The 54,298-nt window shown below is 33.9% G+C and overlaps 4 protein-coding genes across 4 annotated transcripts; 1 reads left to right on the top strand and 3 right to left on the bottom strand.

Moving 5' to 3' along the window:
• Positions 1–1,571: 1,571 nt before the first annotated feature.
• On the top strand, positions 1,572–1,856 carry LOC137405209 (octapeptide-repeat protein T2-like). Its single transcript, XM_068091436.1, has one exon. It carries the CDS (start codon positions 1,572–1,574, stop codon positions 1,854–1,856), a length of 285 nt encoding a protein of 94 aa, XP_067947537.1.
• Positions 1,857–3,377: 1,521 nt separating this feature from the next.
• Positions 3,378–14,294, bottom strand: LOC137405208 (piRNA biogenesis protein EXD1-like). The gene is made up of 6 exons (XM_068091435.1): positions 14,093–14,294; positions 9,401–9,502; positions 5,908–6,012; positions 4,980–5,093; positions 4,397–4,522; positions 3,378–3,784 (listed from the first exon to the last, which is right to left on the bottom strand). Exons 1-6 carry the CDS (start codon positions 14,292–14,294, stop codon positions 3,567–3,569), a joined length of 867 nt encoding a protein of 288 aa, XP_067947536.1. The 3' UTR covers positions 3,378–3,566.
• A 1,293-nt stretch (positions 14,295–15,587) lies between these two features.
• LOC137405206 (uncharacterized) lies at positions 15,588–30,807 on the bottom strand. The gene is made up of 4 exons (XM_068091434.1): positions 30,594–30,807; positions 30,085–30,186; positions 21,193–21,306; positions 15,588–15,820 (listed from the first exon to the last, which is right to left on the bottom strand). Exons 1-4 carry the CDS (start codon positions 30,805–30,807, stop codon positions 15,588–15,590), a joined length of 663 nt encoding a protein of 220 aa, XP_067947535.1.
• Positions 30,808–34,420: 3,613 nt separating this feature from the next.
• LOC137405205 (piRNA biogenesis protein EXD1-like) lies at positions 34,421–40,928 on the bottom strand. Its single transcript, XM_068091433.1, has 4 exons — positions 40,715–40,928; positions 40,191–40,292; positions 36,214–36,327; positions 34,421–34,659 (listed from the first exon to the last, which is right to left on the bottom strand). Exons 1-4 carry the CDS (start codon positions 40,926–40,928, stop codon positions 34,421–34,423), a joined length of 669 nt encoding a protein of 222 aa, XP_067947534.1.
• Positions 40,929–54,298: the final 13,370 nt, after the last annotated feature.

The raw sequence follows: 54,298 nt of genomic DNA, 5'->3' as shown, positions 1-54,298 counted from the left end.
TAAACGCAATAGAAATGTTGAACAGCCTTCATTAAGTTCTGTTGAACCCTTCGAGGCTAAACTTGAAGTTAATGTAAAACTCGCCAGTTGAGCTTTTTGACCTTTGGAAAGGAAGATGTTGATTCCAGTCAAAGATCTTGTAAAGCTGGCATCCAAAGCGATGAAAAGGGCAGAGCAAATATGGTCTTCGCAAACACATTAGGAGTAAACAATGATTCTGCTCAACGCTCTTAGCTACTGCTCCATCCTGTCCATAACAACGGCGGACACATTTTACCTATAACTTCTCTGATAACCTCAGGTCATCTTCTCGTTGATTTCTTGTCATCATACCTTTCAGTCTCACCACTAACCTTGCGGCATAAAAATGCATGTACATGTATCCTACTTATTTACTAGCCTTTTTCTTTGCCCGCAGCTGTATGTATTATTGAATGCCTAGACAGGGTCAATATTAAGGCCAATAACTACAGCTTTAGTGCCTGAGCAGTAATAAAGTCCAAAGTAACAAAAATAATTATTTGTGAATAGTGTTTGTTCACCTGAAATGGGTGGTGGGAAGCAAGCTTTTCTTTACAACATATTTGTTTCTGTGAATTTGTCTTTGCATGCCGAACATACATGTGTCTGTGTGACTTTCGTTTGATGGTTTTAGTCGCTATTTTTTACGTAATAATCTTTTTTCCATTGCCGCCAGTTCACTAGAACTTATTAGTAATAAGATAGCTGCGCGAACATAAAGCTTTATCGGCAGGCAGTCACAATATCAAAAGCTTTTTGCACCTTTTTCTCCTGCGACTCTTATTTTTAAAGCATATTTCATCTTATAGTTCCAAAAAGTGTTTTTTTCATATATGTATTATGTAATTAAGTGTTGCGGAAATTGAAACTTTCTAAATTTGTGAATCTGTAATATTTGGCACTACTTGTTCTTAGCCTTAGAATTAAAAGCCAACATATTTTAAAAGCCTTAGAGCCAACAAATTTGATTATTTATACAACAAAACCTGTTCACTGCTATTTCCAAGTATTAACACGTCACAATTATAGGGTGCTGCTAATTGCAGGTGTATGCAGTACTATATTACACAACTAGTTTGGGTACATCATAATCGCCCACAGTATGAAATTCCTGCAAGACATCGATTTTTGACAGCCCACATTCTGAGTTGTATATATTTCCCTCTTTGCTTTAACATATGAACACACTAGTAAGTTGTGGAGCATTTATTAAGGTGGTATCATCTAGGTAAGTCTGAGTAGCTCTCGTGCACACAAACCTGCTCTACGTAAAATAATTGAGTATAGGCATAGAACTCTCCAATCATTTAGCTCGCTGATTGGTTAACTGACTACCAAACAATTTAGGTTGAAAGGTTTATGGAAGAGTGAGAGATAAGGAAACAGAGGGGAGAAAGAGAGAAATTGAGGGTGGACAGAGAGAGTGAGAAAGAGAGGAGGAGGAGGGAGAGAGACGGAGAGCGAGAGAGAAGAGCGCGAGACGGAGAGCGCGAAAAAGGGCAAGAAAGAAAGAGAGCTGGAGAGTGAGAAAGAAAGAGACAGAGAGAGAGATGGAGAGCGAGAAAGAGACGGAAAGAGGGAGAGAGACGGAGAGAAAGAGAGACGGAGAGAAAAAGAGAAATGGAGAGATAGAGAAGAGAGAGAGAGAGACGGAGAGCGAGAGACGGAGAGCGCGAAAGAGACGGAAAGAGGGAGAGAGACGGAGAGAGAGAGACGGAGAGAAAAAGAGAAATGGAGAGATAGAGAAGAGAGAGAGAGAGAGAGACGGAGAGCGAGAGACGGAGAGTGCAAAAGAGAGAGACGAAAAGAGAGAGAGACGGAGAGAGAAAGAGTGAGGGAAAGAGTGAGGGGGAAGATTTCTTAGAGACATTCTAATTATATACTGGTGAGTCGTCATGTTTTGCTTTGGTCTGTTTATACTGTTGATAAAAACGTACATGAACTTCTTGAATCTGCTGATTCTTATGAGAGAGCTGCTAAAGGTTAAAAGGTCATTATTGTGATAACCAGTGTTATTTTGAAAGTTTTTTAAATACTTATAATTAGAGCTGCACAACGATGGCGTTAATTAAACGATTAACGAGACCAATACAAATAAACGATTAACTGAGCTGGGCCAATTAATCTTCAATTAAAATGCAGCCGAGGTGATGATCTTGATGTGGTTCCTTTCCTTTGTACTGTTTAGTACCAGCAGTTGTAGCAGGTTACTACCATTTAATTTGCTAACAAATAAATATTATGACAAGCAACACTTTCTTACCAATAAATTACAACCACAATTATTTTGCACTCAACTATGAAAACACAGTGAGTCGCTAACATTAAATTTGTTTATACAATACAATGCACAAGCGCCGTGGCGATCTAGCTGTAAGCAGTGATGTTGTTAGCTGTTTGAACATGTTTCTAGGTAGGCTAATAGTAACAAAAGTGATTTCAGTATTATTTACTACGTATCTTACAGGTTATTTTTGTTTATTTTTATAAACTTTCTCAAGTAACTTATACATGTATTTTCATTTTTCAAAAAAATCATAATCATATTTCAGCTTCAGAATATTAGTAATATAAGATTGACACTTTATTGGAACATGAAAGCAGAAATATGTTTTCCACCCTAGGTAGCGCATTTCTGTAAGTTGTTGGAAGCGAAAACAAGAAAGCGAAGTGCAGTATATGCCAGAAAGAATTTGCTTACCACCACAGCACATCATCATTAAGATATATTTTAACTAATTCTCATCCTACCGGCAGAAATCATCACCAGCTGTCGCAGACAATAACTAATACTTCTGACTACTGGCACTCCTGTCCCCTGTGAGCGGCTACTCTCTAAAGCTGGCAATATTGTATGTAGGAAGAGGGCATCTCTTTATTCAGATAATGTGAATAAACTGTGCTGCCTCAACTCTTGGCTGACTTAATTATAGACTTTCATAGACAGTTTTCATACTCATAATAATTATTACATTGTAACTTATGTACATTGTACATAACATGTACTACTACTAACAATTGTCTAAAATATAATTAATCTATATGTAGCTGTATTGTTTGTTTTTGAATATGCAGGTTTTTGCTAGATTAATTCTAAGATTAATCGAAGATTAACTGGTTCAGACCAGTTATTAATCGCGATCAATTTTTATAATCGTTGTGCAGCTCTACTTATAATAATACAAGTTTTTTTGCATTTCAACTTGTCAGCTTCATTTAACCTGATTTGAATTACCTAAATATTTGATTTGTACACAACTTCTAAACAACTTCTAGTGCTTGCAGGACAAGGTTAGAAATATTTTCATATATTCCAAGTCATTGTTCCGGCTTTAGTGCAACTATATTGATACTTTAATTTGATAGAAATAAAAAAATTGACAAGCAAAAATATTCAAAAAATATATGCTAAAAGCTGTAATGAGCGTGCCTCTTGTTAACAATAATCTGCTTGTTGCTAGGGTTTGTTACAGGCTGTCGCTGAACGCTGACATTGTGAGACGAGCTAGCAATGAACAGTCATAATCGCATCAGTGATCCTTTTATCATCTAGCGGCCCGAAGCTTTTCTACGTAGAGGTCATAGCAACGGTTGCACTGCCCATCAGACCTTGTCGTTCCTGTGTACCAGAAACAACTTCGGCATTTCACACTGGTGTCTTCAAAGGGCGTGTAAGAGATTACGCCTCCTCGTCTCACCATGTTAGGTATAATCCTTTCTGGTAGCCGTGCTGTTCCTATGTATGGGCTGTCTTCTGGTCCTTCTGCATCATGAAAAAATCATTAAGATCTAGAGGTTTTAAGCTTGCAATATATTCCTCTGGAATCTCAGGCTAAAAGTAAAATATTTTCAACTGGCCAAATGTAAAACTGTGTGATCCCATACTTGAGCTTTAACTGCTCTCACAGTCAATGAAAAGATATTGTTTGTATAGATGGATACAATGGCGCAAAACTGCAGTTATTGAACATCACCTTCCTTAAAATTGACAAACAAATCAATAGTAGAATTTGTCTTCAAGGCAACTATTATCATTTGGTGAATAATGATTTAGTAATGTTTCCATTGTTACCAAAGAAAAAGCTCGGCCAAATAGTATTGGTCAACTTTTTTTAGGTATTGAATGTTTCGATTTTTGCCAAATGGAAAAGTTTAAATAGGTAGAACTAGTTAAGAGATTTGATAATTGGTACATTGTGGGTCACGGTATTTTTATGGCACTCATGAGCACTCATCTATCGACGATTAGATAAAAACCAAATCAATTTGTAAAGTCCAAAGAGTATATACAAGTAGCCTACCGACTATTACATGACATTTTGTGCGATGAAATGGCACAAAAACTTGTTTGAATGGATAATGACTGATAACAAACCGTTGTTTATCATAAAGTCTGCATAGCGTTTGGAAGCATATCGAATGGTATCGAGCACGCTAGACCGAGGTGCAACACTGATCCTGGACAATATCTTGTCTTTCAGGTTTGGCAAATACATCACATCTACAATTGACAGCCAAATAAGTTCTCAAGATAAGTTTTGCCATAGCTGTTACGAGTATATAACTGTTACAAGTAGATATCTGTTACTAGTAGATATCTGTTACTCGTTGATATCTGTTACTAGCATATATCTGTTACTAGTAGATACCTGTTACTAGCATGTATCTGTTACTAGTAGACACCTGTTACTATCATATATTTGTTACTAGCATATATCTGTTACTAGTAGATAACTGTTACTAGTAGATATCTGTTACTAATAGATATCTGTTACTAGTAGATATCTGTTACTAGTATATCTGTTACTAGCAGATAACTGTTACTAGTAGATATCGGTTACTAGCATTTATCTGTTATTAGTAAATAGCTGTTATTAGTATGTGTCTACTACTAGTAGATATCTGTTACAAGTAGTTATCTGTTGCTAATATTCAGACTTGATACATCGTCGAGATACCTTTGGCAGCGTAGCGCAAAAGATCTTGGCTTATTGGTCTCTGCCTCCAAAGACCTTTATCATTGTCCAATGCTGTGTGAACTCTCGCTTTCTCAGCACCAGAGAAACCACAATCTAAAAATTGTGAAAACATGTTAATTCAAATATGAATCAACTATTTACTAGTTAGCAAACCTTTATAATTGTAACAAAAAATATTGTTCTTGATTAAATTAATAATCTTTTAAACTGAGGCAATATCGATAAAACTAAAAACAAGTAGTAGAATGAAAATTGTAAGGAACCATTTTTGACGTGAATTTTGCCGTAATACTCGCAGCTGTTAGTGGTTGCACAGCAACTAAAGGTATTATAAGCTCCTATTGGTAGAAGCAGTCAAAGTAATTAAAGCATGAAAGTTTGCATTCGAAATATTTCAGCCACACTCAATTTAGTTCAGCGAACCTCAATCGAAGCTCACTGTTGATTAAGCAATTTATTATTCATGAATGAATTATTGACTTTATTTTTTTCACATATGATCAATTCAACCATGATATTCGAAATGTACCAAATGCAATTGTTTGCAACCATAAGACATTAATGGCCTTAAAACTTGGAATTTCTTCATACACCACCGCGTCAGTTAAAGTATGTACACTTTGGAAGCTCAGAAAGCAGTGTGGCTAACCGTTAAAAATACTCGGATACGTTTACTGAGGACGTTTCATTTGATGTCTGTCACAGGTTACACTTGACAGACAGTTATTAGAATACGCCATCTGGACTCACCTACTGTCACATCAGTACATGTCTGCAGCTCATTTGAGAGCAGGTATGCGAATCATCACTCTTACACAAATGTATCATCCTCCTAAGTAGTTACTCGTGTCTATTTACAAACTACTGTCAATGTTTATCAGATGTCATGGGCAACTGACTTTCTTACCTCCAAGATGGTATGACATGCATTTCTGCAGTCCACTCACAAACTGCCATCTCTTTCCACTCAACTTCATGTTCAAGAGAGCGAGAAGTTGGATGTCTTCTATTCCTGTATGTAAAACAGCAAATAGCGAACTGGTTAATCTCATTATATTCGAGTAAGCATAATCTCTTAAGTTCTTCTTCAACATCGACAGGATTATGCTGTTAAAGATACATACAGAATATTATTTTAATCAAATTCTCTCAAGATATGGGAGAGTAAGTGGGTTGTGAGCATAATAAACTGAACAAGTCTGGCCTGGGCTTTATGCCAAGCAATCCTTGAATGTTTATGTTTGGATGTTCTCCAGTGCAGCCCCTTGATTATTCAGGGATTAGTCGGTAAAAAACCAAGGCTAATAGGAATGTGCTCTCCTGTTCCTCGCAACTACTGCAGCTAAAAACAAAAGTTTAGTCGCCTATAAAAAGGCAACTATAAACCATAAATATGGAGTCTTTAAAAATGAACTTACACAAGATTTCAGTAGATTTTATCAGAAAGTGTCATATTTTTTTATCATTTGCGATTGATTTTGATGTTTGAGGTGATCCGACTGCCAGAATGTTTCAAGATTAAAATTAACAAAACTTGATTGCAGTTAAAATGCTCAAAAGAAAAATAAGTGCAGAAATGAAATAGTAGTGTGGCTGCCTTCTCTCTCGTTATTAATATTGGCTGTAGTATTAAAGTTGCAGCGTTACGCATCTCCATTCTGTTGGTCTCTTTGCTGAAGTGCAACTATAAACGTTTTAATTGCATTTTTGCAAGAACCTGAACGCTTTAACTGCAACCAAGTTTTGTCGATTTCAATCTTGAAACATGCAGGCAGTCAGATCACCTCAAATATCACAAACAATTGCAAATGGTAAAAAAATACCGATACTTTTTATAAAATTTACTAAAATCTCGTGTAAATTCATCTATAACGTAGTTAGTGTCTGCAATACACATCCAAGGCTACCTGTCGCTCTAGCAGACGTAATGATGCAGACAAGAACTAGTTGATGCTATACATAGACTGAGTTTATTAGTAGCTGGCCTGAGAATCTTCAAGGGTGAAACATCCCATCCTCATTCCGTTTTATTAACTAACAAGGATTTTTATAGGTTTTCAACTAGCTCCACTGACTGCGCTGTCAAACAAAAGGAGTTGATGAACTGGTTAAGTATTATTTACTAGTACATCTTGTTCAGCCAAGTGAAAACCTTCTCTTCTAACAACTCGTCTCAAACAATTAGCTCTTGACTAGCTTAGCTGGCAAGTTTAGACAAGTAGACAGGTTTTTGTTGTAAATAATCATTCTAGAGAATATTTTCTAGGACGATTGCTTGTCACATGTTATACCAGTTGATAAATATTTGTACTAACCGGTGGTTTATAACAGGTTATGTCAAAAAGCTGTTTGTCTCTCATAATTACTACATCGATGTAGACCTGTTATACTTCTCATGTTTTAAACAAGATAACCAAGTCAAACTTTCATTTAGATGTGTTCTGAACTGTTTGAGTTTATTCATAAATTAATTTGTTCTGTATATGCATACAACCACACAACTCAATTGTTGACCTGGTTAGCTAAGTGTCACCTCGTAGCAGATACCATTTTCAGTGATGTTTATACCTTAATTCTAAACTCCGGTGTTGTTTAAAGCATCTTTTTACCAAACAACGAGTTGCTCATTTAAGTCTATTTGTTATGTAGTCATACTTGGACATACGAGTGCCTCAGAAAATGAGAAAATCAAGGTAGGAGCAAAAATTCGAGCAAGTTTCTGCCTTGAGATACTAGAAAACTTTGAGATGCAGTACTAAAAAACTTTGAGACACGAGTCAGTTCTCAATGGCAACTAAGCAGCTAAGTATGCTTTAGGTCGTGTTTGAGAATGGCACTACTTGGTCTTTCTGGTCAAATCTGTTAAAAAAATTATAAAAAGGCTGGCTAAAAATTATAGCCAAAGCGAGGCACAAAGCGGCAAGCCAGAAAAGAGGATGAAAAAACTAAAACAAAGACACAATTAAAGTTTAGAAAAATATTAAAACTTAGCTTGAAGTTTGTGGCTAGTAAACTAAATTCATTGAAGCTAAATTCCAAATTTATGTTATCTTAGGTAGCATCTCAAGTCTAGTGTACGGAATGCGTTGCTGTCAAGTCTCTCTGGCACCGCCGTAAGCCATTACGTCTGTCTCAAAAATAAAAATTCCATGCAGTACTGTACATAGTATTGTTACATTTTATTGCAGAGAATAACCACTGAAAATATATTTGTTACTTTATAAGCGTAGGTAGTGAATTACATAAATTAAAAACATGTTTTTTCGTCGTAAAATTCTGTTTTAGGTGGTTTTTTCATCGTATGGGAACCGATTGTTTTGTATTTAGCTATTTCATATAGGGAATACTGTAGACGCTTCTATAACAAATACCTCTTATACCGGAAGTTCTAGATAGCATAAATAATTTTTGTAAAGTTTGTGCTTCACACTTCGTAAAAATTCCATATACCGTAAAGTGTCAGGTCGGACGAGTTATTAAATTCGATTTAAATAGTAACTTAACTCGCTGCACTTGCAAATGAAAAAGCGACGTGTGTATTGCGTTATATCTATTGTATATACAACATCCGTGAAATTCTAGTTTGTTGTGATAGATCGTCAGATGTGTCGACAAAACAGAGAATATGTAGCTGTGAAATTGTTCATGAATACTTAAATGTGATCAATTGGTGCAGATATTACAGTGTCAGACTACCAATCTAAATGTCACGAGTTAGAGTATCATCGAAATTTACCTTTTATCCTAACCTTGACCCCTGAATACAGATAGACGACGAACAGGTAGTACTGATCTTTTTATAGTAAAAATGCTTTTTGTTCTGCTTTGTTGTATAAGAATAAAATATTTGTTATTACCTTTACTTTGCAGAATAGACTTTGCTGTTTAGAAAAATGAAAAATCGTGTTAAATAGACGTGGAAAATGCGCGCTCTCCATCAACTTATTGTAAAATTGGTCTATAAAACCAGTGCAGTTGATCTAAAAAGGTAGGAAAGTTGTCGATGCTAACCAGTAATACTTCAGCTGTAGTATAGCCCACAAATTAGAAAGTTAAGTTTAGTTTTTCTTTTTTGCATGGCCAGAAGGATTAGTTTGAAAAGATCTTGGAATGGATTAGGTAATTTGCATGTATTTTACAGTTTGTATAAAGTAATTTCCCTATAATGTAATTGTTCCTGGAATGGATTATTTATGTTGTAGCAGCGCCTACTGTAGTACTTTGAGATGGGAGAAAATTGACATACGAGCTCAGTCCTAGAACGCATTAAGTTCATAGGTCGAGGTATCCTCTAATTAATGATACAGATACGAATAACTTATCAAAACTAACAATGCTTTTGAACATTCAAAAGAGTCTTTTTAAATAAAACTGCCTTTTAAATAAACCGCCATTCTTACCTTTGACCTCTACATTGTATTGATGCTTGAGGGCACTGCAGTCTTCTCTGCAGTCATAAAATAGTTTTACACAGCTCTCTCTTTCCAATATTTCTCTGAGACCTGCAGTGATTGTCAGAGGTTACTTCATGAGAGTGAAATACGTTAATGGAATGTACTTCTATGATAAATGACACCAAATATTGTTAATAAGTGCAATCAACTAGAATTTAAAGCTGATAGTTTGTTTGTTATACCACAGTCACACTGGTTGTACGTGGAGAGGTAATACTACACATTGGTTGTATGTGGAGAGGTAATACTACACATTGGTTGTATGTGGAGAGGTAATACTACACAGTGGTTGTACGTGGAGAGGTAATACTACACATTGGTTGTATGTGGAGAGGTAATACTACACATTGGTTGTATGTGGAGAGGTAATACTACACATTGGTTGTATGTGGAGAGGTAATACTACACATTGGTTGTATGTGGAGAGGTAATACTACACATTGGTTGTATGTGGAGAGGTAATACTACATATTGGTTGTATGTAGAGAGGTAATACAACACATTGGTTGTATGTGAAGAGTTAATACTACACATCGGTTGTATGTGAAGAGGTAATACTACACATTGGTTGTATGTGGAGAGGTAATACTACATATTGGTTGTATGTAGAGAGGTAATACAACACATTGGTTGTATGTGAAGAGTTAATACTACACATCGGTTGTATGTGGAGAGGTAATACTACACATTGGTTGTATGTGGAGAGGTAATACTACATATTGGTTGTATGTGGAGAGGTAATACTACACATTGGTTGTATGTGGAGAGGTAATACTACACATTGGTTGTATGTGGAGAGGTAATACTACATATTGGTTGTATGTAGAGAGGTAATACAACACATTGGTTGTATGTGAAGAGTTAATACTACACATCGGTTGTATGTGAAGAGGTAATACTACACATTGGTTGTATGTGGAGAGGTAATACTACATATTGGTTGTATGTAGAGAGGTAATACAACACATTGGTTGTATGTGAAGAGTTAATACTACACATCGGTTGTATGTGAAGAGGTAATACTACACATTGGTTGTATGTGGAGAGGTAATACACTAATACTACACATTGGTTGTGTGTGGAGAGGTAATACTACACATTGGTTGTATGTGGATAGGTAATACTACACATTGGTTGTATGTGGAGAGGTAATACTACATATTGGTTGTATGTGGAGAGGTAATACTACACATTGGTTGTGTGTGGAGAGGTAATACTACACATTGGTTGTATGTGGAGAGGTAATACTACACATTGGTTGTATGTGGAGAGGTAATACTACATATTGGTTGTATGTAGAGAGGTATTACTACACATTGGTCGTGTGTGGAGAGGTGATACTAAACACTGTTTGAATATGGAGAGGTAATACTACACATCGGTTGTGTGTGAAGAGGTGATACTAAACACTGGTTGAATATGGAGAGGTAATACTACACATTGGTTGTATGTGGAGAGGTAATACACTAATACTACACATTGGTTGTGCGTGGAGAGGTAATACTACACATTGGTTGTGTGTGGACAGGTATTAGATTTTTATAATATACTGGCGGTAAGTTCGCCATCGCCTGTGGTTTCCTTTTACTTTCAATCATACAGGTCACAAAACGCGTGCAAATTTACAATACCAATTGCTACGCTTCTTTCATGACAGCAAGCCACGAATGCATCTCATGAGGGCGACTGTCCTTAATGTATGCACGAGCACATTCCAAAGATTCCAATCAGGTGCATTGTGACATGACGCATTTCATATGGAGAATGAACGTTTTAGGATTGCCAACGGAGCTAGGAGTTACTTGAAGTGGGCAGCTCTTTGACATTAAATAAGCCGTAGGTAACTCATGAATCTCAGGCAGTCTGCTCTTATAACACTTCCTTCACATGAGACTTTTTCAACATCACAAAATACGCCTATTATTATTCTGCAATACTAGAATATAGCAGATTAGCGCCGATAATAGAGCATCTGTATATGAAGGTCAATGTTGTGAGTTCGAGTCCTGTAGTAAGCAATCTTTTAGGAAGCCTTTCAATTACTGCCTATGTTGTCTTTTCAGTGTGACGGTTTCAACCAAGATTACGAGACAATCAGAGTTTTATAAGCATTATGATAGATAAAGAAAAAGCAAACACTCGCTCCTTAAAAACCAACTACTGCCTAAAGGAACAAAATTAAAAACTAAACTCGACAGGTAAAGCGTATAAGCGCATAGTAAACTGAAATATATAACATTAGAGAAAATTATGTGGTTTCTTATCCTCAACGGCATTGGTCAATATCGAAGCTCAAATTTGGCCGATGTTTGACAAAACAGCATAATATGTATTGTTTGCTTTGCTTGCCTCGTGTCAATTTGTTTGACAAATTATCTATAGACCAAAATACGGCGTCAGAAATGGCTGGCACCTGTCTAGAAACACCAATATTTTCACTTCCCTAGTTGCGCCACAACTAAGTAGAGCCTAGGGTTGAGTCCTAAACTGTGAGTGTAATAAAGAGGAAGTTGATAGCATATGCTATGCACTGTTGTATATTTTATGGCTCATTCAAATAAGTGTTTCTTTACCCTTTACTCCATCTAGCTACCTCTCTACTACCCTCTACGCCTTAGTTTTTCAATTGTGTACATACTTGTATAGCTAAATTAAAAGTACCTTGACATAAATATACAGTAGTGCTACAGAAGTGCTACAGAAGTGACACAAATATAGTTGCTGCCAGACTAGAACTTGACTAGAACTGCAGTCAACAGTCCACACTAGAACTCAAATGCTCTCATATCCTCTCACAAGCTCTCGCACTCCTCTCCCTCACACGCTGTCACATCCACTCTCAAACTCTCTCCTACCAAAACCTGAAGAAATGAGGCTGAGATACGAGTTAATACAGAAACACAATTTCCAGGTTAGCCTTCTTTATTAATGAAGTATTCGAGAGTAACTAACTGTACTATAAATGTTAACTTCTCTCTCACTACTATACAGCTTGTGTATGACAGACAAGGACTTTCTGGTGCAGGTCCTTTTGTGTCAGATTTTTTGACACCAGACTTTTTGGGGTCAAACTTGTGGCACTGCTATTTTTATAACAAAGAAACTATTTAGGCTTATATACAATAAAAAAACATAAATAATCATTATTTTATTCGTTAAACCTGTCTATACCTAATCTATATTATACCTTTCACTTTGAAATACATAAAAAATAGATTTTACGTTCACACCGCTAAAAGTTGATTAAAAGATCTCATGACCTACATCTGTCTAATACATAAATATAGTTGTTATGTACAGATTTTCTCTTCTACTTTACTTATAATTTGTTGAGCCATAAGTCACTACGAAAAATAGATAAATTCCGTACTTGTAACTTGTACTAAAAGGTCCTGCACCAAAAATTATCGCGCCAAAAATGTCCTATGCTAGTACAGCTGTACCAAAAATTGCCATTACGTGCATACGATAATGTAAGAATGCTTAAAAGCATTATTTTTGAGTCAAGAAATGGAAGAAAATAGTCTACCATCTTGGTAATTGAAAAAATCAATTCCGAGTTTGAGCAGCATTCTGGAAACGATTATGATCAAAAACTGTGCTCAAACTGTACATGGATACCAAATGAATATTGATTGCATAGGCCACTATTGCCTGAAGTCATGTGCAGTCAATAGTGCATAAAACTGTAAAGGCCAATCAATAAAATAGGAATCAAATGGATCTGGTCTTTACTCGGCACCTTCTATATAGTTAGAAAACCCATAAATAGCCCACTTACAGTTGGAGAATTATTCAATGTTTTAGCCTTCAAATCAGAAGTTAAAGCACATTTTCACAGCAAGATTTGAAATGACTTCAGGGATACTACATTTTAAAATACGCTTGGCGATCATATTTCAAAAAGCAGAAAACATACACTAGAGAGACTAACCTGTCAGCAGTTTTAACACTTCCATGCCTGGGCATGAAATAATTTGGGGAACTGTTTTTTCACCAGATCTTACAATCTAAATACTCTGCAGCATAGCTTATTTTTGTTTTCTTTTACTTTCAGTTCAAGGATGACAAAATTTTGGCAACTTTTTGCGTGATACATTTTCAGTTAAACTCTAAAGTTTCATTTCAATTGTAACAACAACTCTTGAAATATCGCCAAAATACTGAGAGTATTTTAGACTTGATCAGACTTGATCAGACTTAGTTTCTAGCAATAAACTGAATGAAGTTCTTGGTAATGAAGGCTGAGAAATACACAAAGTTTCTTCTCATCAGCAACAAAATCTGGACACTAAAACTAGTTGCTTTTCTATTTATAAACAAAGACTCGATCGCCATCTGTAAGGCTCGGTGAACTGCAATCCTTATGTTTCTCCAGTTACCTCTTAAACAGCACTTCTTTGAAAGAGTAAAAAAAAACTATTCTCATTATCTGGTTTCTGTTTCTTTCATTGTTTTTTTTGCAAGCTAAGAACTTCAAAACAGTATTTAGTTCAAAAGGTATTGCACTATTCTAAAAGCTTTCGCAGTTGGTGGAAAGTTTGTAAAACGGTCTAGGATTAGGTGACCTGATTGTATATCTACGACAGAGCTTTAATGTATTAAAGTAAGTCTACAAATTGATCATAAATTACTTACCAATATCAAACACCTTTTCACGCAACACGAATATATCAAAAAGATATACTCTTTGAGGAATGGCAATCTGCAGAAGACACAACTCGCCGGTGCGTCCAAGGCTCACTCCTTCACAGTCGACGCTTAGTTGTTGACGCGACTGAAGCGCATGTATGGTATCTCTAGCCTTATCAACGGTGTCGACCAAAATATAGTCAGCCATGTTACCAGTCACTTACTCTCACTGATAATAATGCTGAGGATCTACCGCCAGCTTAAGTACTGCTGACATGAATAATTCCCAGACTGGATTTCCCATAATGAAGAACTACCAAGAAGGCATGTTGGCAAGGCCACTGATGCATACGTGAGTTGATAGCATTACGCCTTGCCTTGTGTTTTTCAGTAAAGACGAGCTGCTATTTGATTGGTTAAATAAAAAGAGTGATGTACTTGGACAATAAGCAATTTTTTCTGTCTGTGTTCCTTGTTTAGACTGGTCATAGGTCAAACAAGACAAAGTAGTTTGGTCACTCCATATAGAGATGGTAACCTAGATATGTAACATTAATAGCTTGGAAGAATACAATGGTGTCTTTGACATGCTTGGCTTGTCATACACGTTAAATTGCTGTTACACCGATGGCCTGCAATGTTTTGTTTTGTATCTGTTGATTTATAGTTGTGAACAATGCAATGCACAAACATGCTCATATGAACTTGTCTTTCGTGAAGTTCTACAAACATACCTTGGGCATTAGCGACCAGATATTGTTAGATTATTTCCGACTGAAATGTGGTACTCAGGCTAAAAATTGCTATGACTAAAATAACTAAAAGGTGTTTTTTACTGCGCGGTAGATTCCAGAAGGGGAAAATCTTTATAGCTTGCATAAACGTTGATGTGTTGGGTAGAAAATCGTGAGTCATTCTTCCGATTAGTGAATTGATTGCCTCATAAAAAAGTACCTTGGTCATAATCAATACTCGAGAGAGTATAATGAAGATATGTACACATCTAAGGGTTTAACAGAGTGCTCAAACAAAGCTGTTAAAAAATATGCATAGGAACAAGTATACATGGGGTAAACCTTCTATACTTATTAATGTTCCATAAGCGCTCTGTGTGCCTGAATAAATCTGATTATGTATTTGAGCAGAATATGTTTAAATCATCAATATAAGCAGCTCTTAAAACTTGTTATAAACCAGAACCTCTGCTGAGTAAAATATAGCAATAAAATATTGTATTAGTTAAAACACAGCCAGTTGGTAAGTTTACGGCCGCTGAAAGCATTCAGCTATTTAGGATAAACACCACGATAATTAGGTACCTCTGGGTTGTTGCTATACCACAAACACACTGTTTGTATATGTAAGAACTAATACTAAATTTTATGATATACGCTAAAATGGCAATAGTGTCTAAAAAACCAAAATTAGAGTAAAAGATTATCAGCTCAAGCTTCTCAATGCGTCGTATACTAAAATATATCATTAAAATATGCTGTATCATCTAAAGCAATTGTTGATAATGAATCTCAAACTCAACAGGATGGTCAATAAGATAGCATCGCATGCATTGTCCATCTGGCCTGACGATTGTCTTCCAGTTACAGCTTTTGCAGATGTCACCAGTGTCGGGAAAAGGTTTAATATTAAGCCTGGATCCTACTCTAGAAACTTCAGGAATTATCCTCTCAGGGAGTCTGGCTGTACGGAAGTACGGACTTCCTTTACGATACGCACCTTATAAAAGAGATGATCAATAAAGCTCATACTCATGAAAAGGTGGCTTCACGCTGATGAAATACATCAATTGTGTTGCCCATGTGTTGGCAATCAAATGGCAAAACTATTTCTACTTTACGTATATCTACGTACATGATTGGTTAGTTTTCAACTAACATAATCTTTTTATCATTTTATTTATTTATAACAAAAACTCATTTTTTTGTGATTCACTTCCAAACAATAAGTGGGTGTCACACAAGCAGCTATTTATATATGGATAAACACCTCACTTATCGCGAGTAAGTGATTGCCGTCGGTGTACATTGGAATTGAAACATGGAACCTTTCAGACACCCTTTAACCTTAAATAATAATACTTTAAAACCAAATGTTTATCTCTTGTGTGATTCATTTCACATTGTACAAAAGCTATCACAAACACAAGTTGTTGATGATCTATAACAACTAAAAAGAGTGTTGATGATACTTCAATAGCATTAGTAGAAACATCATTAACCCTGTGAGGCCCATACACAGAAGCTTTGCTCTAAAAATTTTCAAACTTATTGGATAGTTTCCAGATATATGTATGAGTGTTTTTCTAATTTTTTTATTTTCTACAACGACCCTGACCTGAGATATTAAATGTTGCACTCACGCAACATTGGGCTTTAATGCTACCTATATACATTACGCATTAGACAATAGTGTTATGAAGTATTTGAGCCAGTAAAATAACTTTATTTGAATAAATAAATGGTAAATGTACTTATATACATATACATGTATACAGATACATACATAACATATATATAGTACATATATTGAATATATATACATTCAGTATATATAAATTGTATATATACATACATATGCGCATACATATATATGTATATATTGTATATATGCATACATATATGCACACACATATATATACATATATAAATATATATATATATATAAATATATATAACACAAGCATATAAGTTTACATCACTGTTTGGTACAAATGGACTAAATCCTGGAGCAATATCAACTGTTCCAAAGTAACTATAGCTCTCCATTCGCTTGCAGTGATAGGTACGAAAATAATTTTGTTCATCAAGAAAGCAGAGACTATTTCACATTTTGATTAGCTATTTTCTTGAACAGCTTGCCGTGACTTCGCTTTGGAGCCTTTATTGGCCAATGAGCAAAATGGTCATAGTGAACATTGCAGTGACCTCTTCCAATTTTTAGCTGGTGTAAGGCATAGACTAGCATCACCTGCTGCAGCTGGTCGTCCTTGTTTGGCAGCACCATTGACATGGATGAGACTGCCGGCAACTTCAGCTTGGAATTCTCTTCTATTTAGTACTTTATTTATGGTAGCTTGAGAAGGCGACTATCACTTCTGTAGATATTCCAAGTGTTGATTTCGGCTACCATTACAAATGTCGTTACAGGTAGAGATATCATCACCGGCTCTTCATGGCAAAACGATACTCTGCTAAAAATAAATCTTACAAATCACTGCCTCCCATATTTTTATGTGGTTGTATAACAGCAGGCATGTTATAGAAACGATGCTCTTTGGACGACTTGTCCCACCGTTTGGCTTGAGCAAAGGGCTGTACACCAGTCAATGAGGAGAGAACGGTGATATCTTTGTTGTCACACTATTTGACAGCAACCACATTGTTGACCTCCTTTACATAGCTGTCATAAGATCCTTTACTATCTCGTTTGAGGACTTTGCATTATTGAGCATGCACTCTTGAACCCTCTTGGTTCGAACGGTACCTGTATAGAACATCCCAGTTTTATTTAGCTCAGAGATGAAGGGAATAGCAATAAACAAGTTGCCTCCGACAATTTTGTACCTCCAGTTCTTTTGTAGAGTATATGTTAGCTTGAGCACAACATCAGCTTCTTAGCCCAACTCCATCTGCTTACCATCACCACCTTGGTATACTTCAGTCATGCAAAATGCCACTGACTCCTGTTCGATGCTAGATCTTGAAGCGCCATGGATGTGGCTTACTCTTTATGTATTGTCGGGTTCTATTTATAGACATTCATTCCATGTGGCACCTATCCTTCATCACATTTTCGAGAGCTCGTCTAGCAAATTCGTTCCATCAACTCTGCTTCTCATTCCAAGGCAATTGCCGTTGCTGTTTGAAGTGGAAGGCTTTGAATGCATTTTGTATCTACAAACTAAAATAGAATACTTTTAAATACTATTCATCTAACACCAAAAATCGCCCAAAAGAAATCCTACACACCTGACTATCATGCTATATCAAGTGAAATAATTGCACAATTTTGTATCATTCGGAAATACCAATTTGCTTTGGTAGTAAATGACTAATAGCCGTAGTACTAGTAGCAGTGAAGGTAACCTGGTAATATTACTTCAATGGTAGTCAGTGTACCTCTACTATCATCTTTACAACACTAAGTATTATGCACATCAACAAGAATGAAGAGCATTAGCCCTAAAAATGGTCTATTGGAATATCCGATACTAACCCCTTGGCTTGCAGCTTAGCTATGTAGAGCCCAATGTTGCACTCCTGCACAAGAAATTTTGAGCTCATATAGATCGAAGAAAAAAATTTACTTCTTCGAAACATTTAATTTGTGTAAAAATATGGTCAACATAGTACCAAAAAACAGAAAATGAGTTATTCCAACTTACCTCAGAGAGCTATAAATCTTTGCCTAAAAAGTTGCTTTCCTCATGTGTGGTCAACTCTCAATTCCATGGAATGTTCTAGAGTTATGTGATGACATCACGAGCATGACATTCAATCAATTTTGGGTTTAGGGTAGCATAAAGATATGCAAGAAGCCACTTGAGAATAATATTTGGCTATAAAACATTTGTAGTTGCTCTATCTAGTTTTGAAAATTATGTTGCACCAGTGCAACAAGGGGCCCCAGAGGGTTAAGGGCACTATGGCTTTGACACAAATCATATCAATTCTCAATAGTTGTTACAGTTGTCATCGCAATGAATTGTTTAGTATCATCAGTGTGTAGAGCCACAAAAGATACAGACTGTACACTTGTCTCTGTATATACACCTTCATTTTTCCCTTGAAGCAACAACCAAAGTTTTGGTTCCTCAGGAGGAAACTAAAATTGTGTCGACTCCACGTCGACCCCGTGTCGACCCCGTCTCGACATGGGGTCAACACGGGGTCAATATGCGTCGACTCTGCGCGTCAAACTCAGCAGGGTCACCACGAGGTCGAACCTTGTTGTACCTCGTCTGCCTTAAGAAGTTAGCAAGTATGTTGTGTATACCAACCATACAGCCATTGCAGAAGCCAAAGATCGATAGTCTGCACTTATAAACAAATGGTAGTAAACTATTTCTCTCAAAGGTCTCTTCGTATCGTTTTCTACTACCAAAATAATTAGAAAAATCAAATTATTTCTCTTGTTACGGTTGAAGAGTGTTCAGATTTAGCTGCTAATAAAAGAAAATCATAAATACAAGAATGGATTTCATGTTGAAGTCAAAAAGTACTTCTACATGTAATAACTCGAAACTAACATAACTTACTGTTTTTGGTCATGAAGTCTGCATAGCGTTTTGAAGCATACTTCACCACAGCAACCAAATCTTCACGAGAACCGTGGATAGATAGATTTGTATAAATTCTCTCCCTCAGTATGATGAGGTACATTACATCTGTAATAGCAGTCAAATAAAACTGACAAAAATACTGATAGTAGCAAGAATAGCACTTTTTTCACTTCATGCCTGCCTTAACAGTTTTTATCTCAAGGGTTGTGGAAGGATTGTAGCAGCAATTTGAAATCACTTGCTCTTAAAGGTTGACTTGCAGCAAAATTCACACTACAGTTATTTGGTATCATAAGATTCACCATGTCTTACTCTGTTGTGTTGTAGGTGCAAAATATATGGGAATGAGATTACAAGATCTTAAAAGCTAAAAAACGAACAGAAAATCGCAGCCACACGAGACCGCCGTAGTTTGGATTCGCTTTCCAAAGCGGCTCAAATGGAACGTAGCTATTACAGGATGGTTTCTGTTTACACTTTCATGCAACTTCATTCGTCGAAATATTTTCACAAATATACTTCACGCATTTATTAAAACCATGTCTATTGTTTTTACGCGTCTGTTTTATCGTCATTGTAATGCTGTCACTTTTAGCACTGATATCTTATAACTTACCGTAAAAAATCGTTAAACTTTTTAACCTTAGCTCTAAGGAGTACATATCATTGTCTGATAATCATGATGAGCCTGTTGGTTACCTGTGATAATCAAAAAATGCTGCAAAAATTATTTGCGAAGTATTGGGTCACGAGATCAAATTACAACTTGACGATTGAATAATGCCGAAACAAAACTGTAAAGTAGCGAGCATCTATATTTAATACGGGCACTTCAGTAAAACCCGAAGTGTTTGTCATAGACTAGTGCTACAATATGTTTTATAGTGAGCTTTTTATTGGCCTTTCAATACACGTGAGAACATCACGTGACAAGACGATAACCAAACTGTAATGAATACGTCAGATAAATAAACAGATTCCAATCTACGGCGGCTTTTCATTTTTGAGCTTTAAAGGGCTTGTAATCACATTTCCACGTATTTGGCACCTACAACACAACAGAGTAAGAGATGGTGAATCTTTTGATACCAAATAACTGTAATGTGAATTTTGTTGCAAGTCAACCTTTAAGAGCAATGCTTTGCTTTGTGCTAAATGCAACGCGTAAAAGTATTGCTCAGTTAGTTTAAATATTAGAATTTAGTTTTCCAGCGTGATTGGATTTTTATCTGATAATCCGTATCAATAATGTATGTTGAAATATTCTTAGGTGTTGAAAAAACTAACAAAAGGACCACAAGAATAAATTATTTTCTAGTTCTGAAAAAAATGTTGTGTGTATCTGAAAACAAAGAATTTTGTCAATAATTTTATTGGTCATAATGTGTAAAACTATATTTATGTGCAAATCTGCTTTTCATTATGTTTATAAACTGTGAGAGGAACGGCATAACATACCTTTTTATTAAAAGTACATTTATTTGTAGAAAACAAATATGAGTTGTTACTATTTATAGCGATGATAGACAACCAAAATAAAAAACCCACACAAAAATGTTTACTGAATGTATACATTATATTGCCTGTTACATTATTTGAGCAGCAGTTCAGCCACATTTTGTTCTGAATTTATGTTTTAAATCAGCTCAAAAACTACTATGAATTTTTTAAACAGATATAGCATTCAGTTAAGCACATTTCCAGATTGGTTCACTTGTGTAGAACTTTTCAAAGTTTAACGACTGATTTGTGAACGCTATATTTTACGCCCACCATTGCACATCATCTAGCTGTGTGCATATTTTACCTGTAGCAGCATAGGTCAAGAGTTCATCGCTAATGGGTCTTTTTTTCCAAAGAGAACTATCGGCAGTAAACGCTTTGTGCATTTTCTCTTTCTGATTGCCTAAAGATTCACACCCTGTCAAACGATTTAGTATAAATGATGGCTAGAGAGAGGGTTGGTTCACAGGCTAGTTATGTATAATCATAAATATTTGGGAAGTTAGCACTTGAAGGCCTATTGTAGCCCACTTGTGACAGATACATGTAGGAGGAACACTAAGAAGCTAGAGAGGTAAATACAGTGTAAAAAGGTAGTGGTGTCATTCAAAACACTCAGAAATAATTTTGTTGATAATTATATGAGTATCACACAAGTTGGAAAGAAATGGAGTTTTTGAAAAATGGAAAAATTAAACAGTTTTGTTCTAAAATGCCTCAAAAACAAAAATGTTATATTAGCCTTTATATAAATGGGATATAAATTTATCAGATAACACACACAGCTGACATCTTTACAGCCCTCATTAGTGATAGCTTTCAACTAATTTTATAAGGTTCCTGAAATATTTGTTTACTGTTTTGCTAAACAAATGGCCTGGGTATTGAGCGTATGTATATGCATTAGTAACTGAAAGAGATATCACCTTCCCTCTCCCATTAGCAAACGGCTCGGTATGAACATCTGTCAACTGTTTATTATAATGTACAAAAGATTAGTGATGCTAATATATTGAGAAGGCAACTCAATAATTAAACACCTAACGTTTCTCAAGCTTACTGGCACCATTTTACAGTGTTCAGGACTACCTTGTAACTTCAAAGAATTTTTATTAGGTAACCTGAGATCTTACTATTGCCTGACATTAAAAACTGAAACACATGCACAATTTAACATATTTAAAATTTAGAGAATTTCAGATAAATTAAAAAAAGTAAGAGGAAATTTGATAAAAAAACATGCAAGAACTATAAAATGATTTTCAAGTAATGATTTTTTTTACAGAATTTTCTGACCATAAGAAAAACTTGAGCGAAAATGGAAGTTTTGATTTCAGTAATTCTTTTTACATGTATGTCAGCTTGAAACAAAGTTACAGTTGGTTTTACAATTTACAAAGCAAGCACTGCGGGTAAGCTTCATATAATTTCGAGGTGAACAATAAACACAGCTGGTTTCTATCTACAAGTTAGATTCATAAGAAGGCATCATTAGCCTGTTAGAATGTAGTTCAAAAGCAAAAGCAAAAAATGAAGGAAAAATTGAAAGAAATGGTTATTAGAATAAAAATAATTGGAGGAAACCAAAATATGTGACCAAGACAAAAAAATCAATATGGAGCCAAAATGAGACAATTTAAAAAAATGAACATGGAAGAAAGTGGAATTTGTATTACCTTCAATGTGGTAGTCCAAGCACTTCTGTAGTCCTGATACACAGGCACGACTCATACCATGGAGCTGCATTTGCAGAGAGTTTAGAATCTGCACGTCTTCAATTTCTGTAAGTCAATAATCAAGAAAGACCTCTGACCACATTATAAAATATTATATTGTGAATGTCTTGGTAAATACATAGTATTATTATTCTCATTTCTCAGACTGACTAAAGAAGGAGTTATTGTTCCCGTCGTTCATCAATTGCATTGCGTCATCATTTCTAATACGCAATGATCTTCAGTCAGATTGCGTGACACGTGCATCAGTTTACAGTTTGCTATGCCTTCGGTGTTGTTAGCGCATGATTGGCTGGTGCGAGTGAGCCAGACTTGTAAGCCAGTGATATGTGATCTCAGGTCTGGTCATTGACCTGTCAACTCGGTTTTAGCAGACGAACGCGCGCAGTTAGCTTGCTCAGTCAAAATGAGCCAGTCTGCTTTCCTTGCAGGTGATCATTTATTTGATTACTTTAAGAATTATAATTTGTTACACACAGTCTAAAAGTTGTTTACCAAAAGGCAAAAGGTACTACTAGTTATGAGCTATTATATTTTTAATCTGTATGTTCTTGTTCTTCCATTTGCCTATGGTCGTACTGTGCAAACCTGGTGATGTTGCTATTCATTCAACTAGTTATGAACTTTTGTATTGATTACTTGCATTTGAGTAAGATTATTCTATTATGAGGATCGCCAGATTTCGAAACTTCCCATTAAGATTTCACTGAAAATATCGTTTAACTTTATTTTTACAACAAAGTTCTTTATTTTCTCCACATTTTATTCTATTATAAACTGTACAATATAATGAATATTAACATAAAAATGAATTAAAATAAATTTTTTGTTGGTTGTTGAGTTTTCAATGGTATTGCATCAGAAAGTATCATTCAGTTGGAACGTTGTTGTTCTCTGCATAGAGATAAAATATAAATTTCAAAATGTTCTCAAATTAAAGTGAGACAACTTTTGTTGCAGTTTAAATATAATTCGCAAGCATTTCAATTTCTAAGCACCAGTTTTACCATTATTAACACCTTCAAGACAGCGTCACGCTAGTCATTAAAAATTGCTGTAGTAGTAATTAGCTTGTTTGAGAAAATTATTATTATTACCTCACGACTCCATCCAGACAAACTTTTAGTAAAATAGAAAATTAGACATTTCTAGCAAATTTGTACAATAATAATTGGTCTTGAAACACCAGAGTTCCAAAAAATTTTCAATCATGAATATGACACTAATTTAATTATGATTATCTCCCCATCAGCGCTAATTCAAAATTATCCCAGTCACGAACTTCAATAATGAAAAAAAGACTTGTATACTTTATTTGCAAAACAGAATACAAAAACAACTGTGGAAGAGATCATTGTGAATTGCTTCTCGTTGGTTTTAATAACATAGACTGGTTTTAAATCTTTTTAAATATAATAATACTGATGAACGTATGTATGAGCAGGTATGATTGTCACAGTCGTTACTTTTTAGTGTCTTGTATAAGTACATTTTCGTTAGCCATTGGCGTTGTAAACAATACCGAGACTGGTAGTAAAGTTTTATTTAAAATAAATATTTTATATAATACACCGTGAACTACGCACTTGTCTGACATTAAAGATTAGGTTAATGTGCTTTTGAAATATTCTTGTCACTTGTTAGTTTCGGCTAAATAACGATCGCCTATAGATAGTACATGGTAAGATAGTAAATAAAAAATAGCAAATGGTAAGACAGTAAATAACAATAATCGAACATTAAAATACAGTAAGTAATTTTGTTGTTAATAATATGATTATATATATTATATCATTTCTAAATTATGTTTTTATTTTTACATGAAATTGAATAGTTTTTTTTAAAAACATAATGTTTAACAAGATTTTATATTTTTATTATATAATGTATTACATTATATTCATTGTTTATTTGATTCTACACTGCCATTTGCATGTATCGTATAGGCAGTAATTAATGTATTAACTATAAATGTAAAATAATACTATTAATACTAATTATATTATTATTAATAATATAATACTAGATAAAATATCATCTAAGCTCAGATAATAAATGCTGTTAGTAAATATTTATAATGTTAATAAAAATAATATTTATTGTTCATATTCTATCAAATATTTATTAATAGTGTTTCAAATGTTAGTTATCAATAATTTAACTAGTCACAAGAAGTAGTACTAAATTTTAGTTAGTGAAATTGATAAAAACAAATGAATTTTAAATACAATAAAGTATAGGCTAAAAATCAGCATAAAGTGCTCGATACTAAAGTAGAGCTTACTGTAAATTTGGTAAGAAATTTATTAAAATTTGAGTAAGCGTAAAAATTGCATAAATTTTAAATATATTTTATTAAATATAAAATCAATAAAACAACACTCTAACTTTAGATAAAACACTTGATTACTATTAGTTTCATGCATGGTAAGAGCAATCAACACACCATCACCATGATTTCATGACCATAAGTGAAAGATATACAAGATGAAAGAACACTTTCGAGTGAGAGGCAAAAGCTAGCACTAAAAGGAGGTAATAATACTGTCAGTAAAGATCATTGTATATATAATTATATATAATTATAAACAGAAGCATTGAAAATGCAATAAAATACGTAATTCAACTAAGACCCCCTCGGTGAAGGGATGTATTCCATAAAACCATATATGTACTAATAAAAGGAATTGTAAGTTTTTATTGCTTTTGGCATGGCAATTAATTTCTTTAGTTGTTTTTGAAAATTGTTCAAAATTTACAAATTTTCGAGATAGATATGTGTAATGTGTCTCTTGTGGGTTTATTTTTTTGTAAAACTATTTGTTAGAACTAAGAGTTACAAAAAATAATTTTTAATTCGGTATAGTAGCATTTGCACATTTTATAGTTAAATATGACGATAATGCAATGAGCACTGCGATACAATATCACACTATTTGAAGTTCTGTAATTCCACCTTATTTGTTCTACCATAAATTTAATACAGCTAAAGCTGTTGTTTGACTATGTTATTGATTTTATTAAGCAACAGGTTTATGGCAAAGAAAATAATTAAAACTATTGCATAGTTTTTTAGCTCGCTTAAAATTCTCGATTCATTTTGCACAAAAGATGGCACAAAGGCAAGCTTGTTGAAAGTACATCCTTGTTTACATCTTCATTCACAATCTTTACCTCTCATTGGTATGATTATTTTTTGCAATGGAATCAAGTACATTCAAAAAATTTAATACAAAACTTAGTTCTTTGTTTGTTTGTTTGTATTTTCATCAAAGAATCAAAAAAACATAATAGAAAAATCAATCTATATTTAATGATGAGGGCCCACGTGCACAATAGTGTAGCTAGTCGAGGTGCAGAGCCCGGGTAGACAGTCAACAAAAACAAAAGTTCATTTACTGCAAAAAAAGCTATGTCAGAGAGTCAAGGAGCCATTGTTTCAGAGTAGTTCGAAAAACAGTGTGATTTTCAATCCGCCTCAATTCGACCGGCAGTCCGTTCCAGGCAGCCGCCAGCTGGTAAGCAACATGCCTGTGGCCAACAGCGGAGGTCGAAGGTGGCAAGGGAAGAGAAAATTGAGAGTTTCTGGTATCATAAGGTGGATCTGGCTTAGATTTAATATAGCTTTTAAATTCAGAATGAGCCAATGTGCAAATACGTAAAAGATATAATTCATGAATAGGTAGAATATTTGCTTTTTTGTAAAGATCAGAAGTATGATAGGTGGGGGTTTATTAAAAATTATTCTCAATAGTTGATTTTGAATTACCAAAATTTTATTTAAGAAGGATTTAAGTTCTAGAAGATAACATGAAAATAAAATAATATTTAGACTTAAATAAAAATCCAATATTTGCCAAAAGCCAGTATTAGGTGTGCATTAGTCGTATATAAGGCATGCAGACTATCTCATGGGTTAACCTAAGTATTTGGTGAACAGAATTTTTACTTTTTATTGGAAGGCCCTGCTAAGGAGAATATCTTCCATCGGTAATTGAATTTTCTCTCATCATTTCACATTTCAAGCATGATTGCTTCTTTGCCAGCTAGTCAAGTAGGAGGGGTCAAAGGAGGTAAAATCAAGGAAGGTCAAGTTCAAAGGAGGATGCGATCTGCTTGAATACAGACTACTCAAGGTTGTATTGTCAGTGTAACTAAGTTGTAAAAACTTGCAGCTAAGCGACTTCCAATCATGTTCAATTTGGTTTGATCACATGTAATGGAAGCTTAGTTAACCAACATACCAGTAGAAAATACAATATTTATTCTATCACAAATGATCAAGTAGTCACGCGTCTAGCAGATAAAAATAGCTGGCTTTATCAGCAGGCTCATAACTAATTTTAGTCAAGGAGTAGTGGCAGCAAAAGAAATGTGTGAGCCTATCGAGTAAGTTGGCGGCAGCATAGCATTTAGAGGTGACATGAGTAGCTCTGCAAACGTAATCTGAATTTACACAGCTAAAGTTTTCTTCTCTTCCTTATTCTTGAGTACAGTGTATCTGCCCTGGTTAAAGGTTGACTTGCAACAAAATTCATTTTACAGTGATTTGGTATCAAACATCTTAAGGTAAGGCCACATGTGACGATTTTATCCTTGGTTCTGACCGAAATGAACGAAAAACACTGAATTATTCGGCCTACATTCGCAGAATTTTCAGAGCTGTGCATGCACACCAAAATCATCGACAAAACGCTTTTACTTGGCAAAACAAATTATTTTTGCATTTAGCAGCTTTTATAGCTACAATCGCGATTTTAGCAGCTTTTGCGATTGTTATAGTCCAAGAGGTTTATGACAACAGACAATAAAACTACCAGCGCAATTCAACATAGTACATACGATGCAACTGCCTAAATTGCGATATTGTTGGTTTTTTATCGTTTGGACAACATGGCTATAAATAATTTCTTTTTCAATAATAACAATAATAATAATAATAATAATAATAACAATAATAATTTCTTTTTAGCAGCAAAAGTTCTGTTGTAAAAAGAGTTGCCATCTTTAGTGCAATCAAGTCAGTTGCATCATATTTACTATAGCAAATCGCATTAGTATTTTTCTTGCGTGTCGCGTTATGTATCTTGGACTATGTAAATTAGAAAAGCTGCTAGAATCGTGCTCGCTAATAATTTGTTTAGCCAATAAAAGGGGTTCGTTGACGATTTCAGTATGTAATGCACAGCTCTGACAAATCTGTGAATTTAGGCCAAATAATTTTTGTGTTTTTTGGTTAATTTCGTGATTTCGGTCAGAACCAACGATAAAATCGTCACGTGTGACCGTACTTTTACTCTGCTGCGTTGCAGGTGCAAAATATGTCGAAACATGATAACAAGCTCTTAAAAGCTCAAAAACGAGCAGTTAATTGCAGCCATCATGAAAACGCCGTAGTTTGGAATCCCCCTCTTAAACGGCTCAAATAGGTCGCAGTTGCACACGATATGCTTTTGTTTACACTTTCATGAAACCTCGTTTGGCGAAATATTGTCGCAAATATACTTCACACATTCAACAAAACTATGTCTATTGTCCTTGCGCGTCTATTTCATCATCATTGTAATGCTGCCACTTTAAACACTGATACATCAAAACCTAGCCTAGGGTTGCACGATAGCCAATTTCGATAGCCGATAGTTGTTTTTCTCGATATGAATATGCTGCCTATTTTTAGCCTATCGAAACATCCGAAACAAATATATCGTTATCGAATAATAAAAAATAATATAACCCAATAGTTATCGCCCTCGCATAGCTTGAACACATGGTTAACTCGAACGGATTTGTTTGATCCGTTCCCACGCAATGATAAATTGCTTTAGATAACTCGACCTCAACTTGGTTAACTCGAACAGTTTTTTGCCCAACGGCTATTACGACGGTTGTTGACGCTTTAGAATATCGCTTTATTCCAAGTCATAGAGCCAAACCTCAACTTTTAGTAGTTCTTAGACGTCGTTATTACCATCATCGGCAAAATATTTTTGTTAACGACTTTTCTAAAAATTTGCAAAAAAATCAAATTTTGCCAATCATCTGCTTAGCGATGGCCCTCCGAAAGCTAAGAAAAGTGAGCTAACCTTCGAATAAACTTGAAGAAAAATCAGCAAACTTGATCTTGGTTAAAACAATGATATACAGCCCCCTGTATATCATTCCTGGGGCTGTATATTATTGGTTAAAACGCTCAAAAAAAGATGTCTTTTCTTCTGAGCATTTCAACAGCAATCAAGTTTGGCTAATTTTAATCTGAAATCGACCTGGCAATCACATCACTTCAAACAACAAACTAATCTCAAGTGATAGAAATGTCTCTATACTTTCTGATGAAATTTTTTTCAAACTTTACACTAGAAGCCTTTTAACTTGCAACAAGCCATCTATGCGTTTGATTTATATATAGTTTGAATATGTACATTTATCTACTAATAAATACATGAACTTGTGACAGTGCTCTGATAACTTGAACACTCTGATAACTCGAACACCTTTTCCTAGTTCTTCCCACAATCCTCGATCTTTTCAGGCACGATAGTTCGATAGTTTTACCAGCTGCCAAGTCACTCGATAACTATCAGTGAACTCTGATAGTCTGCTCATTGATAATTCGATACTATCGCTATCAGTGGGACAACTCTAACGATAGTCGATAACACCTTTTCAAACAACAAATGCCATCCCTAACCTAGCCTAAAGTTAGTTTAATTTTTTAACTTTAGGTCGGAGTGCATATCAACCTCTGATGAACATGAGAGCCTGTTGGTCACCTGTGATAGTCAAAAAATGCTGCAAAAATTGTTCACGACATTTGGCATGAATTATTGGTCACATGATGTGATTACAATCCCAACTAAATGATTAGACCAAGCTGAAATGAAACTGTAAATTAGTGAGCATCTATATTTGATACGGGCCTTTCAGTAGAACCCCAATTTTTTTGACATAAAATAGTGCTAGGAGAGTTTTGAATTGAACCTTTTATTGGCCTTTCAATTCAAATGATACTAGTCCTGGTAGCAGGTGTCAAAACAATAATTATGTTAAGTTGAGTACGTCATCAAAATAAAGGGATTCCAAACTATGGCATTTTCATGACGGCTGCAATTAACTGTTCGTTTTTGAGCTTTTAAGAGCTTGTAATCACATTTCCACATATTTTGCACCTACACCACAGCAGAGTAAGACATGGTGAACCCTTTGATATCAAATAACTGTAATGTGAATTTTGTTGCAAGTTACTCTTTAAGTAGTTGTACAAAGTGCAAACGAAATCAGCCACATGGTCATTGCCATGGCCAATGGCCACTCAAAAGCATTAGTCATAGTGTTGGTGCTGAAGAAATTGTCTGCTCATAAGCTATTGATAATCATCTCAAAGCTTGCTATTGGCAAAAAGAAATTTTTATTAAGTTTCAATTTACAGCAATACTAGCAATTTATGCAATGTTTTGACTGACCTTTGACCTCCACATTGTATTGATATTTCAAGGCATTGCAATCCTCTCTGCAGTCATAAAAGAGCTTGGTTATAGTAGAACTTTCTAGAATGTCCTTCAGACCTGATAAATATATAGGAATCACAAGGATATAAAATACTAAGGTTTAAGCTCAACAGATAACAAGGGCTAAATTTATGAAGAGCTTCAATGAAGAAGCATTGAGTATTAAATCATAGCACTCGTTCGTAGTTGTAAGAGGGGCTACTAACAAAAATCCATAGTATTTTGAAACAGATTTAGTGCTAGATATATACTTGTGTGTACAGACCATATCTAGGTCTTCAACGAGCAGATAATAATAGGTGTTTTATCAAAACCAAATTAACACATTAGACCACTTGTAAGTTGAGGTGATATCATAGCAATCATAGCCTTTCTCTTATTACACTGAGGAGTTGCTATCCAATTTATTCCAATGTTATTTTAATCTCACCCAAACACATTAGACTGCTGCCGAGTTTACTCACCTGCACTGAATGCCATCTCTTTCAGAGCCACGATGTCGAATAGATAAATCTTTGAAGATGTAGCAACTTGCAAAAGGCACAACTCCCCATCACGCCCTAAATTTACTCCTTCACAATCAACACTCAGTAGACTATGTTCTTTGAGGTCTTTGATTGCTTTTTCTACTTCCTCCATTGTCTCGACCAGGATGCGCTTTTTGGAAGAACTCGCCATGATTCTTCTGCTGACTTTCTGTGGAAGCTAGTTGGCGGACAACCAATTTAGGCAAACATGTAAGTTATAGTTGTAGAAGGCTTATATAAAGCCTGTTAAATTAGTCATAGCTATCTGCAGTTAAATAAGAGTCTTTACAGGTTTCTGTGAAGCCGGTAGATTAGCCGGCCAGCACTTCTTCCAGACAGTAAGACTTATTCTAAATACATGTACTTGCTGAAAGTAAGCAGAGTGTAAAGTAGGCATATACTTACAGCAGCATATGCATTGTGGGCTGACTGAAGCATCTTTTTTATAGCAAACTCAGCAGCCATAACAATGGACATCAGTAAGAGCCATCTTCAACTGTAATGTACAGATCTAAAAGCAAACGTTTTAGCATAATACAAATTTTTTTCAAATCTGAAGTCAGTTGAGAGAATATGGTCAAAGGGATTTTACGATTAACTAATTCCAACATACGAAGTAAAAATTTCGAAAATATTTGAAGACACTTGAAGTAACATCCAGCAGTTTTTATACTATCGGAGTTTCGTAAGTAAAAGTGAAGAGGATGATAAAAATTGAAAATCAAACACACAAAAATATAAATATAGCAAAAAAATATATATATTGAACATCAACTAAAGCATCACTAGTTGGAATTTAAGTAAACTACGCATGGCAGGTCACTATCAGAACCTCTACCTGCCGACTATCTACCCACTACCTGTACACTACTTATGCACTACCTATGCACGATCTACACATAACTGAGTGCCAAGGTGTTATCATAATTTTCAAGGTTGTAGCTCTAAATAAAAACTTCACCAAATATAGCAAATATATACATGTGTGATATAGCTCTCTACCACATATGTACGTGTAGTATAGCTCTCTAGCTAATAGATACACAAGTGGTAAAGCTCTATAGCTAATAGGCATACATGTAATATAACTTTTTAGCTAACAGCACACATGTAATATATAGAATGAACCATCAAATTGAATGAAGATATTGGCAATAAAACTATACAATTTAATTGACCAGCTTATAATTTAGCCACAACTCTGTTTGAAATCGCAATAAAAAATCCATGATTAAAAATATGCAGAGTTTGAAATTTAATTTTATAATTGATAAACCGTTAGTCTTCATTTTAAAGTAGTTCGGTCATAATCAATCGAATTCAAGGGTGTATAAAAATATTCATGTCAAAAGTCTTTAGAGATTGTTTAAATCTAGCTGGCCAAATCTATATATATCCTTTGTCCAGTTATAGCAATAAAGTTTAGTAACAAAAAACCACTTAGCCGAGGATTTGAACTCGCATCTAATGCAACCATAAGATCACAAACAAACACGCGCACGTTCCCACAAGGATAAACCTTTCTTATAATGATTGCCGTCTTATCTATGGTATCATTATCTCGATTGCAGGTTATAAGCTAGATGGGTAAGTATGTTTATATTATTAATGGGGATTACATTTTGCATTTGTTTGTGTTTTCAATTTTTTTAAAGTTTTTCCAAAAGCCATTTTTAGTTTGTAATTTTCTAATATGCCATTTCAATTTCAAATGTCTCGTTAAACTCATATTTCCGGTTTCTCCTAAGGCAATCGCTAAACCTACAATGTACTTGCGCCTGCTTTACTGCCATATGTTTGTACCAGTATCGAGAGGTATCAGTATTGAAAGGTACTGGTAGCCTCATATTCAAAGTTTTGATGGATGCGTCTGTTCAAGCTGGGATTACGTGTATGTCACAATTTCCATTTCCATAGCATTTCCATAATTTATTTCCATATTATTTCCATTTCCATAATTCATTTCCATATTGTTTCCATTCCCATAACATTTCCATAGTTCATTTTCATTTCCATAACATTTCCCTATCTTATATCCATATTATTTCTATTTCTATACCATTTCCATAATTAATTTTCATATAATTTTCATTTCCATTACATTTCCCTAATTAATTTTCATATTATTTCCATTTCCATAACATTTCCATAATTCATTTTCATATTATTTCCATTTCCATAACATTTCCATAATTCATTTCCATATTATTTCCATTTCCATAACATTTCCATACTTCTAAAATAAAATTTCCATATCCATTTCCATTTCCATAAAATTATGGAAATATTTGTGTTTATGGAAATTGATATGGAAAAGTAAACATTTCCATAATAATTATGTTTAGCAATCCTGGTCTGTTGCAACAGTAACCTTTTTTATACACACTTCTATTTACTGATTGTTATTATTAATTCAACATACCTATGATTTTTATTTTGTTTTCTCAATTAATAATAATTGCAGAAATGTTTATAAGGCTTTAATAAAATGACTCGATGCATTTCAATTCCTATCAAAATATTAACAATTCAATTTCCAATTCTTTTGCAACATATGTCATGTAAGAATCAATTCGCAATTCATAACAAAAACATCACAATTCAGTTCTCAATTCTTAAGCTATCCTAACTTCAATGACTTGATTGAATTCAATTCTGCCAAATAAGCAAAATCATATCTCTATCAATTCTTACAAAAGCTGTTAAGCTGATTTTTTAACTTTTTTTATTACCCATGCAACGCAGGACATTGAATTAGAAAATACATATAATAAACAAGTAGATTATTTCTAGTTTATTTTTTACAAATGTGTCTAAAAAGACCTGATTGAAATGTATTTACACATGCACCTTGTTTTTTTCAGTAAAGATATGCTGACATTTGATTGATTAACTGAAAGAATGTAACTCACTTGAATAATAAGTAGTTATTTCTGTCCAACGTGTTCCCTTGTTTAGACTGATCATAGGTCAAACAAGACAAAGTAGCTTGATCATTTCGTATAGAGATGGTAAACTAGATAACATTGATAACATGACAATGCCTTTGGCATGCTTGAATATCAAATTGTTGTTATACTAATGATCTGCAATGTTTTTCTGTATCTGTTAATATAGAGTTGTAAGCAATGTAATTGACAAACATGCTTAGCCTAAGGGGCCATTTATAGTTAGCTTATTTCTGACTAAATCTTTGCAATGAGGCTAGAAATGGCTATGACTAAAAGGTGTTTTTCCCTGCGCGGTAGATTCCAAGAGGGGAAAATCTTAACAGCTTGCACAAACATTGATGTATCGGGTGAAAACTGAGCATTGTTTTTTCCTTTAGTAAATTGCTTGTCCTCATACCAAAGTACTTAGGTCATAACCAATACTCAAGTGGGTATAATGAAGGCATGTACCAAAGGGTTCAATAGAGTGCTCAAATGAAGCTGTTCAAAAATATGCATAGGAACAAGTAGATATGAGGTTAACCTTCTATACTTGTTAATGTTCCATAAGTGCTCTGTGTGCGTGAATAGATCTGATTGTGTATTTGAGCAGAACATGTTAAAGTCATCAATATAAGCAGCTCTTAAAACTTGTTATAAATTGGAGCCTCTGTGAATAATAGTAATATAATATATATATAATGCAATATATACGATAAATAATATCAGCACATAGAACACACACTGGTTGAAAGATACAAATTTAAATCAAACTTTGCAATTCAAACATCTCAAAGTCGTCAACTAAAATATATCACCACCATAAAAATTGTATCAAAGCTTCTTAGCTGGCCGATATTGAAACTCAAACTCAACAGGATGGTCGATCAAATAGCATCGCATGCATTGTCCATCTGACCTGAGGATTGTCTTCCAGTTACAGCTTCTGCAGATGTCACCAGTTTCCGGGAAAGACTTAAATTTCAGCTTTGATCCTACCTTGGAAACTTCAGGAATTATCCTCTCAGGCAGTCTGGCAGTACGAAAGTACGGACAGTTTTCCTGATACCCACCTTATAAAAAGTATCAGGTTCAGCAAGTCGTATGCCCTGAGTTTTCACAAATAAAGATTTGACCTTTTAATCAAATCAAATTTAGTTAGCTTTTAGCCATTTACGAGCAACTCACTAGGTATCTGCGTTATTTATGAAGTACTTAATGTTGGAGTGAGAGAGTCAAAACAAAAATTATCATTATTAGTTGTAATTTAACTCAGTTAATACAAATAGATGCATGATTACAAAGTGGGCCTTTGCTGATATGCATTTTTCTGACCAATCTGATATAAACATAATTTAAAGTGTAGTCATTAGCCAGTTTATTGTGTATATTAACATTGAAGCTTTTCTAAAAGACAGAGAGAGATTCATTGTTTGTTGGTACAAACTGGTGATAAACTATTTTTATAAACAAAACTTTTCATATTATTTTCTTTTATCAAAATAAGGTGATTCTATTTTTAGTAGGAGTGATGAATTTACAGTCTCAGCTACAAATATACAAAAAATCAGAAATACAAAAATAAATGTTATGTAAGTCAACAAGTCCTTCCACAACTTACTATTTTTGGTCGTGAAGTCTGCATAGCGTTGTGAAGCATACTTTGCCACGGCAACCAAATCTTCGCGAGAACCTTGGAAGGCTATACGTGCATAGAGCCTCTCCCTCAGAGTGCTGAGATACAACACATCTGCAACAAATGTCTACATAAACTGACAGCAATAAAGATGTGTGAACAACTCAGACCTTCTCCAATTTTGATCATCTCATCTAACAGTCTGTTTTTATTTTTAGAGCTGAAAAAAGAGTTCAAAGTCAGCTGCTCTAAATAGTGCCTTTGGGATAGTGAAATATTTTTATTGTTTATCAAAAGTACAGTATTTCAGGTTATTGAATTACAACTTGCAAAAACAAATAAAAAATAGCTGTTTGAAATAATTTTATTCTCAACTGGCTTATAAAGAAAGTAAAACATTTTGTTATTATAAGTTGGTGTGCTCTCTTTGTTTCTTCCTTGTATTGATTGTGTTAAAGTGCATTTAAAGGGGTGTTTGATGTTCTTATACAAGTTTGAAACAATATTTTTGTTCTATTTATCTAGAAACAAAAAGTGTTGTCAGTAATTTTACAGTTTGCAATGTGTGAAACCTTGGTTATGTACAAATTCTTATTTTACATTTGTGATACAATGTAGTTTTAAAATAAACTGTATAATATCACTTATTTATCAGCATTATACAAATGTATTTGTTAACAATGAGTCCGAGTTGTTAGTATTGTCTATAAATAAAATACACTAAAAAATAATTATTGAATGTAGATTTTTATTTTTATGGTGTTCATTGAGCAGGTGACTTTGAGGCAGTTTAGTTGCTTGGTACTCTGATGTAGAATTAGCATTTTGTGTAAAATAACTATAACCACTTTTCTAAACAGGTAAATCATTGGTTAAGCATATTTTTAAGTTGCTTCGTGTGCCAATACAGCTATTTTCTATACATGCTATTATACTATACATGCATACTTGTGACTTTCACTTCTATACCAGCCCGAGATAAATATTTCACCTGTTGCTGCATAGGTCAAGAGTTCAGTGCTGATAGGTCTCTTTCTCCACAGAAAATCGTCAGCATCAAATGCTTTGTGCATTTTCTTTTTCTGATAGCCTGAGAACCCACAGCCTGTAAAAAACATGGTGCACATAGCTGATGGCAATGGCATGATAGTACGGAGATTCGTTATCTATATACATGTATATATTTCTCAAAGTTGGTTGTGTGTGGGTGTGTTTGTGCATTTGTCCAGCTATAGCTATTAAAATTTTAGAACTAAATTCTGCGTTTGAATAGATTTGAACTCATGGCATGTTTTTGTCCAAGCGCTCTTCCACTGAGCTATACAAGGCGTATTGATCCACAATCGTTATCATATAACGTATAGCGTATGCACACGCTATTTGACGTATTATTTGACGTAGTATCTATGAATTCTATTAACTCTATGAAACATGATGCTTTTTGTGTTTTCTTGAACTTCTAAATTAGGTTTTTCGTAAGGTTCAAATGCTATATATCGCGGTCAAGGCCAATTCCTTTTACGCGGACAATTGTATTATCTCCATTGGAAGAGCCTCGTTGTTCTCACTCCAATCGGTCGGACAAAGACAGTACTATATACCATTTTTAGATTTGTATCAGTATTGAGAGGTACCAGTATTGATAGGTGCCAGTATCGTTGTGTTCAAAGTTTTGATGGATAGCTTCTGCTGGAACAGTAACTTTTTTATATACACCCAAACTGTTATTCATGAATTGTTATTATTAATTCAACATATTCAGGATATTCTCAGTTCGTATTAATTGTATCATTACCGAATCATCTTTTATTGTAATCGTAGCGAAATCAACTTAATTTAGCTATTACCTGCTAATTATTTCACATTTACATCTAAACCCTTTTATAGTTGTTTTATTTTTTTAATTTATTTCACCTGCAAAAATATTTTCTTCATGATATGAAGTTTGAAAGTTGCAGCTGTTTGACAAGGTCTGAAAACCTTTACAATTGTTTTTATTTTCTCTCTTGATTTATTTCAGCTACACAAAACACTTTTCTCATGACATGTAGTTTGAAAGTTAAAATGGCAAATGTTATTATACGTTAAATACAAATAAATGTAGTTATATGTTAGATACAAATATACTTTCTGTCCAAAGACTTTTATTACTCGGGCAACGCCGGGTAGTACAGCTAGTAGCTAATGAAAATGCTCATAAAGTTATCACGTGAGTATCGTTCTTAATACTGGCAGATGATTGAAGGCCAACTGTAACACATCTGTTACAGTTATGCAAAAGCGAGACACTAAGATGGTAGAGAGGTATATGTAGTACATGTATATCAAAATAGTGGTGTCACTCAAAAGCATTTAGGAGAGACTTGCAGTAGTGGTATGGATGTCATGATAAAATTTGATAAAACTTTCTCACAAGCAAAACTTTTGTTAATAAAATATTTGATTTTGGAAATGAAAGAGTTTGTCAAATATAAAAAGTGGTAGCCTATTAATATGATAGTATTATGGGAAAAATATTTATAATAGAAATATTTGAAAAGCCTTAAAAATTGCTCACCACAAAAAGCTTCAATATACAAAATATTTTCCTATTTATCAATGTACATGTAATATAAATTTACGAAACAAAACTTGTGACTGATTTCTTTTTAGTCCTAATTAGTAATATAGCTTCTCACTAACTTTGTGTCACTATCAGTATTGGCGTTTCATGTATATCAGTAACAGTAAAAGAAAAAACATTCCTGACCCCGCCTTCTCTCTCTCATCTAGCAGCTAGTTCTGTGTGAACATTGGTCAACTGTTTACTACATTGTACATAAAATTGGTAGGGTAATGCAAATAGATTGAGAATTCAAAATTAAACTCGTCAGATCTTTTGAGCTTGTCAGAATATTTTGATAGTGTTCATGTGTTAAATACATTGTATCTTCACTAAAGTAACCTAGTATGCCAAGAACCCTGTCTAACTAGCTATCGGAATAAGTGGCATTAAAAACGGAAACAGCATAACATTTACCGCTGAATGTTCAGGGAATCTCTGAAGGAATGAAAATTTGCTAAATAATGTACTAAAACCATTTTATGCATAGTAATTTACCTTTCATGTGGTAGTCCAAGCATTTCTGCAGTCCTGATACGCAGTCGCTCCTTTTACCAGTGAGTTTCATTTGTAGAGCATTTAGTATCTGCATGTCTTCTATTCCTGTAAGTCAACAGTCAGATTGCACTTTTCACTACAATGATTATGGAATACCATTTTAAATGGTTTTCACATCACCATTAGATTGATTAGATTGGTCATAAATGAAACATCAATATGAAAAAGAGATTATCAATAGAGAGATTATCAATAGAGAGATTATCAATAGAGAGATTATCAATAGAGAGATTATCAATAGAGAGATTATCAATAGAGAGATTATCAATAGAGAGATTATCAATAGAGAGAGATAAACTCTGAATAAATCAGTAATAAAGGCATGAAGTGAGAACTAGATTGGTTATTTCTAGAACCTTCCATAAGTAGTTGGTACTAGACTAAATACATTGACAGACAAAGCAGTAAGTGTACTTGTAAATAGTAAGTGTAAGTGGTAAGTAAACTTGTAAGTACAAAGTGTAAGTAGTAAGTGTACTTGTACATTTCTTCGTACCGCTTAGTGAGTATTGAGGGTCAGGGATGATCAAATAACATCACAGAAAAACCCAAAAACTTGATATGTACAATTTTATATTTTTATGCCTTCTCATTACCTGTGTATGTACATCTTATTACCTGTGTAGCTAACTTGAAATCTGTTTAACTTGTATTTTTCCTAATACTATAACCACTGCTATACTACTCTGCTTAAATAAATAAATCAGTTTTAAAATAGTTTTAGCAAGGACTTTATTGTGTGTTGTTTATCAGTCAAGTAAATTCCGTAATAATAGTAGGCTAGGCGGCTGATCAACCACAAATTTGTGTACATATATCCATACAGAATCTATATTCAGTAGTTAGCGCTCGCTCGTTTGATCACTTGGCTAATGAGTTTGACAGACCCGCTGCCTCGGACCACGATCAATGGGGGGCGGGGACTTGTTTACCGTTTAGACTAAGGGAAAGATCGTTGCGTTAGCAACCGTCTGCAGCCACTAAAAGCTGAATGGAACTTATTATGCTTAGCTTTGAAACGCAAATGAAGTGTTGAATACATAGAATTTTATTATCAGAAACTATGGCAAGCTAATGTGACAGAAAGCCAAAGGTTCGTTTTGTTTAAGCCACTATTATAATCTTTTATTTTGTGTTTAAGCTACTATTATAATCTTTTATTTTAAGCTTTCAAATGACATTCATTCAGCAACTGTTGATATCTATTTTACTGGAATTTAAACTTCCTTGTGTTTATTCGTAATTAACATGTTATTGTAGATTTCACGATGTTACTTATTAGCCAGCGTTGATGGAAGTTTGAATATATATATAAATAAACACCAGTGAAATCGAACGCTCACCACAAACACTTCGCTACAGCACTCAAGTGCAATTACATAACAATTAGCTTGTCGGGTGTACACGTATGTACATAGCAGACCGCGTGAACTGCTACAACCTGCGTATCTACTTCTCATTACATGTGTATGTATTTTTCGTTACCTGTGTACATACTTCTTATTACCTGTGTACGTACTTCTCATTAACTGTGTATGTGCATAACTTTGGAAATGAAGTGGGCTCAAATTGCCAGAGTTGTCTTACCATCCCCATTCACAGGAACAATGGATCTACTTCCTTCAAAAAATTATTACAGCCACCTTATAGAAAACCTGATTCAGGAAAATCACTCATGTAGTTCTAAAAAGATTGTTCACTCTCGAGATAATTGCACCCAGCTAGAAGGCTAGGGGTTTCGGGAGTTCTTGACATATATGTATTCCCAACTTACAGCAATACTAGCAATTTACGCAATACTTACTGACCTTTGACCTCTACATCATATTGGCATTTCAGTGCATTGCAGTCCTCTCTACAGTCATATAACAGCTTGGTTATAGTAGAACTTTCTAGAATGTCCTTCAGACCTGATAAATATATAGGAATCACAAGGATATAAAATGCTAAGGTTTATGCTCAACAGATAACAAGGTTTAAATTTATGAAGAGCTTCAATGAAGAAGCATTGAGTATTAAATCATAGCACTCGTTCTTAGTTGTAAGAGGGGCTACTAACAGAAATCCATCGTATTTTGAAACGGATGTAGGGCTAGGCATGTACCTGTGTGTACAGACCATATCTAGGTCTTCAACGAGCAGAAAATGATCGGTGTTTTAGCAGAACCAAATTAACACATTAGACCACTTCGTAAACTAAGGGGATATTATAGCAATCATAGCCTTTCTCTTATGACACTGAGGAGTTGCTAGCTAATTTGATAGCAATTTATTCAAATGTTATTTTAACCTCATCCTAACAGCTTATCAAACTGTTTCTGACTTCACTTACCTGTACTAAAAGCCTTCTCTTTCAGAACCACAATATCAAACAAGTAAATCTTTGATGACGTAGCAACTTGCAAGAGGCACAACTCCCCATCACGTCCCAACTTCACTCCTTCACAATCAACACTCAGTAGAATATGTTTTCCGAGGTCTTTGATTGCTGTTTCTACTTCCTCCACTGTCTCGACCAGGATGTGCTTGTTGGAAGAGCTCGCCATGATTATCCTGCTGACTTTTGGTTGCACGTAGTTGAAACTGATCAGTTTGGAGGTAACAGCTGATAATAGCTCTAAATGTTGAAGATAACAATTTCAACATTTTAGCTGTTAGGAGATAACAGCTGAAATGTTGAAGTCACTTATGCTATCAACAGCATCTATAAAATGTACAGATAACAGCAAAGGGGGTTTGAAATTGTATAGCAAAAACTTTTTCTGTGAATCGTGTGTTCTGAAGCTAATGGATTGAAAACTCACCCCTTAACAATACCGATGACTTGCTCGGATCAATTATACCTGCCTATAGCTGTGTATTCAAGATAAGGGGAACTACCATAGTGCATTTAGGAATTCTCTACAACATAGTTTCCATTGATATCTGTGGCTACCCCTTGTAAATCGATTGTCTGCTTAGCTTATGGCAAGCAGGGGCTGTGTGTGTGTGTGTGTGTGTGTGCGTGTGCGTGTGCGTGTGCGTGTGCGTGTGCGTGTGCGTGTGCGTGTGCGTGTGCGTGTGCGTGTGCGTGTGCGTGTGCGTGTGCGTGTGTGTGTGCGTGTGCGTGTGCGTGTGCGTGTGCGCGTGCGCGTGCGCGTGCGCGTGCGCGTGCGCGTGCGCGTGCGCGTGCGCGTGCGCGTGCGCGTGCGCGTGCGCGTGCGCGTGCGCGTGCGCGTGCGCGTGCGCGTGCGCGTGCGCGTGCGCGTGTGCGTGTGTGTGTGTGTGTGTGTGTGTGTGTGTGTGAACTTGTAAATGCATGCAATTGGGGACTCACACCAGAATTTAACAGACAAATTGGGGACGTTCGGAAATTGGGGACGTCCCCAATCTTTTAAACCCTTTTTTCTTATAAAAAACTAAAAAATATATAGTTTAATCCAACTCCTGACAAAATCTGAGCACTGTCCCCATTTGCCTGCATTTGTACAAGAACATCTGTGAGTGTGGGTGTGTGAAAAAATATGTAAGTCCCCATAAAGTTTGCTAAATTCTCACACACATTTGACCTGTTTCCATTTGTTAGTAGGCAAATATTTGCGGAGTTTTCTTCTCATAGAATCTTTTTACCTAACAATTGGGGACATATATTTTATTGGGGAGCTAATTTCTATCTTGTAAAAACTCACAATATTTGCGAGTTTCTACAAGAATGAAATTACAAGAGATGAAAACCCACAATATTTGTGAGTGAAAAGTCACAATATTTGTGAGTTTTTATCTAAAATGTAGCTTTGGAAGCAAATTGAGAGTTTACACTATTTTTAAACTTATGTTTAGCTAAAGGCTATATTTGCTCTTCTGCATTACAAATGTATTTTGTAGTTTAGCATTCGCAAAGTTTTTTTTACAATATAATGTATTTGGTCAGCAGTTATACACGCTCAGCAGAAATTTGAAAGTGTGTCTCGTTTGCTTCCTTCAATAGTTCAGGCCTTTAATAATCCTTGAGAGCTCGTGTACTTTTTCAAATATTCTCACATATGCATCCTTCTTTACTTACTAGCTATTATTTTTAGTATGGTTGTAGTTTATACGCAATTAAAAAAATTTGTGCTTTATTATTCAAAAGAGTTGTTTGAATTCATTACGTACATTTCTTACATAAGTTATAGCTGCATAAAATCTCAGGTTAATTTCACATAGTCTTAAGCATAAGATCTCTGTACATGTACTTTATTGACTTCAAATATTGATCCATTGTATGTCTTTGCAAGAACTTTACTACATCATCCTTCCTTGATATTTTTAGACTTAATAAAATATTAAAATAAAACATGTAGCCTCCAATGCTTTCTCTAACTCATTTACATTTTTCCTATATCTATGAATAATAATGGTCAAAATTCTGATTTAAAATATATTTTAAAAGTTAACTTAAATGTCTGATAATTTTGGTTCAAAACATTTACTGTAAAACAAACATTATTAAACCAATTTCAAGTGTCTCTGCAAAATTCTAATCTGAGATCTGTATATTGTTAGAATTCAATCAAATCTTTTGTTTTTTCTTTCTCAGACCAATGGTCCATCATTGAACTTTTTTACTATGTAGTATTCTTTTATCAGCTCCACTAAAAAACATTCGTTACTACTAAAAGATCAGAGTCAATTACAAAAATTGACAAGGTAGTATATCTTTAGAGAATGAAATAGCTAGATGGAAAATTCTGCCATACATTTATCGCTCCTCATTGAAAATACTTATAGTTGTTTTAGAAAATATATATATTTCATCAAGTTTATATTGAGTATGTTGACAATACCAATCTTTTTATCTAAAGCTTGATTGTAATTTAACTCCTATGTCCCTATGCTTGCTTTTCATGTATGGCTTGAAAACAATGGAATTATACAAGTTTCAAGTTTAATCAATTGCGGTTATCAATGTGTAAAAATAAGCAGCAGTGTCAACATTTAATGAATATATTTAATTCTTTTTGGCTTTTGGATTTTTGAAAAAGTGCTTGTCATCACCTCACTCGTTCTTTTTACTTTTGTATATAATATTTAACTCATGCTGATGCAATGTAAATATGTTGATGACTGGCATTGCTAGCAGTATAAAACGAGATTCCGCAACAAAATTAATTCAGTAATGTAATTAAATTTGTTGTCTGTTTATGCCAATCGCTTGGCATGAGTGTAAAACATCCTTGCATTCTGCTGTCTTCTCGGTTCTGCAAAGTGGAAGGACTTAAGAGTTAATAGAAAACTCTGTTGAAATTTTTGCCTTGATAAAAGCATTAATAATTGTAAAATCAAAAACGTAGATAAGACATCAGTTTGCTACTCCTGCTGTTTACTACTTACAAACTAAACTCGCAAAGATCAGCGTTGATCCTGAGAAGCAATTGGTTCTATTGAATTTATATCCAAATAGAATTGCCTAACGCTGAGTTATCCTTTGTACATCATACATGTGTAGAATTAATAGTTCCTAAAAGTAAATTAAAAAAGTGTCATAATATGTATATTTATTACTCAACAAAGATTTTATAGACAACTATGGAACTTTTGAACTGAGTTTGAAGTAGAAATGAAGTCATGCATAACTTTTACTAGCATAATTATGAAAGTTTGCACATGAGATTGCACATGAAATTGTCCACCGAGCATATGAAATCGGCAAAAAATTAAGTATACAAAAAAGCAAAGTGTTTTTGCATACTCGCAAACAATAAAAAGATTTTTTGGGGTGTTAAATGGGTATGAAATACTGAACGCAAATAATCGTCAACATGAATGATTTTTTAATGTTTATTACTACTTGGTTCATGGGAATGCAATAGATTAAAAATTTTTTAATTTTATTGTAATATTCATCATATATAATTTTAGCTGGATTTCAGTAGTGTATATATGTAAGAGCCTAATACGGTTCAATGAATGCATGAAACTTGGTTTGTTATACGATACAAAGCCAAATGCGCTTTGCTAACGTCTCAGCAAATAAGCAATGCATACTGAAAATCTATATATAAATATCAGGGTCTTTTTGTCTTCTATTGTATGTTCATTTATAACAAGTATGCATTGTTTTAACATAACAATGCATAACTTACATGACTCTCGCATAAGCTTGATTGATATGATAAGCAAGAATATTGCAATCAGTAGAGAGCTGTAGTAGGACTGAAACAGGCACCGTATGAATTACACAAATATATAAACAGTACACAGAAATAAATGCAGTACGCAGAAATAAAAAAACACCTTCATTTAAAACCGTCATTTTTATTACCCGTGCAAAATCGGGCAATCTGCTTGTTTTATATAAAGCAAGAGAGGCTGCTACCTATTTGTAAAAACTCACAACAATAAAAAATCTAAAGAAGTTAGACCAATATAAAAAAAACATTTTTTATAATTAAAACACAAAATAAAACCAAAACTTCTGTTGATCACTAAAAAATACCAAATAGTAGATCCCTGGTCAAAGATTTTCAAAATCACACTGGCAAAACTGCTAGCAATTTCTTGTTAACTGTTTTTTTAATTATTCTTGACAAAGTTATTACTTGCGCTGTTTTAATTAAAAAAGTTCACAGGTAAACGTTTGTTTTTTTGCTATTTTTAATTTTGTTCAAAAAACTTTGCAATTATTTTTTATAGATTGCATTGTAACAAATTAATTTTAGATATCAATAGCGATAGGGCAATAATTTAATTATAGTGCTATTGTTATTGTGATTCCTAATTTGAAGTAAACAGTTTTATAAGAATTATTCTATAGCTGGCCATTGACTACTTGTGTTGGAAAGCTTACCTACAGTTTTAATGTTTGGAAAACCGACTCATTTTACTTTTTGTTGGTCATAGTTGCTTGTTTTTTTTAATAGTTACTTTTAAAAACTCTCACAGCATTGGTAAAATTTTCGTGCTATCTGAGATTTGTTTGAGCCAACGTGTTATCGCTTCTCAACCTTTGCCTGTCATAAATTTAGCCTGTAGTGTCTTGCTTATGATTATGTAACATCGCAGAACCACAAGTTAAATAAATAGAACAAAGAAACTTATTCAGTACTGCTGGTCATCTGTAATAACAAGATTATAACATTGGATGCTTTACACACCAAATCAAAGACAAATAAGATGTTTACTTCCATAAAATTTGTGCTCAATAGCATATACAATTTACAAATATTCAATGAGTTTATTATTTTCCATTTACTCCATTCTATAATATTCTATTGGCACAAGGCTTTATTGTTAATTAAAAACCAAGCAGATGCAGTGAGTGAGACATGTTTTTAATAAAATAGTAGCTTGTAAATTTCACAGACACTGCAAATAATTTGTCAATAATTTACCTAGGCGCGAGATTTTGAACTTCATTTGCAATATCATCCAGTTAGCCTCAAACAGAACAAATTGTATTTGTTTTGTATTAATGATACTCATGCTCACGCTCATTTTAAATCACATTGTTTTTACTATGCCAATCTTTTTAAGAAAATGCGTACTTATTTGCCAATATAAATAGCTTTCAAAATGCATCAAATTACTGCTCAGGCGCCAAAGAGTAATGTCATATGTTTTAAATAGAGAAAAAAGTGAATCACCTGTAATAATCAAGCCGGATCATATTTTCAAAATATTACATCTGAATTGACGTTGCACACAAAGATCACTGTTATCATAAGCTATACAGACGTACATGTAGATCAATGTTGTCAAATATTTCACATGGAAACATCCTATTTGACATTCGCAAGAATTTTTTATAGATTGCATTGTAGCAAACTAATTTTAGATATCAATAGTGCAATAATTTACTTATTGTTCTATTGTTATTGTGATTGCTAGTTTGAACTAATCAGTTTTATGAGAATTATTTTATAACTGGTCATTGACAACTTCGGTTGTAAATTTTATCTACAGTTTCAATGTTTGGAAAACCCATCTAATTGTACTTTGTGTTACTGATAGTTGCTCTTTTTTCCATAATTACTTTGAAAAAGTCTCACGGCATTAGTGAAATTTTGATGCTGTTTGCGATTTGTCTGACCCAACATGTTATCACTTCTCAATCTTTGCCTGTCATACCTTGAGCCTGTAGTGTCTTGCTTATGATTATGTAATATCGAAGTAGCAGGAGTTAAATCTGGAGAACAAAGAAACTTATTCAGTACTGCTGGTCATATACAATAACAAGATTATAACATTTGATGCTTTATACACCATTCAAAGACAAATCAAATGTTTACTCTCATAAAGTTTGCTCTTGGTAGCATATACAATGTACAAATATTCGATGAATTTAGTATTTTCTGTCTACTTTGCTCTACAGTATTCTATTCTGCGCAAAGCTTTATGGTTAGCTAAAATGCAAGCAGACTCAGCAAGTGAGACATGTTGTGAATGCTATGGTGGCTTCAAAATCCCCAGACACTGCAAATAGTTTTTAAGAATCTACCCAGGTGCCAGGTTTTAAACTTTATTTGCAACATCACCTAGCTAGCCTCAAACAGGAAATATTACATTTGTTTTGGATTAATGATAGTCATGCTCACGTTCATTTCAGATCACATGATTTTCACTAAGCCCATTTTTTTAAGGAAATGTGTACATATTTGCCTATCTAAACAGCTTTCGCAGTGCATCAAATCACTGCATAGTTTCCAAAGAGTTATCACATGCATCTTAAATAGAAAAAATAAAATGAACAAAAGCTAACAATCAAGACAAATCATATTTTTAAAATATTTCATCTAAATTGATGTTGTTCCCATAGACTACTATTATCATACGCTATACTGACATAGGGCAATATTGTCAAATGATTTATTTGATAACATTATGGAAAACAAAACGTAATATGGAACACAAATTAATTCTTTAATTGGACTATCGAATTTACAAAGAGGTGAACAGTTATATTTTAAAACAAATATGAAGGGTATTTCTTATGAAACCTTTTTCAATTTCTCAAGAGAAATTTAGTATTTTGACAATTTATATGCAATTTAACCATGAGCAACTTATACCAGAAGAAGATTATGATAGACAATAGAATTATATCACCCCAACTATGGAAGGTTTGAAGTCATGTATTTACTGATTTGCTTTAGTTTTTAAATTAAATTGCAATTGGAAAAATCTTTTAAACCCAAAATGCATGATTCTCAAAGTTGATTGTTGGAATATCACACTAACAAAGTTTTTTTCTTTTGCATCACATTAGATAGTTCGGTTGATGTACCGGCTTGCACAGCAAGAACTCTAATAGTGAGTGATTATTGCAAAGTTGTTGTCTAGTGCCGTTGTTTTTCTAATAATTTTTGTTTAATATCCGTCGTTTTGGTATACTTTCAGTGTTGGTAGAGAATCTCCTGAACCAAGTAAATATTATTACTTTCTACTTATTTTCTGCTAAACATTAAGCAGCAAGGGTCCAGCTAATCATGATGCAACATCAAACAGCTACAAGATCTATTAATAGAACAAAGGAAATTATGCAATACGGTTACTTGCAGGCAATAATAAGATTATATGGTTTGCGACTTTTACACAGTCTCTCATCCAGAGAAGAAATTTTTTCTCTTAAGATATGCTCTCCATAACATACTACACTGAAAAATATTTAACGATTTTAATTACATTGCTAATTTTATATGAAGCAAGAGAGGCTGATAATTGCTTATAAAATTCACAATAATAAAAGGTCTGCAGGAATGATACCAATTTGCAAAAGATTTTCTGATAATTTAGACACGAAGTTAAACAAAAACTTGTGTTGAGCACCAATAATTACCAACTGGTAGATCCCTTGTTGAAAATTCGCAAAAGCACACTTGCAAAATTGCCTGAAGATCCTTGGCAACTGTTTTTTATTACTGCTGACAAAGTTATTACTTTTGGTCTTTTACTCAAGGAAGGTCACGAGCCAAAATTCCTGTTTGGTCAATTTGTAATTTTGTTTGAAATACTACACAAGTCTTTTTAGAAATTGCATTGTAACAAAATAATTTTAGATATCAATAGCAATAGTGCAATAACCTACTTATTGTTCTATTGTGATTGCTAATTTAAACTAAACATTTTTTTTAGAATTATTCTATAGCTGGCCATTGACTACCTTTGTTGGAAAGCTTACCTATAGTTTTAAAGATTGGAAAACTCATCTCACTTTACTTTGCGTAGCTCATACATGTATATAGCCACCCCTTTTTATTAATAATTGCTTTGAAAAAGTCTCACAGCATGGATAAACTTTCTGCGCTGTTTGAGAGTTTTCTGAGCCAACATGTTTATCACTGTTAAAACTTTGCCTGTCATACATTGAACATGTCTTGTTCTGCTTATGATTATGTAATATTGAAGAAGGATCAATTAAACTTAGGGAACAAAGAGACTTATTCAATACTGCAATCAGTAAAATTCAGCACTGCTCATGCACAATGACAAGATTATAACATTTTCTGCTTGTACACTAAATCAAAGACAAATAAGATCCTAAACTCTTATAAAGTTTGTGCTCAATAGCATATACACTTTACAAATATTAAATGAACTTATCATTTTCTGTCTATGCAGTTCTATAATATTCTATTCTGTGCGCGGCTTTATGGTTAGCTAAAAACCAAGCAGATTCAGTGAGTGAGACACGTTGTTAATGAAATGGTAGCTTGTAAATCTCACAGACACTGCAAATAATTTGTCGAAAATCTACCTAAGCACAAGATTTTAAATTTTATTTGCAACATCAGATAGTCATGCTCACTTTTATTTTATATCACATGGTTTCCACTATGCCCATTTTTTTAAAGACATGCGTACATATTTGCCAATCTAAACAGCTTTCACAATCCATCAACTTACTGCACAGTTGCCAAAGAGTTATGCCATGCGTTTTGAATCGAAAAAGTAAAGTGAACAACAGTTAACGGTAAAGACGAATCACCTTTTCAAAATATTTCATATTATTGGATGTTGATCATATAGATGATTATTATCATAAACAATACTGACTTAGTAAAATATTGCCGAAGGTTTCACGTTGAAATGTTATACTTAAAAATTTTATTAAATACTTAAAGAATTTGATAGTTACTGTCTATTTTTATTTTTAAAAACTTCATTATGAATTAAAAGCCAAACAGGGATAGCAAGTGAAATGTGTTTGAAAGGTTGTATTCTGTTTCACAGATTCTGAAGATAATCTGGCAAATACCTACTTAGTGGACAGCAAATCACCTTTAGTTGCAATATTTTCTTTCAGCTGTACACAAATTATATTATATTTGTATTGCATTAGTGTTGTTGTCTTGTGTATGTGTGCCAATTATAGGCTCAATAGTTTCTATCATGCAAATATTTGAAAGAAAATAAATATATTTTAATACACCTAATAATTTTTGTACAAGAATTGGTAAAAATCCCAAACTAATAGGTTAAATGTCATACACACCCATGATAATAATTCCAAAACCGAAATGAGGATATATTATCACAATGCTATTTCTATTATTTGGTTAAACTAATGTTTGCAAAATTAATCGTTGAAATAACAAACACACCTCCGATTTCTCAATGTTCAATGAATTTTTTATGGATGAAAGTATACTTAATTAATTCATTAATATTCTAAAGTTAATGGTTGTATATTAATTAACGGTTTTGATAATATTCGTAGTTATTGAAATAGCATTGAGAAATTTTATGACTGTATGTACAGTTATGATATTTGCTTTATGTTTTCAAACCAATGGCCATACAAGCAAATGTTCATGCACTGATATTTTTACCATCAATTTGGGAACATCTTATTACAAATGCTTTGAGATTGGTGGCGACTAACTGTGCTCTTATAATCATTGTGTAATGTTCCAAACTAATGGTTGTAATATAATAAGTATTTGTTGGGGTATTCATCTTTCCAAATTAGAGATATTTTGTTCTTTGTCATCAAATGTAACAACAAACTGAAGGAAACTTTTTTTAACATCCTTGATATGAATTAATACTATGTATGCACCAGTAAATTTTGACAATTATTTCAAACCAATGGTTAAAAGATCATGCAAACTCGTGGTTATATTTGAACCCTCAAATTAGCAACAACATATCACAATGGCGTTGAGATGCTATATCACTCAAACTGCTTTTGTAATAATTGCTCAATATCCCCGAGCAAATGGTTAAAAAATCATACAAGCTTTGTGGAGATAACGAAGCGAGCATTAGGGACATTTTATTACAGATACTTTGAGCTGTTGTATGACTGTGAGCGGAGTTGCATATTGGCCAACTTCCCAGAATAGTTACATAATTATAAACACTGGTGATGGTATTTTAGCATCTATTTGGGGACATCTTTTTACAATAGCTATGATATGCTTGATCATTGCGTGTAGATTGGTAATAATTGGTCAATGTTTTAAACTAAAGGAAGCAATATCATTCACAGTTGCAACAATAGTTTTGCCACAAAATTGGTGAAATCTTCTCACACATTCGCTTTAAGATGGTTGACGAATAAGTGTGCACTTACAATTATAGATCAAGTTTTTCAAGCTAATGGTTCAAATATAACTAAAACTTGCTGTGATATTTGTGCCATTAAATTAGAGAGATTTTACCACCGCCCAGATGCTTTGAAATGATTAGTGACTGTAAGTAAACTTACAAAAATTTGTAAAGTCATATGCACATGTGATAATAGTTCTGTGATCAAATTGAGACATCTTGGCATGATGAATTTACATGGCTTAAAACTGCACATTATTTTATCATAATTGGTTAATGTGACCATACAAATGTTTAAAATAGCGTAACATATCTGAGATATTTGGCTGTCAAATAACGGCCATCTTACAGCAACGGTTTTTAGATTGTTCATGACTGTGAGTTCACACATAATAATTGTTCTATGTCACCAAATTAATGGTTAAAATATCATACACACCTGTGAGAATAATTTTACCATCAAATTGGGGACATATTGTTGCAATGGTGTTGACATTGTCTATGACTGACTGTGTGCTTTTGTTCTAATCGGTCAATGTGCTCAGAAAACTGCCTAAAGAGCATATTCATTGGAGTTGGTATTTTGGCATTAAATTTGGAACATCTTGCAGCAAAGGTATTAAGAATGATGATGACTGTGATTTCAAATAAAATAATCAGTCAATGTCCCCAAATCAATGGTTAAAATATCATACACACCTGTGAGAATAATTTTACCATCAAATTGGGGACATATTGTTGCAAGGGTGTTGACATATTCTATGACTGACTGTGTTCTTTTGTTATAATTGATCAATGTGCTCAGGAAACTGCTTAATAAGCATAATTATTGAGATTGATATTCTGGCATTAAATTTGGAACATCGAACAGCAATGGTATTAGGAATGATGATGACTGTGATTTCAAAAAAAAAAATCAGTCAATGTCCCCAAATCAATGGTTAAAATGTCATACACACCTGTGAGAATAATTTTACCATCGAATTGGGGACATATTGTTGCAATGGTGTTTACATATTCTATGACTGACTGTGTTCTTTTGTTATAATTGATCAATGTGCTCAGGAAACTGCTTAAGAAGCATAATTATTGGGATTGATATTTTGGCATCAAATTTTGAACATCGAGCAGCAATGGTATTAGGAATTATGATGACTGTGATTTCAAAAAAAAAAATCAGTCAATGTCCCCAAATCAATGGTTAAAATGTCATACACACCTGTGAGAATAATTTTACCATCAAATTGGGGACATATTGTTGCAATGGTGCTGACATATTCTATGACTGACTGTGTTCTTTTGTAATAATTGGTCGATGTGCTCAGGAAACTGCTTAAGAAGCATATTTATTGGGGTTGGTATTTTGGTATTAAATTTGGAACATCTTGCAGCAATGGTATTAGGAATATTCATGACTGTGATATCAAATAAGATAATCAGTCAATGTCCCCAAATGAATGGTTAAAATATCATGCACACCTGTGAGAATAATTTTACCATCAAATTGGGGACATATTGTTGCAATGGGTTGACATATTCTATGACTGACTGTGTTCTTTTGTTATAATTGATCAATGTGCTCAGGAAACTGCTTAAGAAGCATAATTATTGGGATTGATATTTTGGCATTAAATTTGGAACATCGAGCATCAATGGTATTAGGAATATTCATGACTGTGATATCAAATAAGATAATCAGTCAATGTCCCCAAATGAATGGTTAAAATATCATGCGCACTTGTGAGAATAATTTTACCATCAAATTGGGGACATATCGTTGCAATGGGGTTGACATATTCTATGACTGACTGTGTTCTTTTGTTATAATTGATCAATGTGCTCAGGAAACTGCTTAAGAAGCATATTCATCGGGATTGATATTTTGGTATTAAATTTGGAACATCGAGCAGCATTGGTATTAGGAATGATGATCACTGTGATTTCAAATAAAATAATCAGTCAATGTCCCCAAATCAATGGTTAAAATGTCATACACACCTGTGAGAATAATTTTACCATCAAATTGGGGACATATTGTTGCAATGGTGTTTACATATTCTATGACTGACTGTGTTCTTTTGTTATAATTGGTCAATGTGCTCAGAAAACTTCTTAAAAAGCATATTCATTGGAGTTGATATTTTGGCATTAAATTTGGAAAATCTTGCAGCAATGGTATTTAGAATGATCATGACTTTTATCTCAAATAAAATAATCAGTCAATGTCCCCAAATTAATGGTTAAAATATCATACACACCCGTGAGAATAATTTTACCATCAAATTGGGGACATATTGTTGCAAGGGTGTTGACATATTCTAAGACTGACTGTGTTGTTTTGTTATAATTAGTCAATGTCTTCAGGAAGCTGCTTAAGAAGCATATTCATTGGGGTTGATATTCTGGCATTAAATTTGAAACATCTTGCAGCAATGGTATTAGGAATGATGATGACTGTGATATCAAATAAAATAATCAGTCAGTGTCCCCAAATCAATGGTAAAAATATCATACACACCTGCGATAATTTTTCTACAACCAATATGGGGATATCCTTTCACGATAAAATTTCTACTAATTTGTTAAACTAATGGTTACAAACTTGCTGATTAAAATACCAAACATTCCCTTGTGTTCATATTGCCCTCTAAATAGTTGATGGTGAAAAGTACAGACTCCCTATTAGACTAGCATTGAGCGAATTTATGATATCGTGTGCACTTGTAATAGTTTGTAAATTGTACCTAAATAACGAATATACTTGTATACTAATACAAACACACTTTTCTTTTATGTTTACATCATACATCTGAAAAAGTGTATGACAACATATTTGAGACTATTTTTGACGGTTTGCAGGTACAATAACTGGCCAGTTACTTCAAAAAACATTGACTGTAGTATCATACATAATTTGGATGACGTACACGCCTTCAAATTGAACAAAGTTTATTTCAATAGTACCGAGATAGCTCAAATCAGTGTGTGCAGTGGTAGTATTTATTTAACACTCCCAAGCTAATGGTTAAATTATTTTGCATACTTTTGGTCATATCTGCACTAAAAATTGAGTCAATCTTGTTATTAAACGCTTGAATAGATTACAATTAAATGTATGGTTTTTGCAAAGATGGGCAACTCAATATATTTTTTTTTAAATGTAATATAAGGCAAATTTTTGATACGGATAACACGTTTTATTAAACATAATGGTATTTTTATAAGGTAAAAGTTATTGGGCTTACATTAGGCATATTGGAGATACCAATGCTTCATTTCCAAAGCTTGATTCTAATGTGTCTCCGCCTATGCTTGGCTTTTCATGCATGGCTTACAAACAAAGGAATTGCGCAAAAATTTAAATTAAAAGTGGTAATCATCGTGTGCAACCAAACAGAAAAGTACG

Source organism: Watersipora subatra, chromosome 9 (assembly GCF_963576615.1).
Source record: "Watersipora subatra chromosome 9, tzWatSuba1.1, whole genome shotgun sequence".
NCBI classification, from domain to species: Eukaryota; Metazoa; Bryozoa; class Gymnolaemata; order Cheilostomatida; family Watersiporidae; genus Watersipora; species Watersipora subatra.
Note: the sequence above shows the minus strand (reverse complement) of the source record. Positions and strands in the feature narration are given on the sequence as shown.

What these genes read in the sequence shown, in the direction of transcription:
- LOC137405208 (XM_068091435.1), bottom strand. Translation starts at nt 14,294, where the DNA reads ATGGCTGACTATATTTTGGTCGACACCGTTGATAAGGCTAGAGATACC. An exon ending in ATACAATGTAGAGGTCAAAG is followed by an intron (nt 6,013 to 9,400) that starts GTAAGAATGGCG and finishes TTTTACATACAG; the next exon opens with GAATAGAAGACATCCAACTT. An exon ending in TTTGCGCTACGCTGCCAAAG is followed by an intron (nt 4,523 to 4,979) that starts GTATCTCGACGA and finishes TGTCAATTGTAG; the next exon opens with ATGTGATGTATTTGCCAAAC.
- LOC137405205 (XM_068091433.1), bottom strand. Translation starts at nt 40,928, where the DNA reads ATGGCGAGCTCTTCCAACAAGCACATCCTGGTCGAGACAGTGGAGGAA. An exon ending in AGAGAAGGCTTTTAGTACAG is followed by an intron (nt 40,293 to 40,714) that starts GTAAGTGAAGTC and finishes TATATTTATCAG; the next exon opens with GTCTGAAGGACATTCTAGAA. An exon ending in CTTGACCTATGCAGCAACAG is followed by an intron (nt 34,660 to 36,213) that starts GTGAAATATTTA and finishes ACTTTTTATAAG; the next exon opens with GTGGGTATCAGGAAAACTGT.
- LOC137405206 (XM_068091434.1), bottom strand. Translation starts at nt 30,807, where the DNA reads ATGGCGAGTTCTTCCAAAAAGCGCATCCTGGTCGAGACAATGGAGGAA. An exon ending in AGAGATGGCATTCAGTGCAG is followed by an intron (nt 30,187 to 30,593) that starts GTGAGTAAACTC and finishes TATATTTATCAG; the next exon opens with GTCTGAAGGACATTCTAGAA. An exon ending in CTTGACCTATGCTGCTACAG is followed by an intron (nt 15,821 to 21,192) that starts GTAAAATATGCA and finishes CTCTTTTATAAG; the next exon opens with GTGCGTATCGTAAAGGAAGT.
- LOC137405209 (XM_068091436.1), top strand. Translation starts at nt 1,572, where the DNA reads ATGGAGAGCGAGAAAGAGACGGAAAGAGGGAGAGAGACGGAGAGAAAG.